We start from the raw sequence: 56,724 nt of genomic DNA on the forward strand, positions 1-56,724 counted from the left end.
GGATATAGGAGAAGGGGAGATGTTTCGTCTTGGGGGTTTTGTTCTGAGAGTGGGGTGGGGATGATAAGCTTTCTCTTGTCTTGGGGGTTTTCATAGCTTGAGATAGGGTGGATGATCTGTGACTCATTTAGAAGGTAAGGCAATCTAAAGAAGTTTCCTAGATAGGTAGGTCGATATACTCGGGAACGTATCAGGTTTTAGCACTTCACATATCAGAAAGCTTGTTATGGTTCTTTACGTTCATTCATTCAGATTCTCCATGATTACTTGAACTATACACAGTACTCACTCGAACCCATCTCCTTCACCTACTTAACCGAACAGCACATCACCAAGACGAATGGAAACAGTCTTAGTCTGAATGTAGTTGTCCAGCGCCGCCTCACCCAACTCACGGCCAATACCAGACTCCTTGTAACCACCTGCAGAGAAGTCAGTATATGTCTTACATGCATTTCGTACAGCCAGAACTTACCGAATGGCAACTGCCAGTGAAGAGTGTTGTAAGAGTTGACCCAGACAGTTCCGGCACGGAGCGCGTTGGCAACCTCGATGGCAGTGGTGAGGTTGGAAGTGTGGACCGCGGCGGCAAGACCGTAGGTGGTGTTGTTGCCGATCTTGATGACGTCGGCCTTTGTCTTGAACTTGGAGATTGTGCAGACGGGGCCGAAGATTTCTTCTTGTTGGATCTTCATGTCCTCGGTCACGTTGGAGAAAATGGTGGGCTCGATGAAGTAGCCCTTGTCGCCGTGGCGGTTGCCGCCGGTCTCGACGGTTGCGCCGGACTTCTTGCCCTCCTCGATGTAGCTGGAATTTATGTTAGCGCTGGTATCAATTTTGAAAAAATATAACCTTGCTTACCCCATGATACGATCAAACTGAAGCTTCGAGACCTGAGGTCCCTGGAAGGTGTCCTTGGCGAATGGGTCACCGACAGCGTTCTGGGCGGCCCTCTCCTTGAAGCGGGCAATGAACTTGTCGTAGATCTCTTCTTGGACGTAAATACGCGATCCAGCGCAGCAAGCCTGTCCGTGGTTGAAGTAGATACCGAAGTTGACCCAGTGGATGGCCTCGTCGAGATCGGCATCGGCGAAAACGATGTTGGGGCTCTTGCCTCCAAGCTCAAGAGTGACCTTCTTCAAGTTGGAGCCAGCAGCGGCCTTCATGATTTGGCGACCGACGACGGTTGAACCAGTGAAGGCAACCTTGTCGACATCCATGTGGGCGGAGATGGCGGCACCAGCGACCTTTCCGAAACCAGTGATGACGTTGATGACACCTGGTGGGAAACCGGCCTCTTGGATGAGCTTGCAAGCTACGTACGCGGAGAGAGGAGTCTGCTCAGCTGTCTTGATGACAACGGTGTTACCAGTGGCGATGGCGGGACCAATCTTCCATGACCACATGAGAATGGGGAAGTTCCATGGGATAATTTGTCCGCAAACACCAATCTGGAGTTGTTAGTCACGGGACTTGAACATAGAAAGGTGTAGAACTTACGGGCTCCTTGCGGATGTAGTTGAAGCTGTCGGGTGCTGTGTCGACGACCTTGCCCTCAATCTTGTCGGCCCATCCTCCGTAGTACCTCAAGCAACCAGCGGCGGCAGGGATATCGACGTTCCTGGCCATGCTGAAAGCCTTACCGTTGTCGAGAGCCTCGACTGAGGCGAGAAGATCGGCATTCTTCTCAAAGAGGTCGGCGAGCTTGACAAGCAGCTTTCCTCGGTTCTCTGGTGTCTCCTTCCGCCATGGGCCGTTGAAGGCCTTGCGTGCGGCAGCGACAGCAATGTCAACATCCTTCTCGGTGGCCTCGGCAACATTGCAGATGACCTCCTCGGTAGATGGGTTGATGACCTCAAAGGTCTTGCCGTCAACGGCCTTTACGAACTCATTGTTGATGAAGCTGGTTGATGTCAGTATTGACGATGCCGAAGCATTACGAAGTCTCCGAAGAACTTCGGAGACTGGATATCTGACTTACAGTCCGGTGGGCTGCTCGTACTCGCCCGTTTGGGGGGTTGTTAGCTTTACGGATGTCATTGCGAAAGCGAATTGGGGTATATGGACAAAACAAAGCTGTGAAGTGAAGGAGGGGTAGAGGCACAGGCAAATCTTAAGTACTTTCAGGAGCTCCGCATGACGACACTAGAGGTTATCTCCACTCGAGACAGGACAACAGCACGATCGCCCAGACAGCCTCGGCCATCAGGAGCCAGTCTCAGGAAAGCGCTGCAGCCTATTGCGTGTCTCGACGATGCATGGCCGGGTGGCGCTTGATGCAACGGCGGAAGCTCTTGCCCCGCTTTCGTAGCCAGTGGTAAGCTACCCCTCCCCCGCAGTTCTGCTCTGGAAGTCGTCGAAGCCGCAGCTAACCCTGCTACACGCGGTACTGGAGTCTCTAATTTGGAATAGACACCTATTGGCAACTGATGCGCATCCGCAAAAGGCATTTCTCCACTTGCGGCGCGTGGTCATCTCGATACAGCATCTTTCTATAACGCATACCGCAGGACTAAGCTCGGAGCTCTAGACACGTATCCAAGCAAAACATACCCACCATCGGAGCCACTACGCTAAAGCCGAAGGGGCAGCCCTATGGACCATATCGTCGTACCCCCAGCTAGCTCGGCCCTTTTTCGAGCGAGCACCGGTATGGCGAGGATAACACTGATCCACAACCCCGAGCTAGAGTAATCGCTGTATGCACGTGGGCGACCTGGATTGCAAACATTGAGAGAGAGCGCAAGATACTCAGCTCATCCGGTCCGTCAGCTGCGTCGGATGAACGCTCCTTTCACCCAGCCAAATCCTAGTCAGGAGCTAGAGTCCTGGTAGCCGCGGGCCTCCACACCACCTAGTAAATCGCGGGGAAGGTGCGACAAAATTTGAACTAATGACGTTGGCGTGAGAACTTCGCACGAAGGGGTACTGCGGCGCGAATAGGAGCATGCAAGGACCGAATAGCTGTCAACCGGAGAGCGCTACACATGAGCAGATAGTGGTGTGATCCGGGCCGCTGGGAAGCGCCAACCCGGTCAGCACGAGTAGAGTTCACATTTTGTTGTTGCGGAGTCCTCCGGGGAGAAAAGTACGGAGCGATTCCGCTGTACCGAGTCGTACTGTCTAGCAAGCTTTCTAAGCCTCGCTGATCTTCTATATGATCGTCTCTCTGCAGCATGTCATTGCCGTCTTGGGTTCGACCAAGCCTCAGTATTGCCATATTGCCACGCTCTAGGGATGTGGCAGCTCTTCATTTCGGTGTATTTCAGCCAACACGCTGGCCGGGTTCCGTCCACAATATCAAGAGATCCGGGAGGTCGGTGTATGTGAACATTCGATCAAGGGTACTTCACAATGGATGAGCCCACGAGATAAGTTTTCATGATCATGTTTCCGATTCATAGCCATTCTGATTGAAGCTACCAAATACCCGGCGTGCAATTTAGGAGCCGTGAATAAACGTCCATGAATAGTGTACAAGAGCCGAATTGTGTCTGATGCTGACGTTCCGTTGGCAGCAGTAGACGTTCGTGATAACGCAGTTTCCGAAAAGATGACGCCTCCAAGAAAAGAAAGATTGAAGCAGACCGACTAGCAAAGGGTCGAACCGATTCCGATGGATGTTGGATTAAACCGTGACAAGTGAAGTGAGTGGAAAGCGTCTCAAAGCGAAAGAAGCTCAGAGCATCTCGTCGTCCATAGCAGTGTCACCGCCGGCGGTGATTTGTGCAACCTCAGCGCCACCGGCAGCAGCATTGGTTTCGCCACCAGGGAAGTAGTCGGCCATTTCGGCATCGAGCTCCTCGACGGTCTTCTTCTTGGGGCGGGCCTCGCGACCACCACGGCCCTTTCCTTTGCCGCGGGTCTGACCACGTCCACGAGCGGCACCGGGAGCAGCCTTCTCAGCGGTGGCCGGCTTCGGCTTGTCCTTCTTCGGCTGACTAAAAACTTGTTAGTTGCTGGTTACACTGCGAGCAAGCTTTGATACGTACGTTACACGATCGGCAAGCGAAGATGGGCGAGTGGCGGCGGGAAGGGCGGCGGCGCTGACGAGCATCTCGACGCGAACAGGGCGGCCGTCAATCTTGACGCCATTGAGGTGGGAGGTGGCCTTGGCAGCTTGGTCATGCTTGGTGAAGATGACGGTAGCGCTGCCAACGCTGCGGCCCTGGGCATCGTACTGGAGAAGAACCTTCTTCGGGCGACCTACACCAACAGCATTCACAAAGTAGTCCTATGAGGCGTATTAGTCGTCGTACCAGGGTAGTTTTCACGCGCGTAAAGCAAGATCGACAATGAGGTTCCGGCGTCGGCGGTGGGTCGTCGTCGATTCCATATACTCGGTCAGAAGGTACCGCTCAGAAAGTGGGTGTCCTGGTCAGATTTCAATGACCGTAAGTTCTGAGACGAAGCAAACTCAGCGCGAGAGCAGTTGTTGCGAGTAACGTATTGAAACACTGCGAACCAATCTTTTAGTGTCTGCCCACACCCATCTGTAAGCCAAAAGGCTATCCGAACGGATTGGTTTCGCATCTCGCTGCTCTGTATCGGGCTAGAGTTGCTGCAAGGCTACCGGGAATATCACCGGTGCGCTGCCGTCTGTGCTGACACAGTGAAGTGGAGCATGTTGACTTGGATCACCCACTTTCGTCGCGGCGGTACCTCGGAATGTTCGCATGCTGCTAGTCTTCTTCCTGTCTTGTGTGCCCAACACAGATCTTGGAGTGACTTTGGGCAAGCTATGGCTCAACATCCATACCGGTGCGGAGGAGGAAGTCTCGGTTCGTCGGATCGAGTTCGTTCATGCTTGCAAAAGCGAAGCTGCAGTAGGCTCAAAGACCTGCATCGGTCTTACATACCTGGAGTTGGGAGTTGTCAATGTCCCGTGGCTGCAACATGTTAGTGATGGTTTGGGCGTGGTTGCGAGACTGAACATACCAAGTTGGATACCATGATCTTGGTCTCGCCGCCGCCGAAAGAAGCGGCGGGAGCAGTGGGCGCAGGCTTCGATTGCTTGTTGCCTTGCTTGGTCGACTTGGCGACGCCGCCTACGGGGGCGGCAGCAGCGGCCGGTCGTCCAGCGCCAGAGCGGCGCGCGCCACGGCCACGGCGGGAGGTCTTGGAAGCCTTGAGGATGTCGTCGAGGCTTTGCTCCATCTTGTTGGAAGACATGATGAGTGGTTGAGGGATGGTAATACTTGGATAAGCGGGCGTTGATGGAAAGGCGCGCTCGTGTCGAGTGGGCGACGTAGATGCAAATAAGTAGCGAAGGCTGAAAGTCTCTTTAATGGGCGCGACTGAACCGGTGAGGTCTTGAGGACAAAGGGGCGCGCTGTTCGATGACAGGGCGCGTCGCAGGAAGTGAGACTCGTGAAAGGAGAGTCAAAGTGGGCTTGCGCGAATGTAGAGTGAGTTGCGCGGGTGGTGGGAGCTGCTGTTGATGAAGAGCAGATGGGTGTGGGAGTATTATGTGGGAGGAGTGTGAGAGTGAGATGAAGAAAAGGGAGAGCGCGAGGCAGCAGTCAAGAACAGAGGGACGCGCCAAGCCCCGACACTGCCACGCACTGCTGCCTGGTGATTGGCGGACCGCGCACGGACGCACTTGCCCGCAGCTTCCATGGGAGTCCCGAATGACGATAGCTCCTGCCATTCAGGCAGTAGGCGATGACAATGGAGCAATAGCAGTATGGCAGTCACTCCGGTGCGTATTGGCTCACCCACATTCCGCTTCACAAAATGTCCCGGCTAATGCGTGAACAGTGGCAGTTCAAGTTCTTCGACGTCTCGCAAGTCAAGCTCCCCGACGACGAGAGCTCCTTCCTGTCCGAGGTATGACGATACCTCCTCCGCGCGTGCAAAGTCTCATGAATGCCATTAGATCGGGAACATCACGTGCATAGTATCCGGTTCAGAGAGCATATTCCTAGGTAGCGAAGATGGCATCGTCCGCATCGTGTCGCAGGCCTTCAAGGTCGTGCGCGCATTCAAGGCCCATGATGCAGGCGCAATTACCCACATGAAGCAGGTCGAAGGCACCTCGCTTCTCGTCACCATTGCTGAAGACCTTTCTGGGGAGCCAGTACTGAAAGTGTGGGCTTTGGATAAGCTGGAAAAGAAGACGGGCATTCCGCGATGTCAGAGCACCCTCACCGTCCACAACGGGCGCAAGCAGTTCCCCATATCCGCTTTCGCAGCGCTCGACGACCTATCGCAACTCGCAGTTGGTTTCGCCAACGGTGCCGTCACTGTCGTTCGAGGTGACCTCATACACGACCGCGGCGCGCGACAGCGGACGGTATTCGAGTCAGAAGAGCCCATCACAGGCATCGAGTTCAGAGAAGGGAGCATCACGACCTTGTATATCGCAACGACCGGACGTATAATGACACTTGTAATATCTGGAAGGGGGCAAGGACAGCCGGCCAAGTCGCTTGACGAGTATGGCTGCGGTGTGGGTTGCATGGCGGTGGATAAGGCGTCGCGGGACGTTGTCGTCGCACGAAACGATGCCATATACTACTACGGTCAGCACGGCCGTGGACCACCGTACACATATGAGGGTGAGAAGAAAATGATCTCCGTATTCAAGGACTATGTCGCGATAGTCGCACCCCCCAAATCAAATGCGATGCCTCGGTCGAACCCTCTCCGTGCTTTCGGCGTCGGTGCCGCCGACGACGTCTTCAACACTTCGAGCTTCACCCTGCTCAACACAGAGCTGAGGTTTGTCGCACATCAGGAACAGTTGACTTCGCAAGTGAAGGCCGTCATTTCCGAATGGGGCGACCTATTCGTCTTCACGATCGACGGCAAGATCTTCAGATATCATGAGAAGCCATTTGCTCAAAAGCTCGACATATTGTACCAGCGCAACCTATATGTCTTGGCCATCAATTTGGCCCAGAAGGCCGGATTAGACTCGTCGCAACAGAACATCATCCTCCGGAAGTTTGGTGACTACTTGTATGCGAAGCAAGACTATGATACAGCTATGCAGCAGTATCTGAAGGCTATCGATAACACGGAACCATCTCAGGTCATCCGAAAGGTATGTAATGATGCCATCGCGATACGATCAATGCTAACATCATGCAGTTCCTTGATACACAACGGATACATAACTTGATTGAGTACCTCGAGGAGCTCCACGACCACCACAAAGCTACATCAGATCATACAACGCTCCTGTTAAACTGCTATGCCAAGTTGAAGGATGTGGAGAAGCTTGAAGAGTTTATCAAGTCACCGGACGATCTGAAGTTCGACCTCGATACAGCCATCCTGATGTGTCGACAGGGGGGTTACTATGACCAAGCGGCCTTCCTTGCTCGGAAACACGGCGAGCACGAGTTGGTCGTCGATGTCCTGATCGAAGATTCGAAACGATACGCTGAAGCTCTGGCCTACATATGGCGATTGGAGCCCGAGGTGGCCTATTACAACCTCATGAAGTACGCCACAGTACTGCTGCAGCATCTCCCCAAGGATACGACGCAGTTATTCATCGACTATTACACTGGAACATTCCGACCCAAGCAGGATGCTATAGTCATACCCAATACGCCTGCAACAGGAGGAGGCGGTGGTATGAGTATGGGTCTCGGAGTAGCTTCTAGCGCTGTCCAGAACCTTGCTGCACTACTTCCGCTGCCATACATGAACACCAACGCGTTGGCATCGCCTCCCAGTGGAGAACAGAAGAGCACTATGAGCCAAGCCCAGATCGTCGAGACGACCTCAGATGAGCCTGCTCCAGAGTACAAAGTACCAAAACCGCGAACTGCGTTCTCCGCATTCGTTGACCACCCTCAAGAGCTCATAGTCTTCCTCGAGGCCTGCATCGCATCCGATGATCTACGTGAAGATGACAAGGTTGATCTTTACACCACCCTGTTCGAGATGTACCTACACACTGCATCGTCGAAGAAGGATGGCGAGCGACAAGAGTGGGAGAACAAAGCTAAGAAGCTTGTCGAAGGCAAAGACATACCCATAGACACATCTAACGTACTGCTGCTCTCCCACCTGTCCAACTTCCGCGACGGCGCGATCCTTGTACGCGAACAGCAAGGCCTTCACTTCGACATCTTCCGCTCCTACACGGCAGCCAACGATACGCAAGGCGCCATCCGCGCACTTCGAAAGTACGGTCCCCTGGAACCAGCGCTTTACCCTGCGGCGCTTGCCTACTTCACCTCCACGCCCTCCATCCTTGCCGAAGCCGGCGATGAGCTCGATTCCGTCTTGAAGAAGATCGACGAAGACGGCCTCATGGCGCCCCTCCAAGTAATCCAAACTCTCTCCACCAACGGTGTAGCAACGATGGGCATGATAAAAGCCTACCTCAGCACCACCATCGAGCGCGAGCGCGCCGAAATCGCCTCCAACCGCCGCAACATCGAGACCTTCCGCGCCGACACTTCAACCAAGAAGACCGAGCTGGAAAACCTAAACACCAAGCCCGCGGTATTCCAAAACTCACGCTGCCAAGTTTGCATGAAGAGTCTCGAGTTGCCTGTTGTGCACTTCTTGTGCAAGCACAGTTACCACCAGAGCTGTTTGAGTACGGATGAGGATGTGCATGATGCGGAGGTGGAGTGTCCGATTTGTAGTTCGAGTAATGCGACGGTCAAGGCGATTCGGAGGGCGCAGGTGGAGAGCGCGGAGAGGCATGATCTTTTCCAGGATGCGCTGAAGAGAGGAAGGGATGGGTTTGCGGTTATTAGTGAGTGGTTTGGGAGGGGCGTTATGGGGGTTGGTGGTGCGGACTAGGGGCTTGGGTATGTACAGAATTAGTCTCAACGCGGGACAGACGGAGAAATTATTTGATGTTTGGGATTTGGTATACATGTGAGCTAGGCTCTGTTGACTCTGCAACCGATTTAACGTAAATATCAAACGCCTTTCGCGGATGCGGCTCGATGCCTGTGCCACATTGGCGACCGGCCCGCGCCCATGTCCGCGGATCCACTACTAGGCATCCTGTAGGCATCCCACCATCTCACCATACGCTCTCGATCGCCTTTCAACACCGTTTGGCGACAACAAATGGAAGTCACACACAAGTTGCCTTCATGCCTGAACAGATCGATTTCTTGCAGCATCAAACCCAAGGCAAATCAAGCACCGTGCCGTCGGCAATGCCAACCATGAACCCGGCAGATTGGCTAAATACCCGCCAGGATCCTTCGGCATCCACCTGCAAAAGAGTATTGTTGAGCGAGCAAGGGAAGTGATCTCCCATCTCCTCTCGTCCAAACTCCCGAAGCTGCGTCCATTCATATTTGAGCAGCAGTGTTATGGCCCCTACGCGACTCCACTCTCGAATCTACATTGCGGCACAGCTGCATTTGACAGAGTTCCATGCAGAAGGATGCAGAAAAATGGGTCGGCGCGAAGATGAAGATATTATAAGCGAAGGGGATATATAAGGTAGGGTTCGTGTGATGTTGTCTCTTCAGGACTGAAGTCTCACGTTCGTTGTTCAGTCACCGCTTTCTTTCATACCTCGCGTTCAGATATCTGCAACCGCAAACGTCTTCATCACTTCGAGATGAGATTGTTCGGTATATCAGCACTGGCGCTTGCCAGCAGCGTCACCGCCGTCAAAGTCACCGAACACGACAAGCTCGCGGAACTCGGACTGGAAAACCTTCAACGTTATGTAGCGGAGAACGGCTCTCCCGGCCCAGGTACATGTACTCCAGAGACAGCATCAGTACGAAAAGAGTGGTGAGTGGCTAGCATCTGGAAATCGTCTTTGCAAATTTAACACCATTCAAGGTCAACGCTCACGAAGCCGGAGAGGAGGAACTATATTGAAGCTATCAAGTGTCTGCACTCTAAGCCTGGTCTTACACCAGCTTCCGTTGCGCCCGGAGCGCGGAGCCGTTTCGACGACTTTGTCGTGACACACGTTAAGCAGACATACTCTATCCACGCAACCGTACGTCTGAAACCAGCCATATTTCGTCACATCGAACGACTGTTTGAATAGCAAAAGACTACGACAGCCTCCCAGGCGACACGACAAGCTAACTTCTCCAGGCCAACTTCCTATCCTGGCACCGCTACTACATCTGGGCCTACGAGCAACTACTCCGCAACGAATGCGGCTACAAAGGCTACCTCCCCTACTACAACTGGGCATGGTGGTACGAAGACCCCGCCTCATCCCCCCTCTTCGACGGCAGCGACACCAGCATATCCAACGGTGGAGACTACGTCCCCGGCCGAAACTACACCTGCGTCGGCGTCCCAACCGGCTCACCAGACTGTCCCATCAAGCTCGACCCCGGAAACGGCGGAGGCTGCGTTTCCGGACCCTTGGCGAACTGGACTGTGACTCTCGGACCCATCGCCACGAAAGTAACGGGTATCAAAGCGAATCCGCAGGCGGATGGGTTGGGATATAACCCCAGATGCATAAACAGAGATGTTAACAAGAACTCTGCGTATTTGTCGAGGGATGAGGTCATCACTGAGCTCCTTGAGAACAGCGATGATATTCTTACCTTCCAGAACCGCATGCAGGGCGATTTCCCCAATGGATACCTTGGCGTTCACAGCGCTGGTCATTACACTGTTGGAGGAGATGCTGGTTCTGACTTCTTCAACTCGCCGGCTGACCCTGTAAGTCTTCCCCTTACATTGCCGATTTGTTCGGGATATTCGCTGACTCCGTTGTTAGGCCTTCTACTTCCACCACGCACAGATCGATCGCACGTGGTGGATCTGGCAGAACCAAGATCTCGAAAACAGGAGAAATGCGGTTGATGGTACTATCACGTTCAACAATGACCCGCCGAGCCGGAAGGGTACACTGAATGATACGTTGACGCTGGGTCCCATGCTTCAGGATGCGTTTGGGAATATCACGATTAAGGATGCGATGAGTACGCTCGGTGGACCGTTCTGCTATATCTATGTGTAGATAGATGCAGCGAGGATGTATCGAGATTAATGAACGTAATGTAATGCTCTACCACGAACCTTTGTGATGTAATAGTCTGGAGTTGCCATCCTGAGTGCCAGTGTAGGAGCGGGTGACTTCAGGATACAGACCGTCTCAAATATCCAAAAGCCTGACATGCTTAACATCATTCCGCTCAACACACTCCCCCGTATACGCAGAAGCCTCCCTCTCCTTCCCTTTCCCAAACAGTTCATATTCCGCAACAGTCCTCCAAGCAAAAAGCGTCACGAACACATCATCCTCTCCCTCCTTCTTCCCAACACACCACCCACCTCCAATCCCGCCTTCCCCACTAAAATAGGTCCTATCCAACTTCTCCTTCATCTCCCTGATCTGAACTTCGAAAGCTTCTCTTTTCCCAGCCTTGATAGTGTAATGAGTGATACTCCACACCTGCTCCCCCCTCCTCGCACTCTCCAATTCCTCCTCGCTCCTCGGCAACGGCAGCTCCGCATTCGGCACATCGAGATGTTCAAGGTTGGAATCCACAGTGATGTAGTCCTTCAAGCTTTCCAACAGTGCTTGGTTATCTGCGCTGGGAATGAAGTCGTTCAAGTGCTGGTCTAGCGAGTCCCATTCTCCCACTACGTAGATGCAGCTCGGATCGGAGATTTGCTGCAGGTAGTAGAAAGTGCGGTTTGTGTAGTTCTGTAGGACGGTTTTCGCGTGGGAGAGGTTGGCGCGGAGGGTGATTGATTCGAGCGTGGTGCCGGGGGTGAGGTGGAGGAGGGCGAGTTCGGTGATGGGCATTTTGGGGGTGGTGGATGGGATCGTTGGAACTGTTACTGTGGTGAGTGGGTTAATGCGGTGTTAGCAGATGATCAAAGCGAGATCGCGCGTCTTTATAGCATTGGCGAAATGCGTGCCGCGAGTGTAAGGCAGACATGGCTGCGTAATCGCGTCCAGGCAGAAAGATGGTTACGTGGAATTGGAGGAGTCGCGTAGGATCGTGTTGGATGACGCAACGGCAGGATGCCTGAGATGGCTTAGTCAGCTACCAACGCGACTTTGGCGTCCTCGACTCGCGTCATTGACTACCACGACACACACGCGTATGAAGCAGCTCACTTCTCATGAGTGATACTACAAATGGTACCTTAAGGTACACTGTCTACTTGCTCTATTTGAGTTGGCATTTACAGCGTACCCCCTGTACACCGTCTTAGTCAGAGGTGTCAGTCAGCGTCTCCTAGGTTTGCATCTATCTTTCAGCTTTATCCGGCAAGTGTACGCGAAAGAGATATTGAGCTCATGATGGCTTCTTCTGCATTGGCTAAGAGGCGATTTCGGCGCGTCGCGCGGTCTCCAATGAACTCAAAGGTGGGAGTTGTACTGATAAGCAGCCCGTTATCTTCGGAACGGTTCCGAATGCACCCCTCGCGATCATGCATGAAAGCATTGGATGCCGGTAGTGCCCTCGCACACTTGGACGATGGCATCTATAAGTAATCGTGTTGTTGCTTTGCTAACAATTTCTTCCCTTGCCGTTGATTCCAAGGATTTGTGGAACCAACTTCTGATATGGAGCATCTGCCGGATATCGTACCCCATGCAAGGTATATGCCTTCTGGTCATATAGTAGTGGTTTCAATTGTTGCAGCTATTGTGTTTGTAACGTACAAGGTATTTATGTCGACTGAACCCAGCTATGATCAGCGATGTTGACAACTACTTAGATACTGACTCGCACTGACATCCCCTACATCCGCGGCATACCAGAAATACCAGGTGCTCTTCCAGTTACAGGCCACCTCACCCAGCTCGGCGACGACCATGCTACAGTATGCGAGAAGTGGTGGCGGCAGTATGGCAACTCGGTCTTCCAGATTCGACTTGGCAACACGCGCGCTTTAATCGTCAACTCCTTTGAAGACTGCAAGAAAATCCTGGTCTCGAACTCGCAAGGCCTGATTGATCGACCGAAACTGTATACCTTCCATGGCTTGATTTCATCGACACAAGGTTTCACTATCGGAAGCTCGCCATGGGACGAGAGCTGTCGGAACAAACGCAAGGCTGCATCGACGACCTTGAGTAAAGGCATGATGAAGAATTACTATGACATGTTCGACTTGGAATCCTACTGTATAGCTCGAGATCTCTGCCGCGACAGCAAGAGTGGGGAGGTCGAAGTCAGCTTCCGACCGTACATCCAGCGCTATGCCCTTAACACAACCCTCACATTATGCTACGGTATCCGCATGGACGCAGTCTACGATGATCTTCTTCGCGAGATTCTCGAAGTCGGCTCAGCCATCTCGCTCCTTCGCTCTGCTTCAGAGAACTACCAAGATTACGTCCCTATCCTGCGATACCTCCCCAACAACGAAAAAAATCGGCGCTCGAAAGAACTACGCGAGCGACGAGACAAGTATCTCAACGAGCTTCTAGACAAGGTCCGCGAGATGATCAAGAACGGCACTGAGAAGCCGTGCATCAGCGCCGCCATCCTCAAAGACGAAGAAACCCGCCTCACAGGTGTCGAAGTGAGCTCCATCTGTCTATCTCTGGTATCTGGAGGCTTTGAAACAATACCAGGCACGCTAGTATCCTGCATCGGTTCTCTGTCTACACCCGAAGGCCAGATCTACCAAGAGCGCGCGTATGCCGAGATACGCAAGATGTACCCGGACGATGCGGCGTTGAAACAAGCGTGGGCAACAGACTTTGAGAAGGAAACTGTGCCCTATCTGAACGCGATTGTGAAAGAGGCGGGAAGGTACTATACAGTCAGTAACATGAGTCTACCGCGCAAGACAATGAACGAGGTAAGGTGGGGAGACGCTGTCATACCGAAAGGGACGATGGTGTTGATCAACGCTCAAGCTGGAAATCACGGTAGGCCTCTCTTCCACTGCACTAAACCCATGATCCTTTCACAGAAGACTGACAGCTCGCAGACACCGACTACTTCGGTCCCACCGCCGCAACCTTCAACCCCGAACGCTGGCTCACACCCCCCACCTCCCCATCTTCCCTCCACACACCGACTTCCCACGTCAACCCCCCTCACCTCTCCTTCGGCGCTGGCTCCCGATCCTGTCCTGGTGCTTTGATAGCAAGCAAGCTCATCTACGCTGCGCTGTTTCGTTTGCTCAGCCTGTACAAGATCGAGGCTAGTGTGACGAATCCGCCGAATACTGATTACGTGGATTACAATGCTATCAAGAGTGCGCTGGTGGCTATACCGAGAGACTTTGGCGTCAGGCTTGTTCCGAGGGATGGGGAGATGGTGGAGGCGGTTTTGGAGGAGGGGAGGGTGAGGACGGCGGAGTTGTATAAGGAGTGAAGCATAGCGTGGCGACGACATCGACTTCGTGGGTGTAGTTCCGGAGGATTTTGTTGTGATGTAGGCGTCCTAGAGCATTGATCTGGGGATTAGATCATGTCTCGTCGGAGCATGGGTTCGCGCGCGCTAGCAATACTGTCTGTTCTCTCGCCTGCCTGTGATTCACTCACTTCACCGCTGGGTGCGGTTAGCGTATACGGGGCGACAAACGCTCTTTCCTTGTCTATCTCGCACCACCGGTACTCGGCAACGTCACACAACCCACCTCAAAACTTTCAGTTATGAGGCTTCGAATCACTCCAGGCGTCACTATCGCCCTCGTCGCCTTGGTTATCGGTAGACATATCGACAGTCCCGTGACTACCAGAACTTTCGGTATCGACTCCTCGGACGCTCCTCCCCAGTTCAGCACTCCAGAGTTCAGCCCTCCAGAGTTCAATGCTCCGGAATTCGCTCCTCCTGCTCTCGCTCCCCGTACCGATGGCGGCGACTTCAATCCAGGCAACTGGGCCGATGACGCTAAATGGCAAAAGTACCTGGACAAGGGACATCACTTGACGTGTCTCATGGACGCCACCGACAGAGGCGCCGGGTGGCTCTCGAAAGATACAAGACAACCGCCTTCCGCAGCGAGCAAATGGACCGGCGAGCTCAGAGCTGAGATTCCATTATGGGGTTGGCACGAAGCAGACATTGACAAGGGTTGGGACGCCGATTTCACAGCTATGGGGCTCAGAACGGCGTTTGAAGGCCACGGTCTCGACTCGCAACCAAAGTTTGACGACGAAGGCGACCGTCTGCACGGGAGCAACGAATGCTTCAAGATTACACACTATGACGAAACTTTGAGATTATACCCGAATAACCCAAATAACTATGAAATGGTATATGCCAAAGATCAGAAGTATTGGGTTGGGGGCAAGGAGTACTCGGTATGTCACACTCGATCTAACTGCACCTGTATTTGTCAAAGGCTACGATGGAATAGGCATTTGTTTCGTTTTGAAAGTACGCAGCTGACACAGAACAGGGAACGGCTGCTTTTTACGAGTTCACTGTCAACATCGGCGCAAACGGCGGAGGCCTCATGGCCCAGAACATCGAGAGTCCAAGCCATGCTGTTCGTGGTATGATGGGATGGGGTCGGCCAGCAAACCCCGGAGAGCTGCCCGAACTTGGTATCGCGTCCGACATCTTCTGGGGCTTTTGGGCTCGCGATAACCCCAATATCAAGAACTTCCGCATGTACGCCGCTCAACATATCATCAATCCCGATACCTGTCTTCTAGTCGCTCGGGCGATGAAGAACAAAGGCGTTAAAAAGTTATCGCCTTGGCCAGGTACTGCTTTTCCAATTGGGACTGAGGAATACACTGCACTCATCGGTAAATAACCTCACTTTCATATACCCCTTTGCAGCATACATTGTCTCCTGGTAAACGTATCTAATGCCCTGGAGATCCTTGAGGACCTCCCGGCCTAATATTCAGCTCGCCGCTGTTACCCAAAACTATACTGACTACCTCCAGCCTCACCCATCGGCGCGACAGCAGCATACTTTTTGGCGACCCACAAAGCCGATCTCGGCATCAAACGCATCTCTAAGGTGACGGTCGTGACCAATGTGAAGTCTCCTAGCAGTAACCGTAGGCTCGATTACAATATGCACCTCTTCTTCGCCATTGAAGATGTACCACAGGATGCGATAACGGAGCCGAGTGAAGAAGGGGCCGTTGCCAAGAGGGAGACTGGTCGGATCGACTCCAAGCTCATCAGCGTCAGGAACAACGGGACAAATTTGGTTCGCATGCATAGCATGATGGCCTAGAGCTGGGTGCGGCGTGTGGAAGGATGGGCGTGGCTGGAGGGAGACGGAGGGCTTTGTGTGAGTAGACATGTGCGTAGGACATAGTGCGGATACCCCCAGAAACCAATGACACTTGCTTCGATCTCTTGCCGTATGACACTAGCATCCTAGGAAGGCTCAAATTCGTGTCGTATTCTGCAAAATTATTGTTGAGCCAGGAGGATACATCATCTTTGGAAGCATACACTTCTCAACATTTAGTGACGTGTCTTCCGCAACACAAATCCCGCCACTAGGCAGCTCCCTCGAGTCCACGTACCCTCGCTAGTATATCCTCCTTCCATCTTATATAATCTTCTTGCTGGCGCTCCCCCAAATAATCGGTAGCGTCCTGCATCATCGTCCCTAGACCAATATAATCACTTCCCCCGGATCTCAGTCCCATGCCCTCCGCCTTACCCGCCGCCGCACTATCGCCCATCTCCACACCTTCCATCTCCTCTCCATCACCCTGCGGCTTCACGCTATCGAACCACTGCATCTGCAGCCAACCCTCTTCCTTCGCCATCTTCATCGTCTCTTCGATCTTGGCTTGTATCTCGCCATCCTCTACATCCTTTGTAGCAGGGAGGACCAGAACAGCCTTCACTGCTTTGGCTAGCCATTCGTTGTATTGTTGTATGGAAACGTCGATATCCTTCATGCGCGAGTATACGAGAAGAAACACCACGACGATGAGGCTGAGTACGCGCGTGTCACTGACTTCTCCCAATGACGAATTGGCGGTTGTAGTTCGTTTCAGTCGCTTGCTGGGTGTTTCGGCGACGGCGGCGGACATGCGGGATAGCAGAGGGTAGATGGATTCTACGCCTGTGTATACGTGCGGTATCAGGCTGGTGTATTCGAAGGTTCTAGCCAGGGAGCGTATCGTAGGCATCACCCATTCTGGTGCTTCGCCATTGTTGTCATCGAGCCTCCTTGCAGTCCTCGGTGTTTTCCTCGCGCTCAACGGCGTTTTTGGTGTGTTGCGTGCTGATGCGGGGGCTAAGGCTTTTGGTTTGCTCGGTGTTGTTGGTTCGCGAGGGGTTGTACTGTCGGGGAGTGCGCTGCTGAGGTAGTTGTATAGTTTCTTGTATATCCGTGGGGGACAGGGCGGTCGTGATGCGATGGTAGGGAGGTTGAGACGCTTCTTTAGCCTTTAAGGGTCAGTATCAGATACGTATGCGTAGTCCGGATTCCCTACCTTTCGCATGCTAATTGCGCACATGCGTATGGTCGTGCGATCTCTTCATCTGGCTTCATAGATGTCGCAACGCTTCGCGAACGCGTGAGGAGAGAAAGCGCCAATTCTATCAGCTCGGGTGGCAGTGGGCCGCTCAATGTGGGTATCAAGCCCGTAAGAGCTTGTTCTATGCTTGCGCGGCTCATTTTGGAAGGTTGTCAAAATTGGAGTCGGATGTGCTTTCGGGATCTTGGTCCATTGTCGACATGTTCAAAGTTGGCGCGTCGTCGAGATCGCGCGCTATCACGTGGACGCTAAGGCCGCCCCTCCTTATCGTCTTCCAACATTGATGCGTCTTCCTTCCACGTCTCCTGACCACCTCCACTATGCCGTCAAATCCGCGCGTCACGTCACATCGATCTCCTCGGCATGAAGTTTTCGTCCGAAGCCTGACACAAACAAGCTCGCCATTCTTGGCCTGTACCGCCGTACAGGTATGCACTATCTTGCATTCTTGATATCGATCGGCGTGAGTTACCACAAATATGTTAAAATACAGGACTATCTCGGGATGTTACCTGCTGGCTACGAGCTCATGGTTCATGTGCGATGGCACATGCCCATTCTTCTCAACGCCATATCCTGGATATTTAGAACACGGCATACACTGTAACATACCGCTTTTCGTTTCCAGCTGCATCCGTACTGATGCTGCTAAACTTGTTCGTAATACATCCGTATAGAGGATTGGTACGACTGCATCAAGCGCTACTTCTCGTCGTTTTCTTTCGTCATACCGTTGCAGTAACACCTCTAGCTATACTCACCGCTGCCGACGGCCAATCGGTGATCGCGATCCTGCAAAGAAGAAGTAGCAAACCGCGCCAAGCACACCAAAGCTATGTTATCGACACAGATATTGCGCCATACTACTGCTACTACTGTCTCGAATACATTCCAGCGTCGCACCGTAGAGGCGCGGTTCGGCGGTCAGGCTGCTCCTACTTCCGAACACGTCAACTCGGCTTGACCGACATATTGCGCATATGGCTCCTGATCGCGTTGACCGTGCTTGATAGGGCACCGTCGTGGGCGCATTCGTCAAGAAGGCGAAGGTGACATAAGATCGGTATATGTGTGCAACGCTCAACGTCCGTAATAGGCAGAGAAGGGGGTACAAAAGCCATGCTGACGACGGGATCTTGCATTTTGACAGCTCGGTTACCACTGGCGAAGATGGTGAGATGAGCTCATCGCGATTCACATGTGGTATTTAGGCCTGCTTTACATCCTCTCTGCTAAGGCACAGAGCAAGCAAGCTCATCTAACCTATTCAACGAAGAGATCTCGAAGCCGCTCAAATAACTTGTTCAGAACTCTTTCACTCTACACACCAAACCGCCTCCAGGACAACAAGAATTCTATATACTGTCTTCATCGAAGCGCAACTCACCAAAATTCAAGATGTATCTAGCTACCGTCCTCACAAGCTTGCTTTCCAGCTTGCCCATCGCACTCTCAGCTCCTTTGACAACTACTTCAGAACTCTACGGCGAGCCATACAACTGCGGTTACGTTCTCACCGTTCGAAACAGCAGCGCTTATGCCGGTATTTCCGCATATCCCCCGGCTGTAGCCGAGTGTACAGCGATCTACTACAACGAGACTATCCCGGGATTTCAAGATGCGTACGCCTATAGCTTGTTTGGGGGCTGTGAATGTTCATTCCACCTGTAAGTACAATACACTTTGAGAGATACACATCGGCCGATGCTGTGTCAAAGTGGGACCACAACCATGGTTAAAGACTACGTACCCATCGGTACCCTACCTGCATGAGACGATTGTTACGCCTGGCGACTACTTGATCTTTGGAGATCGTGCTCGGGTGAGACCAAAGCAGTGACTGACAACTACCAGGAGCGAGGAAGACTGCAAAGGAGCGACCAATTCCCCTATGTATGAAGGACCCACCGGGGAACCCGGCGAAGAACCCTGCTTCGAGAATCCCAATCCCAAGTGGTACAAGTGTGCAACCTTGGGTTAATAGCATCATGGCGGACTTGGATGCGGCCGGAATCATTGGCGGTTGTCACATCTTTGGGTGTCGTATCAGCATGGCAGTGCTGATATTGGTGGTGGCTTCTTAGCGATAATGTATGTTAACGGCGTTGGTAGGCCAAACCATGTTTCACTCAGCAAAGTAAAACATCTCTTTCGTCATATTGTCTGGCTACACGTATGTGCGTGACTGATACATTAGCCTGGATCGCTTACAATCGACTCGTAATGCAACAGCCTGGCACCTTCATCGTGTTGCCATCCGCACGCGTATCGAGAGGACAGACTGCGAACCCATTCACGCTCCACTCAGGCGCCGGCGAACATCCATCGTTGCGGCACGGATTTCTCAAAGACCCCGATACGAGTGGGGTCTGAAGTGGTTGGAGCTGACGTTCGAGGAGGAGCGTCGGCCCCCAGATACGCCACACAGGTGCGTCGATTGATGAGCTGGCAATATACACGTACATACGCGAGCGTTGATCAGTTCTTTCGCAAGAGCGAATTTGTAGCTCCCCGCACGTTTTGGACCCACGGCGTGGAAGGCGCGGCCCGGGCCTTCACCGGGTACGTTCGCGCATTCCTCAAGTGATTCACGCACCGGCTTGGCGCATTCCCGGACGTTGATATAAGGAGTCGCGGATTGCTCCCGCTCCTCTCCCGCTCCTCCCAACAGACCAGACCGTCCCCTCTTTTCCGACAGCTCACTCCTGACCACCCCGACAACATGTATCACTTCTACTCCTTCCTCAGTCTATTCGGCTTCCTCTCACTCACTCTTGCCGCCCCTCCATCCTCCCGCCTGAGCCCTAGCGTCTTCGCCGCACGTGACGAATGTCACACACAAGGAGATATCTGCGCCGAGACCTGGATCGGAGATAAAGTACACCAGCGTCTTGAATGGGGTGGCTGTATTCCCGTCAAAGACCACAAGGAGATTACCGGATTCAAGGCGTTCAACTGCGATTGTTACTTGTACTAGTAGGTGGAGCGAAATCAAAACAACATACGCGTGTATACTAATCCATCTCAGCGCCGTCGACTCGGGCACATGCAACAACGGCGGCGACGAACACATCGACCAGTTCTCGCGCTGCAGCGGGCTTCTAAGCAAGGAAGAGCGACGTTGGAAGAAAGCGCCCAACTACTACAGCTGCTCGCCTGGACCCCTCACTCAAGGCTGAAAGGCTGAATGCTAGCGTGCGCATGCTATATATGTTGGGGTATGTAGCGTCAGAAACCTTTCCAGTTTGCCGAATACATACAGTCCATGCAGCGAACTAGCTACTTGGAGGCCGCGTTGTAGCTTCCAGAGCGCGCTAAGACATGTTCTTTGTTTTTTTGCTGTTTGCTTTATCTCGCGTTCCACGGTAACGGGCTCGTGTTGGGAAGGCGCTATCACGGTCGAGAACTTTGTGCAACGCTGGAGTAGTAGTACAACGGCAATCGTCTTCCTGACCCATTGGGTTATAAACCTCTTTGCAGTCACAGTCCTTCTCCTGCAGTGAAGACCCAAGAATCGCTCGTCTACCATGCAGTTCCCCACGATGTTGTCCACTCTTTTCATCTTCGCTTCCGTGCTCACCTCTTCCATCGCTATCGCTGCTGAAGCCCTTGCGTAAGTACTAAACCTCGCTCAGCCTCAACCTCACTCACTAACATCACCCTCAGCCCCGTCGCCCACGTTACCGACTGCAACGGCAAAACCTACATGCTCGACACCACCGGCCAAAACAACATCCGCGTCATCACTCAGGACAGAGCAGATGGCTACTACATCCAGCCTGTTAGCTACCACGTAGACTCAGGTACCACGTGCAATTTCTACAGCGAATCCACTCGCGGAGTTGGGTATCCCATCGGCAAATACTATGGCCCCGTAGACGGAGACTTTGTGGGTGACTGGGCTGCGTTTTACGAGTGCTGGGATGTGGAGTCGGAGATTGAGTCTCTGACTAGGCGGAGAGGGCAGAGCTTCAGAGCTTAAGTGAGCGAAAAGCGATGAATAGTAGCATGTGGATGTTCTGATGGTACGTGTGGTCCAGGAACGGACTTGATGTCGCAGCTTGCTGACCACACCTGCAGTAGTGAATGAGGGTTCAGCGAACCATCCCCGGACATTGTAGTGTATAATTGCGTAAGATCTGAATTGGATGTTTGTTTTCGAGCTTGGGTCTATGAGTATTCCTTTGGCCAGAATATGTCTAGTACTGCATGAGGTTTATGAAGAAGGAGAGCGGGATTACCGGGAGAAGGCGGGCATGAAAGTTGACATTCTTGTACATAATTGAGCCATGTCTTGGAGGTAACCGCTGTATGTTACGACAGAGGGGCTTACGAACTGATGATATTGTATATTTTGATGATGTCTGCTCAGTGAAATCGGGAGTCTGAGGTATTCGCATTGGGGTGGTCTTATCGATAAGCATCGCGACCCACTTTTCTTTTCGTCGCTCGGTCGCGAACTTTCCAACTTCCCACATGCGCCCCAGATAATCCACTCACTACACACCACATACCGCCAACATGATCCGCAAACAAGCCCGAGAACGTCGCGACTACCTCTACCGCCGCGCGCTTACCCTCCGCGACGCCGAACTCGCTTCGAAAAGAGCAGCGCTAAAAGCTTCGCTCGCCAGCGGCAAGCCACTCTCCAAAGATGTGGCCAACGACCAGAACCTACGACAGGATTTCAAGTACGATGAGAGCAGAGCGGATAGAACGACAGAAGAAGAGCTTGGGCTAGACGACGAGTATGCGCAGTTGTCGGGCGTGGTGGATCCCAGGATATTGGTCACAACTTCGAGAGGTACAAGAGCCTGGAAAAGCTAGGAAGGCAGAACAACACTAACGCTGAAATAGATCCATCGAGTAGACTGGGGACTTTCGCCAAGGAAATCAGATTACTGCTACCTACGTCGATACGATTGAACCGCGGAAACATGGTCCTACCAAACCTCGTCGAAAGCGCTAAATCAGGTGGACTGAGCGACATCGTCCTTCTCCACGAACACAGAGGAACACCCACTGCCTTGACAGTATCGCATTTTCCCCATGGTCCAACCGCCAGCTTCTCATTACAGTAAGATAACTCGGCGCAATTCCACGTCTATCTACTGACACAACCCTAGTAACGTCGTCCTCCGCGCTGACATCCCCAACGCCTCTCGTGGCACAGTCTCCGAATCCTACCCGCACCTAATTTTCGAAGGCTTCAGCACCAAACTAGGAGAACGCTGCGTCCAGATCCTAAAACACCTATTCCCGCCCCGCGAAGCCACCGCCAAAGTAGGAAACCGCGTCGTCACGTTCAAGAACATCGAGGATACGATTGAGGTCCGGCACCATGTTTTTGTCAAAACGGGGTACCAGTCTGTGGAGCTGGCGGAGGTGGGGCCCAGGATGAGCATGAGGTTGTTTGAGATTAGGGCGGGTACGCTGGATAATAAGGAGGGGGATGTTGAGTGGCATCTCAACCAGTACACGAGGACGGGAAGGAAGAAGGAGTATTTGTAGCGGGCATCGGAGAGAGCCAGAGCGCGTGTTTCGTGTGGAGAAAAGAAGAGGAGAACGCATATATGGCGCAAGGGATTATTTTCAGTATGAGATACCACATATCAAAAGCGATATCCGGAATCTGTTAATGAACGAGAACAGGAAACTTTTGCCTTATGCGTCGACCGTTTTAACACATTTCAGTTACGGAGTGATTCTCTATTACACTACTCGATTGTAACCCTTACACCTTTATGATCCTTCGTCATCGGCACAAACATATCATGATCATACGCCACATCCTCTTCCGTCGTATCGAACAATCGCATCTTCGGTATCACACGCAGCACCGTAGCAGCGAGACACAGATTGAGCTCACACAAAGCCAGACTACAAGATCAACGTTAGTAATCCATCTCCAACTCAGGATAATCACAATCCACTTACTTCTTCCCCAAACAAGAGCGACTCCCCTTCGACCAAGAAAGTATACTCCGCTCCGGCTCCTTCCTCCTCTGATTATTCTCATCCAACCACCGCTCAGGCGCAAAAGCATAAGAGTCAGGAAAAGCGCGTTCATCGTGATGTGTAACGTACGACGACATGCCGATTGCATAGCCTTTGGGAAGAACGTATTCAACAGGCTTCTTATTCCATTCGCCACGGTACAGCAGCGTCTCCTCCGTTGGAATCCTCGCAGTACGGCTAGACACGCCGTAGGATAGTCTCAGTCCTTCTTGAATGACAGCGCCGAGATAGGGTAGTGTTTCCAGGACAGTCCATCCGGGGAGGTTTTGGGGGTCTTTGACAACGGTTTGCAGTTCTTGGGTGAGTTTAGCGAGGATTTGGGGGTTGGTTAGGAGATGGTATGTCATCACGGCCAGAGCCCAACTCGTGGTCTCTGTGCCGGCACCCAGTACAGCCTGTGCCTCGTGGACTAGGCGCACCACGCCCTTATCCCCGGCACCAAGATCGGACTGCAAAAGTGAAGCAAAGATCGTTGGTCGATCGTACGTGATTCCCGCGTCAAGATCCGCCTTCGCTTTGAGCACTCTATTAGGCAAATCAACCTGCAAAGTCTTAACCATCAACGCAATATCCTTGGGCAAATACTCAATAAAAGTCGTCGCGAGCGCCGCACTCTTACTCGTCCACGGAAAAAACCGGAACACAAAAACGGGTCTAAGCACTGCGGCTGTTGGCTCTCGGAAATTCGGATACCACCCTTCCTGGTCGAGGAATCCAAAGCTTTCGCCGAAACTGTAGCTGGAGATGGCGTCGGAAGTAAAGCAGCTGTATGCCATGGCGATGTCGAAGGGTTCGTTGTCGCCGGATTGCCGCAGTAGTTTGTCGCAGAGTTGTTGGACTAGGCTGTGGATTTCGGGTTCGAGCCGTGTTATCATGGCTCTGGAGAAGAATTTCGCTAGGGGCACGCGCCGGAGTCGGTGGAGGTCGTGGTCGATGGTGCCGAAGCCGGATAATGAGATACTGGGTAGGTTAGGGGAGCTATATGGTTGGCATGTATGTGTGCAATTAGTGGCTTACGAAGATCCATTGACTTGATGCTTTGGCTTGTCGCGTTTTCGGCTACCAGTTGCATATATCTCGTCTGCGAAGCGGATGTCGTCGCAGTGGACTTCGTTGGGATTGATTCGCACGATGGGGCCTGATAGTGATGTCGTTGATTAGCTCGCGAGTTGGTCTGAGATAGCTAGTGATGAGCTCACCATAAACCCTATGCATTTTACTGATTTCCTTCGTGTAACAGCCAAACTTGACAACATCGTGGTAGAACTCGGGCAGGTATGTCGCTGCTGCTAATTTTGGTCCAGGGATTGAACTCAGCGGGTGGAGCGGCGAGATGTTGTAGATGGCTTCTAGCACCTGGAACACCAGCCAAAGGCCTGCGAGACCCAAGATATGGCGCGCTGATGGCAGCCATGTTGTTGACGATGTCTCAATGCTCGTTGCTTCCATGGTGTACGGCAATGTGAGCAAAGGAACGATACTGGCGCATGGAAAGACATTGCTTTTACCCTAGTTCCCGAGCAGTCTTCTCTTACAAGGCAGAAAGCCGCTATGCCATGCAGCCGCTTCCTGCGGCACGACATGCATGTCTAAGTGGGGGGCAAGTCCCGGAGCGTGTCATAACAGGAACTGTTTGGGGGCCATAACGGTCATTTCGACCCAAACCAGCGTTTTGGATATGCGACACGTGAAAGAATGTGTTTGAGCGGGACGCCAGCACATAGCTGGTTGGGGTGGACGTTGAAGATGATGTTCTAGGCTTGTAAATGTGGGGTGCGGCTCGTCTCGAGTCATGGGGGCTAAAGATCTTGATCGGAAACTAGTCATCCGCGAGTGGTGGGCGCGGTGGCGCGTAAGGACCGGTGTAGCTATTTTCATCTCACGATGTGTTTGTGAAGGAATGCTGCACGGTGAAGGATTTGACTCGTTGTAGAATTTGCCAGAAGCGATGTATTGTCGTTCATCATGCTCGTAAACAAGTATCTCATGCATCTCGTAATATGCCAGACCTACAGGCTTTGTTCGACTGTATGTACAACTGTCCATTTCGCGGTCCATCAATCCTTTGTCTTCATCCATCACGCGCTCCTAGGTAGCCTGACCATCTTTCCCCTTGCGGCCAGCGCCAGCCAGCCAGCGATAAGGCAAGCGCCGCCAATTGGCGTGACAGGCCCCAGTTGCTTGTACTTCTTCGCATCTAGCACAAGCAGGTATATGCTTCCAGAGAACATGGTCATGCCGGCGGTGAAGAGGGCCATGGCGATTTTGTTTTGCGGCGCGACAACGGATGTCATGGTTAGGACGACGGAGTGGACGAGCTGTTGAGTTTGTTGTTAGCATGTATCCATATTCCACAGTGATAGAATGAGACGCGGTGTCCCATGCGAAGAATCTTGCGCCTGGATGCATCTCCATCCACTGGGACTGCGGTGACACAGAGCGACGAGCTACTCGCAATTTCTAAGGTACCCTCTCGTTCAAAAACCCACAATCATCAGAGTCTCCCACCCAAACGCCCACAAGACAAGAACAATTCACATACCTGATACTGAGCCGCAGTCCCCCAATTCGCCAACGCACCCGGATCCCTAATCCGACTCTTCAACCCATGCGCCCCAAACGCACCCAGCGCCACACTGCTCGCCCCCAGCAGCGTGCCAATCGTCCAGAAAGGCGACATGCTGCTATACGTCGTGCCGTAGGATCTGCTGCTGCTGCTGCTATATCCAGATTCGTAGATGGGGTCGTGGGAGCGTGATTTGCGCGAGGATGAGGAGGAGGATTTCTTGGATGAAGACATAATACGGTGGTACGGTGGGTGGGGTGAAAGAGTGTGGGTGGGTGGTTGGGGAAGGGGAGGGGGAAGGTTGGAAGGTGGTGGGATGGGTTTGATGGGGGATGCTTGCCGCGGTTTGCTGCGGCGGGAGACGGAGGTGTGCGTTGTCTGATTGGTCTGTGCTCACGAGGGACGGGAAGTGGAGCGTTTGATGAAGGTTGTTATATTTGTATGTGGTATCGTAGATGCTGGAGTTTGCACCTTTCGTAGTTTTTAAACGCCATAACGCCGTTTTGATGCGAATGGTATGCTGCGCATCTCGCATAGTTTGCGACCAAATAGACCAGTGTTGTGCCCTTCACCCACGACCTAGTCCGAATCGATCTCCATGACTTCTCCCTCCGCCTGCTTTTGTGGTTGTGCCTTCATCGCGCTCGTGGTAGCTTTCCTCTTCCCCTTGCCAGCCTTCTGTTGTGCCGCCTTGATCTCCTCCTCCGAGACCAGCGCTCCGTCAATGCGCAAGAAACCCTTGCCCTTTCCTTTTCCATCCATTCTGCCCTCAACGTCTCGTATCCTCACTCGCAGCTCTCCCTCCACCTTTTCACCGTCGCCGTTCACCCACCAACCCCCCTCGTCCGACAATTTGCCATCGTATCCCTGCTTCGTCTGACCGGATTCTTCTGAATGCCACGACCAGTCTGAGGGCAGACATTCCTTGAGTATGCTGACAGGGAAGGTGTTGAGGTGTGCGAGTGTGAGATGCGTCTTCGCTTGGTCGGTGATGTGCGCGGTGAGGTATGCATTTCGGGTTGGCCGCCACACGATGAAAGAGGCTGTGACCCAAAGGAACGGCGCTGCGTATTCATCGACATGCCTGAGTAGCAACGGCTCAGCAGGCGCATTGTCGCTGGAATTGGATTCGCTTCGTTGTTGTGACTGTGATTTGTTCTTGGATTTCGGATCCGATACGGCGGGTGGTGTACTTTGCAGCTCTACATTTTCGTATGCGAGTACTACGCCCTTCGCAGGTGGGAAGTACGTGAGGAGTAGTGGTGATAGTACTGTTGCGCATACTGCTGAGAAGGGATCCGCGAGACATGAGGGTGGGATGCAGACGTATTGCGATATGCGCTCGATGTGGAACAAAGACGCGTCTTCACTCTGTACTGGGGCCATTTTCAAGAGAGACCAAGCCTGTTCCGTCGCGTAATGTGGTTTGCGATCGCGTTGTCGCGGAAATGCTGAGCTGAGAAAAGTTGGAGATGTCGGCACGCGCAGATACCGACATGTGGGGGTCAACGCTAGCGTGTATGCGGTTAGTCGATACCGCAAATAAGCTGGAGAGTGAGAGATGAAGATGCATAAGGATTCAATTAGAATAACGCTCATGGCGGCGTCCTTATCTTTAATCATGTCATCCAATGCACAAGTATACCTAACGCCAAGCGACATAACACCAGATACGAGCGCCGTCTATACGACGCTCATGATGCTACCAATGTTCAGCTCGCCCTCGAATTCTGTTTTACATTCGCTTTCGGAATCAATCATCTCCGCCCGCCCTTCTCTACCTCCTTCCGCTGGAGCTTGGTAACCACTCGCTGCAGAGCCGTCTTGATTTCACCCTTCTTAAACTGTGATAAGTCGTAGTAGTTTGGTGAGATATCCTGGCAAAGGTCAGTAATACGTTCATTAGAGCAGTGAAGGATGCACTCACCATAAGCCACTCTGGCTTGACGGAGGTCACTGTTCGGATGTAGTTCTTGGTTGTCAAGACGAACTCGTTGTAGATGACCCATTCACTGTCCTCTGCCAGAACAGTGCTGGGGTGCAACAGAACGTTCTGCTCGTCCTTGACGGTGATGTAGCTCTTGCCGTTACCATCGCGCTTGGCAACTTGCATGAAGAAACCGGCAACAAGTGCACGCTGAATGTTCTCGTAGTACTTCTTGTTCTCGAACGGTGTCGACATCAACTCAAGTTCCTCGCGCTCCATTATGCGCTTCAGTTGCAGACGGACGTTGTCAGCTTGTTGTAGCGCTCTGTAAGAGAGGAAATGGTCGTGGCACCACTGCTTTGGGTTCGCTTGCGCCTCCTCGCTCTTGAACGCATGGTAGACGTTGAGCATGGTAAGCTGGTCGCCCTTGGGGTGTGCGAATAGCTCCTTCATCTCGTCTGCGCGCTTTCGGTTGTTGGCTGGACGGACGAAGATTTGGGGTACAGAGAGGAGCGCAGTAAGCGATAGGATCTCGTTTGAGCAGTAGAACTCGGGCGATGTGATGAGCATGACTGCCAATGCGGGGTCCAGAGGAAATTGCGAGGCGAGTCCTCCGAGTGTGGTCAGCTCACCCTCGTCATCAAGACATGCCAGGTAGTTTAGCTCCTCCAACGCACGCATCAGGGTCTCAGGCGCGGGCGGGTCCATCAGATCGAAATGTACCAGATCGTCGACTCCAAGCTTCTTCAACTCGAGAACGGTACTAGCCAGATTTGACCTGAGAATCTCGGGGTAGGTCTGCTCAATGAGCTCCTTCTTAAAGGCTTGCTCGGTGTACAGGCGGAAGCATTTACCGGGACGCGTACGTCCGGCACGACCAGCTCGCTGTTGTGCTGAGGCCTTGGAGATGGGCGAAACGAGGAGGGATTCGACACGGATACGGGGGTTGTAGACTTTTTGCTTGCTGAAGCCGGGGTCCACGACGTAGACGATACCGTCAATGGTGAGAGATGTCTCAGCAATGTTGGTAGAAACGATGCACTTGCGTCCGGGGCGGCCACCGTGTGTTGCGGGCGGAGGCGCAGGGTTGAAGATCTTCTGCTGCTGTGCGGGCGGTAGGGTTCCGTACAGCGGGTATACGACCAATGGTCCAGCACCACCTTCACGAGAAAGGTCCTGGGCCTCGAGGTTTATCTTCCTGCACGCATCCTCAATCTCCTCCTCACCAGTCAAGAATAGCAGAATATCGCCTTCGGGCTCGGTGGCGTGGATCTGGAGGACGGTGCGCAGGGCGGCTTCGACGTAGTCTCGCTCGGGCGCGGGTGTGTAGAAGACCTCGACGGGGTGGGTTCGTCCAGGTACGGCGAGCAGGGGCGCGTTGTGGAAGTACTTCTGGAACTTGGTAGCGTCGAGCGTAGCACTCATGATGATGAGCTTGAGGTCCGGCCGCCTCAGGACAACCTCCTTCAGCAGACCCATGAGGATATCGGTAGCTAGGGTTCTCTCGTGAGCCTCGTCGAGGATGATGGTGCTGTAGCGCGTGAGGTTGTGGTCGTTCATGGCCTCGCGCAGCAACATTCCGTCGGTCATGTACTTGAGGATGGTGTTGGGCCCCGTCTTGTCCTCGAAACGGATACTGTATCCGACCTCCTCGCCCAGCTCGACGTCCATCTCCTCGGCGACACGCTGGGCGACGGACATGGCAGCGACACGGCGCGGCTGGGTACAGGCGACCATCTTGGCATTCTGCTGGGGCAGGTCGTCAAAAAGGACGAACTGCGGGATCTGCGTCGTCTTTCCGGAACCCGTCTCACCGACGAAGACGAGGATCTGCGACTCCTGGTACAGCTTGAGGAACTCGTCGCGCTGCTGGTGGACGGGCAGGTCTCGCCTCTTCTTGAGGATGCTCATGTACTTGCTCGAGAGCGGGCGGCCAGTGAAGGCGTTGTTGGGGCCGTCTTCGGCGGCATTGGCCTGCGCAGTCGTCGTCGCATGCTTCTTGAAGCCCTGGAGGCCGGTGCCGCTGCCGCTGTACTCGCTCTTGACGGGCTTGTCGTCGTTCCAGTGCGCCAGGTACGGATTCGCCGCCGCGTCCATCTTGCCCTCGCCGTTGGATTCCGTCTTGACGCGCTTGACGCGGGCACTGTCGTCGTCGCCGTATTCGCGCTTCGTCATGGCTGTCATTGTGGTGCTGGCGGTGTTTGCGCGTGTCGGTGTCGCCTGCACTCGCCGTCCCAGAAAAAGTTATGCGACGGACCCTTAGCTCCACTTACCGCGACTGCTCGCGCTTGGCGCAATCGACGACAGGCTGCAAGGCACCACAGCAATATCCACACGCCGCCATGTAGTAAATATACCTTCTCCACCCCTGGTGGCCCCTTCCCTCTACTCCACGTTCCTGTCGCTGTGATCACGCTCCGCATCCCTGGTCGCGCGCCGCAGCATTGCATCCGCGACTTTGCTGACCCCGCGGTAGTCCGCAACAATCACCAACTTTTCTTCCACTAACACTTTTTCTCATCTTGGCCTGACTAACCCCGATACTGTTATGGACTACTCGGAAGGCATGGGCGAACATGCGCCCGTATTCTATATTGGCCAACATGAGTCGAAGCGTACCCTGGACGTCTCGCCCGAGTTGGTGCAGCATGCACAAGATCTCGGAGTAAGTGCCTCCAAGACTAGCAAGAACCCTACTGACAACCTCCAGTATGATATGCTCACTAGCACCATCACCAACGACCACTTCCAGAACCGCGTCTTGAGTCTGCTCAACTCCTACACCCAAGCCCTCGCTGAGTCGCAATCCCAACCGCTGCCCTTGATACCTGCTTTGGACAACTTCGATACACCGCTTAGCCCGAATGAGATTATCAGTCAATTGGTAGCATTCACGAGCTCGTGGATTGATTTGTCTTCGCCAGACCCGATCATCTCGCATTTGTCGCGCCAAGTCTTCCACCTCGAGGTTGCCTATGCAGCTTTCTGCGGTGTTACCAATCTGGTCATCCCTGGACCAAGACTCGCTCACGGCCAGACCGGCGTATCCCAGTATGCTCGTTCTATCAAGGAGGCGCTTGTCACTGGATCTTACATCCAGCTGCACATCCAACTACCCATGGATGGAACGCAGTCAGATTCCAGCAAGGACGACATGGGAGACCTAGCGCGATTCGCAAGACCTGAGTTCGAGGCCGGCAGTGAGTCGAAGAACGTCGATTCTTGGAGCTCATGGGATGCGTGGAACACCATTCGATCGATTTGCAAGTACCATAATAGGTTAGCAGTCATGCTCGATATGCCGCGTCGCCTGCCATCCTTGGCTGTCCAGTCACGATGGTTCTCTGAGCCTGTACGACTTCTCAACTTGCACGCTTCCTCCTTCCTAGTCAACGCTCGTCAATCTTACGTCCTGTCCAAAGCACACCAGGTTTTCATCTTCCGTTGCATGCGCCTGCAGCGCGGGCCTTGGCTACTCATCTCGGATGTTGGCCAACTACCAGGTATTGATGACCCGGATATGATAATGTCATACTCCACGGGCCATCTTTCTCCTCGAACAGTAGAGGATGCGCCGAGCCCCGGATCCTCAGGAACAGTCGCACCAACGCCAGCCGAAGCAGCTGAGATCGCAAAGAAACTCCCCAAGAAGAGCAGTAGCAACAACGACCCAACACCTCACTTGAGCTACATGCGATACTTGCAGCGTAACCAGCCTCCCAAGAGCCAGATTGAACGGTTCGGTGGTGGATTCCAGGACTATCTCCAGAGCCCACTGCAACCCCTGACGGACAACCTCGAATCTATTACATACGAGGTGTTCGAAAAGGATCCGATCAAGTACGCGTGGTACGAGCGCGCCATTGCTCAGGCGCTGAAAGACTGGCATGCCGAGAGCAAATCAACCAGTTCTAGTAACGGTGCCGTCGTTATCGCAGTCGTAGGATCCGGTCGAGGTCCCCTTGTGACGCGCGCGCTGAATGCCAGCGCTAGCTCCGGTGTACCCGTGCAAGTCTACGCCATCGAGAAGAACCCTAACGCATACGTACTGCTTCAACGACACAACATCGAAACCTGGGGCGGACGTGTCACAGTCGTTAAGACCGACATGCGCGCCTGGAAAGGCCCAACCCTCGCCGACGGCACATTCGGCAAAGTCGACATACTCGTCAGCGAGCTTCTTGGTTCCTTCGCCGACAATGAGCTATCGCCCGAATGTCTCGATGGTGTGCAACACGTCCTAAACCCCACTCACGGCATCTCAATACCCTCCAGCTACACCGCGCACTTCACCCCCATCTCCACGCCAAAGCTCTGGTCCGACCTGTATACTAGAAGTACCAGCGTCGATCCCAACGCTTTCGATATCCCGTGGGTCGTCATGCTAACGCAATTCGACTACCTCTCCACCTCATCCGAAGAAACCGTCGCGTCCAAGCAACTCAGCAACGGCACAAGGATGCAGCATTTCAACCTCGAGGCCCCCCTTACACCCAAGGTTGAAACAGCCTGGGATTTCACACACCCTCTTCCACCCGCCGTTCTAGCACAATCTTCGCTGAGGAAAGGTGGATCGGCGATAGGTGGCGGTGGTGGCTTCAGTGGCGGTGACGGCGCAAATGAACATAACCTGCGCTACTGCCGCATCGCCTTCCCTATCCAGGAACCCGGTGTATGCCACGGTCTCGGTGCATACTTTGAAACCGTACTATACAGCGGATCGGAAGGACCGGTAGAGTTGAGCACAAACCCCGTTACTATGGAGGCGAAGAGCAAGGATATGATTTCTTGGTTCCCCATCTTGTTCCCACTCAAGGTATGTTATTTACTGATTTTAGGAAATAAAGGATGGTGGCTAATTTTATATGCAGACTCCTATGCAACTCCCCGCCAACTCAGAGGTCGAAGTCAGTTTCTGGAGGCAGACGGATGACCGCAAGGTGTGGTATGAGTGGCTTGTTGAGAGCTACCTGCTGGTTGAGGGAAGAAGGATACGCTTGGATGTTTCGGATTTGCATTCTAGCAAGTCGAATGGGTGTATGATGTAGTCTGGTCTTGTGCGTGGCTGTGTAGTTGGGATGAGAAGATGAGGGTACTGGTTTTAGTATCCGCTATACACCGCCTCTACTGCGAGACAAAAGTTGGCGCTTCTCTTTCCAAGAATTGGAATTTGATGTATGTGGAAGCGTGCCGCATAGTGTTCATTGGCAATGAAAGCATTCATACTATTCTTGAAGGCGCTTGCCGCATCCTGCGATGACGAACCACTTATACATGATAAGTCTCCACCTTCCCAACACGACTCAGTTCAAACCAAGTGTCCGAGCTCATCCTCTCTGGAACGCGCACTTCCCAGTCCCCTACGAAGGCGGCGCATCAGTATTCTGAGTCTTCTCCTTCCTCTGCACCCATCCGAATCGTGGTGATCCGTTGTTCATGTCGAAGATCTAAAACGCCTCATTAGCACGATACCCCAACCAAAGTTCATATAGACGAACAACCTACCGCGTACATAGCCTTCAACACAGCATCACCGTAGATGTCCATATCCATGGATCCCCTACTCTGAATACTTCCGTACACCATCCCATTTCCAGCATCAGCGAAGCCCAAGTCCTCTTTCTGGAACGTCACCATGGCGTCTCCGATGGCGAGCTTGATATCGGGCAAGTCGTCTGCAGAGGTGGAGGTAGGGAAGACGTAGCCTTGGTTGCTCTGGTCGTACTTGGCGCCGGGAATGGCTTTGTAGACGGCGTCGACGAGGTCGTCGGAGACGAGGCAGAGGGTGGTGCCGGTGTCCATGATGGAGGTGTTGCCAGATCGGTCGACAGTCTGGCCGTTGATGGTGGCGGATGTGGATGCGATTTGCCAGAAGCCTTGGCTGGAGTCCACGGGGGCGTAGTTTGGGGAGGAGGCGCCTGAGACGGTTAGGACGGCTTGGTCGATGAAGCCGAAGGTGTAGAAACTCTAGGGTTATGTTAGAATTGAGTAAGAGCATAGGGCACGAGACACTTACTTCTCCCTTGTCAGCCTCGTTCGTGTCGCGCCAGCTACCAAGGTACGCGGTGAAAAGCTGCTCCTTAGCGCTCTTCTGTGCGATGATGTTGTCGACTGGCGTCTTCTGCGGGGTTGGAGAAACAGTGTTGATGGAGCTGAAGGCCAGACCAAGCAGTCCGCTGCCATTGCCCTCGGCAAATTGCTGCGAAAGCTCTTTTGCAAGCTCCACAGCTTGGTTCTCGACTTTGAGACCACCCAGGTTTACGACATCGGTGCCTACGTCGCCGCTCGCAGACGAGGAGTCACCGTACGAGATCTTCCATGTCTCGCCGTCGAGTTTCTTGAATGTGCTTGACTTTGAGGGGTCGAAAGCGACCTGCTGCTTCGACGCATCTGCTGAACTGAGGATGTTCTTGGGAAGTTCGGTGGACCAGACCTGTATTTCTTAGTAGTGTGATCAAATCGTCAAAGAACACAACATACCCAAAGATCCGAAGATCCAGTATCGAAATCCAAGTAGATCTTCTGCTCGGGCGTTCCAACGCCGACTTCGCAGAGATACAAGGAGTCGTTTTGTATGTCTTCGGCTGGCACTTCACCTTCAGTCGGAGTGCCTTCGCTTGAGGCTGTGGCTTTGCTTTGCGCACCGCCTGGTGCCGATGCTTCGTTACGCTTCTTGAGAACGTAGCGTGATCGCATGCGGCCGCCGATTCTGCCGAACTTGCCTTGCTGTGACATGACCTTGGCTTGGAAGTACGGGCCAGGTTTTGTAGGGTGGAAGCCATCTGTGCATGTTAGTTTGAGACTAGACGGGGGTAAAGATGGAGGGAACAGGTGACGGACACTTTGTCATGGCATAGACGTAGCTTCTCACTCCAGCGGGCTTGTAGGCTGGGCTACGGTGGACCGCAAGGCGTTGTAGAGATGCCATGGTGATATCGGGTTGATGGATTTGATGGACTTGTGGATGTTGATGACGAGAGTTTTGTTACAACACTGATGCAACAAGACAAAGTTGAGAAAGAATTACTTCACTCGAAGCAACGACGACGAGGCGGCATAAGTACCTTCGTGCCTTCCAACCAACGCATGCATCACGCCCACCTTGAAAGAAGCAAACCTACCTGCCCAACTGCAAACGCTCCAATCACAAGCGCTCGACCAGGAACAGGCGGTCACACCGGCCGGATTGTCGCAGCCGCGATCATGGGCCTACAAGCATGCGACCAAGCTTTCCAAGCTTTTATCAAGCTTTCGTTAAGCTCCGCGTACCGCATATGGTGCGTCTGAAACAACGCATACGCAGATCACACGCACGATGATGCGCGATGGGAGTACGGCTGTGGCGTTTGCGCTGATAAGGACCCGGATGGCATGACAGGTACAAAGGCAGCTGCGGCTGCGGCCGAGGTGTCGACGTAGTCGTCCATGCGAATGACATTGGATGAGTGATCTGTGAGTTTGTAAAGTGATCTGATTGCTCCGAGAGTAATGGGAAGCCTGCTTCAAGATGCGAGTCGAGGCCCTATCGGAAGCCCCGCAACATACAGCTCTTTGTCCCCGCGTTGTGGATCGCCCGCGATGCTGGAATGTGACCACGTACTCCTACATGCGCCGTGTGCGCTTTGTTACAGCGTAGGACAAGAGAGAGGTTCCTGGTTTGTGACATGTCTTGACTTTGGCTGGTCATCGTGAAGCTTTGTGCGTACCTTGGCGTGGTGGTGTTTCGGGAGACACGTAATGACGTCATTGGATACGCGTCATCGCTCGCACCTACCTGTTCCGGTGTTAGCAGGCATCTTCTTGTCGCCAGCCACCACGGCAATGCTCCTCCTCGCTGGGGGCTGGTATCTCTTCGATCATATACCTGATGCACGCATTGTTTGTACGGATCGGATCGCGAATCTGGTCATGCCATAATGTGAGTAACGCGACGCTTGATTTTGACGTTATTCTACAAACTTCCTGTGCTTGCAGAAGCACTACTTGGGTATATCCTGTAGCAATTTGAATGAGAGACGAACATCCTGCTCATTGGAGATGATGAGATATGTTCCAATTCATCAAAGTCATCCATACACTCGGCACGCTTTGCCCAAGGGAGTGACATAAGTACTAGAGGAGACAAGAGAAAAGAAAATAGAGTATTGAAAGCCTCAACACCTAACATCACGCGGTCCTGGGCTTGAAGATCAGGTCACATCGATCGTGCCTGCTCCTGTATCCATTCGCCTCAAAAGGCGCCATCGCCTCTGGCGTTGTCTCCGGCGCAAGTTCAACCTTGAACGCCCTGAATGTAGCCGCCAAGATGACTCGCATCTGGTACGTCGCCATGTTGCCTCCTGGACAGCGTCTCGCTCCTACACCAAAAGGAACAAGATGCTTCTTTCGCTCAGCACTGTATTCATCCTCGACGAGCCAGCGTCGCGGGTTGTAGGTATCGAAGTCGGGGAAGAGGTCGGGACGCTGGCGAGACATGCTGAGGGACTGTGTGGTGACGACCGTGCCGGCGGGGAGGTGGTAGCCGAGGACATTGATGCCACCCTCTGGTACGAGGCGGGAACCTGTTAGAGCGACTGGTGGGCGGAAACGCAGACCTTCGTTAACGCATGCACAAAGGAGCTTCAACGAGTCAAGCTCTTCGTAACCCTCGTGGGCGGCAACCTCCTCGTACAGTTCTTCTTGAAGACTTGGGTTCTTTGCTAGCTCGTAGTAGATGAATGCGAGGGCTGATGAGGTCGTCTCAGTAGCAGCGAGTACCTGGCCTGCCATTTCCGCGCCGATTTCCGGGTCCGTCCATGAATCTTCGAGGGGGTACTTTGCGTCTGGGTCAGTGAAGAGCTTGAAGACGTTGGCGGTTGAGTCCTCGGCCATTTCCTTGGCCTGCTTGCACAGCGCTGCGCCTAGGTCAAAGAGCTTGTCACTGGATCGTACGCGGAAGCGCGCATGGGCGAACGGGCTGTACTGGAGCCATGCGAATAGCCATTCTGGGAGACACAGACGCCAAACGACGAGAAAGTTGTACTCGCCGACAACGTGTGGGAATTCGCTGGACTCGAGGTCGACACCTGTACCGCCCATAACGACTTGCGAGTTCTTGAGGGTGCAGATGCGGAGGTGGTAGACAATGTCTTCCGACTTTTGACCCTCTGTCTTTCCGAGATCACGGACCATGGCTTCGATGTTGGTCACGAAGGTATCGTGCCAGAACTTCATGTTCTTTGTCGTAGTAGCAATCATGACGGGGTGACGTCTTTGCCGCGCGATGGGATGTTGAGGGTACGTGACAGTCCAGTCATGGCCGCCGACACGAAGGGCTCGAATAGATTTTGGCGAAGTGTCGAGATCTTTCCTGACGAAGATCTTCTCCACTGACTCGGAGTCGTTGAGAATGACGAGATTCGGTGCGATCCTGACGATGGGTCCGTACTTTGTCATGAGCTTGTCTGCCTCAAAGGACAGTCTGCCATGCCAACGTTGCCAGCGGATCCAGGCTGATGTTGCTGAACTGATCCAAGGTCCGGGTATGGCCCGCAGAGGGTCGATGTGGGCCCGGTAGATCATTTTGGTGATCTGGGTAACAGCCATGAGGACCACAATGGCCCCGACGAGCTTCCAGCGAAGCACGTAGGCATTTGACATTGCGCCTTGAACAAGGCTGGGCTTGTCAGTGACCAGCAGGTCGTGAATAGTTTCGTTCAACATGATGAAGAAGGCAAAGAATGGTCTTCAGACAATGAAGTACAGATGGATAAGCACGGGACGGCATTATATACTTTTCTCTGAGAATCGAACCTGTATCGCCGTTACTCACATTACCTTTTGCCTCGACTGGGAGCCATGTGCGATCGAAGTCAATCCTACCAGCCCGGTACCCGAAGGACCCTGATCCCCGCAGACCCTGGAGCCTCAAGGTTCGGACCTATCTCAAACCTTATACAAAAAAGGGTTTCGGTAGTTGATGTCACAAAGACGCGGAGAGTAACTGTGCACTAGAAGTCTACTGGCTGATGGAAGTATACTACCAGGTGACCGAAATCTTGAGGCAGCCCTGGTAACTTCTGCGTTTTGCGAACTGCGTACGATGACCTGATGGTTCCTCCGCAGCTCGCACAGCCCTATGGTGATGGACAGCAGTTGAGAAAAAGGAATGTTCGCAGCCGAGGCAAGTGGCAATGTCAATCATGTGGAGAGCACACAGAAGGCCCGACGTGTCGCGATGAAGTACCGAAGCACTGTTGTATGTTCGCCTTGGGTACCTAGTTAGGTGTTGATCGATCTCCCAAAGGCTTTTGCTATTGAACAAGCGCCCGTGTTCTGAAGCGTAGCCAACAACGTGAGAGTTAAAGCACCAATAAGGCTACTGGAAAGCTGGGCAGCAGAGCGCCGTTATACCCCAAGAGCGTAGGGTATGCCGTTGATGACCTCAGGTTGATTAATGCCCGATAACGCGGTGGAGAACGAGTTGCGAAGTCAGCGTAGTTAGAATTACTCATGTTCGCAAAGGGCGCATGTCGTGGTGATCGCTGACTCCGACGCGTAGACATCGTACTGACCTCGCCGAACCTCGAGGGTGTGTAGGACCTGGCGAAGTTGGAGGCGCCCATCCACGAGCACTCATTTCACATGAAAGATAGCATTTGTGCCCAATGTGGGCCCATAATTATTCGACCGAAGTGGCGCACAATACGAAGCTCATGCTGCTGCTTCAAGAAGCGAGTGCTTCAGCGTTGACGGTATCGAAGGGCGTCGTTAATGACATCGTGGGGTTATTAAAGTTGTGGTCATGTAAACTATACGGTGCAGGGTTGGTCAATTTCCCAAGAGAGTTCTATTTCTGTTAGAGAAGTCTAAAATTGTGCACATGGGGACTGTTGGTGAAAGCCAATATTGAAGCGACGAACGCACAATCAGGTTTGTTTGCCTTGGGCAACAATTTTGCGTTGCGCTACCACATGACGTCTAGGAGCAAATAGGGACGTTGGAGTAAGACGGTTTCATCAGTACTGTTGTACGTCGTGCAGGCGAACGTTCTGTGCTGTAGGGATCACGCTGCCCGTTCGGCGCGTCCACGGGCGCTTACCAGGGCGTATATCCGCGATGCGCATGAACAGGAGATCGGCAGGAGGCTTCGATGAATTGGAGACAACTGTGTGTGGAATCTGGTGATGAGCTTTGACATGGCGCTCACGGTCGTTGTTGAGCTGACTAGGAAGGTCGGAAGGCTGGGCACGCGTGCGAGAGCGAGAGAACAGGGCACGCTTTACCGTTTCGGGCGTTCCGACACGCGTTCCGCAAGCCTATGTTAAGCATAGACCATTTGACGTCACTGACCCCGGTCCTCGAATCTCTCCTTCCCATCTTCGCTACCAGACCTCGCTTCATTTTCCCATCGAACGCATCTTCCCGTCTGCCTTTCGGTCCGTCCCAGATTATTCATCCCGTTTCTTGAGTTGGTCCGAGTCGTTGTCAGCAAGGTGGACCTCATGTCCGCGCAACACCCCATCAGATCGCGGCTTCGGCAAATAGTTCGCAACCACTGGCATCAATGCAGCGATCAACACGCCAAGCCATAGAACGGCAGTCGATACGGCAAATCCCTTCAGGTTGCGTGGTCCCTCAGCGCTGGGCCATAAAAAGCTTCCATATATGAAACTCGTGTGACCAAAAGAGTTGACCAGCGCAATGGCTATCGATCGCTTGCGTGCTGGTTGGGACATGACTTCGCTTGTCCAGTTGAGGATCAGAGGTACCGTTGTATACATCGCACCAGTCTGCAGGCATAGCATGGCATACTTGACTGCGCTATTGCTGACAAGAAGAGCTACTAAAGTAGCAACTCCGGCGAAAGCGAGAAGACCAGCGTTGTGCCATCTTCGGTCTTCGGTCTTGTCAGAAGTCCAGGACCTAACAATCGGTGTACGATTAGTGGATGTCTCTTGCCGTGCCTTTACAAGGGTTTACTTACCAGAACAGCTGAAACACGGCACCACAACTCCAGATGGGTACCGTCATCCATTGGGCACTGGTGCTCGTATATCCCATTCCTCGAAGCATGGTCGGAATGAAATATGAAACGGTCAAGGCCAGGCAGTTCGAGGTGTAGATGACCATAAAGAGATATGTCCGTCCATCTCTGATCACTGCAAGGAATGCTTGGAATGGGGTGAGAGCTGCCTCATCGATGTGCCAGGACTGATCTCGATCGCGAAGGATACGGACGTGAGCAAGAAGGCGTTGCTCCGGAGAAAGCATCTTGGATTCAATTGGCCAATTGGGAAGGATGAAATACACTGGCAAGTGGGACGGGACATATTAGCAGTGTTCGCACCTTCGGCATATGTAGATTACTTACGCCCAAAGCCACAAGCAATGGTAATGATGCTCTCGATTATGAGCAGCCATCGCCAGCCCGGAATACCACGAGCACCGTCCAGGCTGGAAATTATGGCACCTGCCATGATACCACCCAGCGCTGGAGATACGCAGCCGGAGGTGTAGAAGATGCAAAAGCGCTTGCCTGGAGGATTACGTTAGCCACATGTCAGATTCCGAAGAGGCTGGCTAGGTACTCACCAACTTCTTTCTTCGTGTACCAGCAGGTCAGGATGAATAACGCGCCTGGATACAGTCCGGCCTCGATTGCGCCCAGAAAGAAACGTCCAATGAGGAGTCCTGTTGCGCTCTTTGTCTGCGACATTCCGAGAACTACACATCCCCAGACCCACACAATCGTGGCTGAACCAACATTTATCAGTATTGACTCAGCATCGCTTGGATGATTGGGTACGCTTACACAAATAGATCGACGGTTTCACCTTCATGAGGATCATGTTCGAAGGAACCTCAAAGATGACGTAGGCCACAAAGAAGAGCGATACTAGCATTGCGTACTCTACACACCGTCAGCTTCTTCACCTCCTACACTGTTGTGTGGTCTGTATTGGCAAACGTACGATTATCCGACAGGCCAAGTTCGTCACTCATGCCCGCCGCGTTGGCGTTGGCAATGTTGCTCCTGTCGAGATGGGCAAGTATGTACATCCACCAAAGGATCGGTAGCAAGATGAAGTCAATCTTTCGGACCAAGCGTTTTTCTTCCGCAGTATTTGGCACATGGCCTTGCAGTGCTGCTATAATTGCCGCATCTTCGGCCTCTCCATACTGTATTTTCGGGGATTTCTCATCGCTGGGATTAGAGGCAATTTGTTGTGCCAAATCCAGTCCTTCGCCATCTTTGGAAGTCATGGTCTTTGATTGTATAGGCTCGCACGGGATGGCAGGGTGCTCGAGGAACAACACAAGAATAGTGAAGCCAGGCAACTGACAGAGACAGCAGATTCACAGCATATACGTTCGGTCCATTTCGAACGGCTGCAGCCTTCCCGCGATCTATCCGTACGGCACCTGTTAACTGCTCGATGTTATCGCAAGCCTACTCGCGACCTAAGAGACCGCCACTGTTGCGAAACCACGACCCCGCTTCCTATCTATCTCTATCAGCTTAGTAAACCCCAACAGGATAGTGAGCGGGCGTATCCCGAAGCAATGCTGGCATCATGCGGAGTTCGCCAAGACAAACCCCTACCTGGCCAAGATGCGAGTGGAGCAGCGCTTATCATACCCGACAATTCGCTCGACTCTGTCCCCGAAATTACCATGACATACTGTACTTCTTCATAGCCATCCGAAGAATGCGAACTTGACCAACAAGCACGGTCTGCTGTCACCCTCTACCACCACCTACTCCAAGGCCTCATAAACCGCGACGGAAAGCCGATTCCTCGAGACACAATACTTCCGTCATGTCTAAATCCAGCAAACATGTAGTGTTCGATATTGTCGGCACCTGCGTCTCCTATGATGCCATATTCGATGCTCTGGAGCACTGCTTAGGCGACAAGATGCGTGCTGAAGGCATCAAGCCACGACTATTTGGCTACCTCTGGATTGAAGTCACCGAAAGAGAGTACACTTATCTCAGCATGAATGGTCGCTACATGGCTTTCCGCGACGTCTTCAGCAGCCTCTTTTACCGAATGCTATACATGTCCGGCATCGAGGAACCCCAAACTTTCGCTAGCGACAAGGATTTGCAATACATCCTAGAGCAGTACAAGAAGCTTGAAGCGCGGCCTGGTGTCGCGGAGTGTTTCCAATTGCTCCGGGATGCTGGCTTCACGGTGTGGGCGTTGACGGCTGGGGACGTTGAGCGTGTTGGAGGCTACTTCACGCACAATGGTATCCATATGCCCAAGGAGAACTTCATCTCATGCGACACGGCCAAGATTTGTAAACCGGATCCAAAAGTGTACCAAATGATGATGGAGAAGCTGGGCAGTGATGAGAAATGGTTTGCAGCTGCGCATAACTGGGATGTTGCGGCTGCTAAGATTCACGGGTGAGTTGGCACTACCCGTCTACCTGCGCAGCTCCATTAACCATTCAACAGATTCAAGGCTGCGTATTGCACGATATGGGAGAAGATTCGTTGCGACAATCTCTTCGGCGAAATGAATGTGACCGCGGATTCCTTTCCAGAGATGGCTCGTGGCATCATAGCTGCATCCGATGCCAACTCAAATTAAGCCGTTTGTATTCCGAAACATAGCGATTTCAAGACATCTCACGCGGTCTCGTCAGCTGCAGAAACTCAGAGTGTCGAACAGTCATGCCAAGTCAACGTCGTGTAGAAGGATTGCCCAGAACGCCGCTAAACATCTTCGTATACCTTATGGGATGATATGTGCATGACCTCCTCAGCGAAGCGAGTAATCACCCTTGCTGATCTACGTTTCGGCAAATGTTCTCCGTCGCCGTTATCGAGCACATCCCCCACTCTATCGTCGATAAGAATGAATCATGGAGTACAAATCGCTAAACACACTGGAGAACTCCAGCCGTTGAGACGTTCAGGAAGTGGGGAAATCACCAGCGCGCTTTGCGACGCGCCCATCTACATGCCTCATCATGTGCATACCCATGTACCGTTGTCGAAAACGCTCTGTAATCTTGTTGTAGCCATATCAGACCGTCGTTTGGGCAAAATATTTGTGGCCTTGGTTTTGATAGGCAGTCTTCTGCGATCCGGTACAAGTACGTTTATGCAGCACACATCGATATCGCAACATGAAGAGCGACCGCACACCGGTAGCAGATCCCGTACACTCATTCTGGACTTCTGTATCCAATCCTCTTGATGACCTACTGAGTACGGATGACCTTTCCACTGAGGCAGACATTGTAATCATCGGTGCGGGATTTGCCGGGGTTGTACGTCTACATCACGAGTTGATTTCCGAACGCATATGTGCTGATTGCAATTTACTAGGCGACAGCTTATAATATTCTCACATCATCCTCGTCGTCCCCGAAGCAATCTGTCCTCATTCTAGATGCTCGCAAGATTTGTTTTGGTGCCACTGGTCGCAATGGCGGGCACGTAAAGCCAGACCTTTACTTCAACGTCTCGAAATATGTATCCATGGATGGTGCGAGCGCTGCAGCGGAAGTTACAAATTTTGAAGCGGCGAATGTGTACGCAGTCAAAGAGCTTGTTGAGGCTGAGAAGTTGGACTGTGACTTACATCTTACGAGAGCGATCGATGTGTATCTGGATGCCGATCATGCCAGGCAGACGGAGGCGGCGTGGGAGATGCTAAGGAGGGATAATATTGTCGAACTAAGAGACGTAGCTTGTGTCTCTAAAGAAGATGCAGAGAGGGTGAGCACGCTTGTCTTTCATAAAGACGTATGAATCGTAAGGCTAATTGTTCTTCCGAAGGTATCGGGAGTCAAGGGCGCTCAGCTGGCTGTCAGCTTTACTGCAGCGCACTTGTGGCCACGAAAGATGGTGCATCAATTGCTAGCGAAGCTACTCGAGCAAGACCATAAGCTCAATGTTCAAGCAAATACACCAGTGACGTCTGTATCCGACACGACGGACGAGGCAGGAAGATGGATAATAGAAACATCGCGCGGCACTATCAAAGCCACAAAGGTCATCCACGCCACCAACGGCTACGCGAGCCAAGTTCTGCCCGAATACACGCGAAGCATAACTCCGATCCGCGGCGTCTGCAGCCATATCGACAGCGCATTGAAGCAACACGCACCACATCTCAACAACACTTACGCCCTTCGTTTCGACGGCCGAAATTACGACTATCTCATTCCCCGAGCAGACGGAAGCATCATCGTTGGAGGCGCAAGGCAGCGGTTCTGGCACAAGCCTGAGCGCTGGTTCGACACCGTGCGCGATGACGAGCTTGTTGATGAAGCAACGACCTACTTCGACGGGTACATGCAGCGCCACTTCCGCGGATGGGAGGATACGCAAGCGCAGACAAAGAAGGTGTGGACTGGAAGCAAGTATCGTAGTCTCCTGCCCATGCGCAACTAACGCATTGAACAGTCATGGGCTATAGTGCAGACTTCATGCCGCACATTAGTCCAGTTCCAAATAAGCCAGGACAATTCATCATCGCGGGGTTCAATGGTCACGGAATGCCGCAGATACTGTTGTCGAGTAAGGGTCTGGCTGCTATGGTGCGAGATGGAGTACCTTTCGAGAAGACCGGGCTACCGCGGTTATTCAAGACGGCAAAAGGAAGGGTTGAGATGCGCGATAGCCCACTCGAAGATTCGTTCCGTCCGCTGTGGGAAGAGCATGCCAGGTCGAAGCTATGACGATTGCGTCTCCATGATCGAGACAGTCAACCCAACTTGGCTCAGGGTCTTGCGGCATCTTCTTGTGAGGAATATTAAGTCAGACTCGGAACGATTAAAGTCGAGATGCGTTGTTGCTACGTACGTTTATGGTACGGTGGTGAGCGATGACACTTGGGGATCGGGGCCAGGGCGACAAAGGGGATGACAACAGACGCTAACCCGATTGGGATACCTCGGCATTAGCCACTGCAGAGTGGGGTCGTGCTCAACAGCCACAACTCCTCATCCCCTTTTCCCTCCTAGACGCCTTTAATGATCTCTCTTATCAACATACACGCCGACTGGGTGATGACCTCGCTAATGATGAAGATGCCAACACATCCCTGCCAACATCTGGACCCGAGGGATGCAACGCCCATGTGCCTACTGGACAGCGCTGATTCGCATGGTACAACATGCTGCAGTCAGCATTCACTGTTGCATGTTGCAGACAGCCATGGTCGATAGCGTAATAGCGCGCTATGCTCGTTCTGAACAAACGTTTTGAGTATACAAATACGCGTAGGTCGCCGGCTCATTGTACATAATTGAGTGCGCAACCCTCGCTTTTAGCCTTCCATCCATCCTGTCTTCGGTATCTGCAACATGGCTTCCTTCGAACCGGAGTTTGATCAAGCCTACAATGGTGCGTACTGAACCTTCATATCCATCGTCGATGTGCGTAACTTGCTAACGCGCATCTCAGACCTTGCGTCATCGCTCGATGGCTCCACGGTGCTTAAACAGCATCCAGAGTACAGAGATGCTCTTAAAGTCTTTGCTGTTCCCGAACGCGTCATTCAATTTCGTGTGATCTGGGAGGATGACAGGAACTGCGTGCAAGTCAACCGCGGCTATCGTGTACAATTCAACTCAGCACTGGGGCCGTACAAAGGCGGACTGAGGTTTCATCCGTCCGTCAACCTCTCGGTGCTGAAGTTTCTCTCGCTCGAGCAAACCCTAAAAAATGCTTTGACAGGCTGTAAGTCTTACATCTCCAGTCAGTCAATGTCCAGATCTTTCTGACCATCGCAATAGTGAATCTTGGTGGTGCAAAGGGAGGGTCAGACTTTGACCCCAAAGGCAAATCTGATCACGAGATTCGTCGCTTTTGCGTGTCTTTCATGCGCGAACTGAGCAAGTACATTGGAGCTGATACGGACGTGCCTGCTGGTGATGTTGGCTGTACACGGCGCGAAGTGGGATGGATGTTTGGCGCATTCAAGGCGGCGACTACGAGGTGGGAAGGTTGCATCACAAACAAAGGAGATGCGTTTGGTGGAAGTCTGATGAAGCTTGAGGCAACTGGCTTTGGGCTGGTTCATGTACGTCAAGCACCGAAAAGGCCTGATTTACTCGCTAACAGTACAATCACAGTACGTCTCTTTGATGATCGAATACGCTTCCGATGGCGCTGAGTCTACGCGTGGCAAGAAGGTCGCGATTTCAGGCTCTGGAAATGTCGCACAGTATGCCGCTATCAAAGCCATTGATGCGGGTGCTGTCGTCCTTACTCTGTCCGACAGTAAGGGGACGCTCAAAGCTATCTCTGTGGAAGGCTTCACAAAAGACGACATCGCCCTCATCGCCTCTATCAAGAAGAAACGCCTTCCACTTTCCGACATCATGGCAATGGAGCAGGGTCAAAGGTTCGAGCATCTCGAAGGCGAAAGACCCTGGAAGCATGTGAAGGAAGTCGATATTGCGTTACCCTCCGCCACGCAGAACGAAATGTCCAAAGACGAAGCAGAAGCACTGATATCTGCTGGCTGTCGCTTCATCGCCGAAGGCAGCAACATGGGCTGCGCACAAGACGCTATCCAACTCTTCGAATCGCGCAGGGCAGATAATCCGAACGGACGTGTGTGGTTTGCTCCAGGTACTTTGGCAACACCACTCTAAGTCTCATCAACTCGCTGATCCAATCCATAGGTAAGGGTGCCAACATTGGCGGCTCGGCAGTGTCAGGGCTCGAAATGGTGCAAAACAGCCAGCGCATCGCTTGGCCGGCCGCACAGGTCGAGGCTGAACTGTATCGCATTGTCGAATCATGCTTTCACAGCGGTATTGAAGCCGCCAAAAACTACACGGATATGCGCGCGGAAGACTTACCCAGCCTTTTTGTGGGAAGCAATATTGCCGGGTTTGTCAAGCTGGCGGATGCGATGCATGCCCAAGGAGATTGGTGGTGAGTCAAAGTACAAGGCATTCAAACATGGGTGACTACAACAGTATTACGATATCATATCATTCATTACTAGAACTATGGGCGAAAGGCGCTTGCAATGATTGACAAATCGCGATACTAAGAAACCCAAATCATCACCAGCTCGTAACGCAACGCTCCCTGTCGAACCCACCACGCAACTGCCGATCAGGCTTGACAACTTTTCCTTGCAGAATGGTGTACCGAACGATGTTCTCGCAATCTTCAGGCCGAACTCTCGCCAACCATATACACTGCTTTGCTTCTCTCAGTGGAAGTGATGCAGCGCCATCCGTACTCTCCTTTGCTCCATGAAATGGCAACGGTGTCCGACGATACACAATGACATTTGCGGCAAACTTGTGCCCACCAAAATGACTGACGAAGTGAACACCCACACCCCCGGGTCTCTCGTCAAGCGAGTCGCGATACAAATCTCGTTGCCGGAGATGGCGTTCGAATTCTTTCTTCAGGAGTGGTGCAGATTGACCGCACCGGGCATCGCGGGTCCGGTGACTGCACAGTAAGATGAGGTAGTCGTGTGGGCATGAGCGTATCTTCAGTCCGGATTCTGGCGGCACGCTAAGCGAGTTGAGCGGAAGCAATGACGAGGTATTGCATGGGCTGCGGTTGACGAGGTGTGATATGAGATCTGGTGTCCGGGATGGTGTGACGCAATCAACGATGACGAAAGCTGGGAGAAGGAGGACAGAAGAGATTGGTTCGTCGTCGGGATTCTTGTTGACGCTGTAGTCCGGTACGGGGATGTTGGATGCGGAAAGCATGAACTTCTAGAGGCTCTTGTTAGGCATCATCGCTTTTGATGTGGAGGGGTTTATTTTACCTTCTCGACCATATGTCCATGTGTCTTGGCTATGGCTTCTCCGATGCTGCCTTCCTCACTCATGAAATTGCTGATCCAATTGGCTTTGCCAGTCGCAACGAGGAGATGTCTCTCCCAAGGCATGACAGTACCGTACAAATTCTCGGTCTCATTGATCTTGAACTTCTCCGGGTATGTGATGTCACATGATGAACAGTCCTGAATGCACTCCGGCCCGTCTTTTGCCGGGGTGGTCGGCTCGAACAGTGGTGGTGGGCCACTGGCCACTTTCGGCAAAAGACTTGTCAAAAGACTCTCAATCGGTGCGACCTTTTGCGTGACTGGGGTGATGAGGAGGGGAAGTAAAGACGGCATCGTGGATGATACTTAAGACTCTTTGAAGATACTCAAGCCGTAGGAAGAGATTGATAAGATGCTGTTTCGCTTTCTTATACGTCGTCCAGGAGTGTCATTGAGGGTGACAATCTCATAGCACGGATGCTCTGGTCAATGACATCATAAAAATGCTATTGAGTGAACATTGGCACACACATTAGCATGCAAAGTTCGTTCATCAAGATCGCCGTTACGAAAACCTCGATCCTACTGAAGATGAGCGATGTCCAGGATGTTGCACGTCAAGAATCCCCTCGACGTGACATCATACCAACTACTCAGCGCACTGATATGATGCTTTACCTTCACGGAGATCGCAGGCATCGGCTGCGATCGATGCTAGAGCTGACACTACAAGCTGTGGTGATACGAACCTCCATGCCGCGGTGTACGCATACAAATGCACAAGACCAATAACGGACCGCCTAAACGCACGCTCGGCTGACGGAATTGCAGCCGAAACCGTCGAAGTCTCCATTACGAGATACTCGGCCGTTCATGATGAGCCAAGCTATGCAGGTCGTGATACATGGGTACGTGTAGGGGTCACACCAAGCGATCAGCATGGGTCTGATACATTGAGTGAAAGTTGGAAGCTTACATGTCCTGCAGTCGATCGAACCAGAATCCTCGATGAGCTGCAGGCTAATTGCGAAGTTCGTCATGCGGGGAAACAGATTGTCTTACAGATAGGCGTCAGGGGCGTCAAAAAGACATGGCAGGACATACAGGTTTAGCATGCAATCACCGGTTTCTGTCCGTACCCGGGCGTTCATCCCCACATTCTTCGACCCAAGTTTGAGGCCAGTAGCGTCATAAACTAAAAGTGGTTCTCGTTTTGGAGTATACACAATGGAAACAGTCGGGGTTTACTCGCTGCCCAAGCTGATGTAGCTTTCAAGGTCCAATTTCACCCCACAACTAGTTCTAGATGTATCCCGACATACGTGTTTATTGATGATACGGATTTAATGGCAGAGGGCTTGATAGTGCATGATGTGGTGTGATAAGACAACTTCTTTGACGTAAACACATGTTTATTGGTATGCTACCTTTGCCGTCTACATGCAAAGAAAAGCCAAGGAAAACATGACTTCCTGGTGGGCCGAAGCAATCTTAGCGAGTGAGAGTAAACAAAGAAAGACAAGGAAACGACCCGCTCAGCCACTGAACACTTCTCCGCCTAATGCGCCTTATGATCCGTTGGAATGACACCCGCTCTTGCGTACACTTCATCGTACTTACCCCTGACGAAGTCCTCAATCCTGATGGGCCCAAATTCTGGACCTACGGCGGGGTCGTAGCACGACTTCTTAGCCTCAATCATGTAGTCAGGGTTGCCCTACGAATCGTTAGCGGCTGCCTCACTTCCTGAATCTTGGTAGTTGAACTTACGTGGTACAAGTGCGCAATAGAGTGGCGGTCAGTACCAGAGAAGTTGAGTACCCGATGTACGTTCGAAAGGTACTTGCGGTTGGTCCAGCGTTCGAGCAGATTGCCAAGGTTGACAACAAAGGCGCCTTCCGTAGGCGGCACGTCGATCCAGGACTCAGACGGCGCGTCCCAGACTTCGAGACCGGGGTTGCCGTCTTGCAGGAGGAGAGTGACAAAGCCGAAGTCTTTGTGCTCGCCGTGGCCCTTCTGGCCGATGTCGTCCATCCGGGGTGGCTTCGGGTAATGGTTCATCTTGAAGTAGGTGATGGGCCCTTCAGTGAAGTGCTTGATGAACTCATTGGTCTCTTCGACATTGCCGTCTACCGACATGGAGACAGCTCGCAGCACTTCAACACTGAGGAAGTTGAGTTGCTCAAGGTAGTCCATGCAGACATCCTGGAAACCTTGTCCCAGGCTTTCGGGCCAGTAGTTCGGCCCGTGGGCGAACTTCCCAGCCACAACTTGCGGGTGGTCCCAAGATAGCTCAGGACCAACGTAGTAGCCCTCCTTGAGATCTGGCGCCGTATCTTCTTCCTTGTACTTTTGCGAAAGAAGAGTCTGGTAGCCCCGGTTGTGATCGTTCTGGCGCTGATCTAGCTTTGCCTATCAAGCTGTTAGCACGAATAATAAGATGTCTTAGAACTGCGTTAGCAAAGCATAGCAAGAAGGCTACATACTAGTAATAAGTTAGCAAGATATCTTAAGAGCTACTTGTGGCGGCTACTTTACCCTTCTCCTCTCGTGGAAGTGCGAAGAAGTCGGCAGAAGCCTTCAAAATGGCCTTCTGAGTCTCGAGAGATACCGGGTGGTTGATGATCTGGAAGAACCCATGCTCAACACAGGCCTCATGAAGCTCGCTGAGGCAGAACTTCACACGCTTCTCGTCTCCCGACAAGAAGTCACTGAAGTCGATGGTCTTGATGAGGCCAGGATCAGGCTTGTTTGCCCATGTTTTGATGACGCCCTGAGCTGTTGGCTCAGCCGATGAGGTCAGAACTTGAGTGTTGGCCATGTTGATTGGAGATGTGAATGGAGTGTAGAAGTGGAGATTGAATGAAGTACGTCAAAGCTTGTTTCTGATACACAGATACACCTTATGTTTTCCTATGGATCATTCATGTTATATGAAAGCTCAGACATGACGGTGACGTCAATAGTAAGTCAATACCAGTACAATCTGCGCCAGCGTATTCCAAACCGGATCGTTGCAAGCCGTATGAAGCTCATGTGTCTCACTTCCACGTCATTCTGCACCAGTGAAGCAGTCTCGACGTATGCTAGAGCTAGGCAGTGCGAATTCGGCATGCATGTGTTACCGAAATAAAGGGTGGAAGCGCCTCAATCTCATGCTTCCAATAGCATGTAGGCATGATGAGGCAGTTTGGGTGATGATTGCGCGAGACGCTGATGATGCATGGTATCGACGATCCACAGTATCACCCGGTGCCATGTCAAACCAAAGGAGATGCATACGCGTCGAGTGCTGATGAGGAGTCGATAATCGTGTAACCGATCTGCTCATCATGCTCGATGCCACCGAAAGGCGCTACGTACCTTCTCCCAACCGACGTCCCCATGGGGAACGAATCCATGGATGTACGAAAGATGCATGCGGCAGCCGCACGCTAGATTACTGCGGATACGCCCGACCATGGTTCATCTTCCTGTATGCGAGATCAATTAATTTATGCTAATCCTGGCAAGCACGCCAGCATCACGAGGTGCACGTTGGCCACTGTTTGGTTGACTCGGCGGTTACACCAGATTCTACGGGGCGGCCGAGTCGCTCATGCAGCAGCTATAGTCCTTTGAGATATTTGGTGCAATGCAAGCCAGCCGTAATGCTGACATGCAAGGCCCGGATTCAAGTGCTTATGGCGGTACTAGGTCGACATTTTGGCGTTCCGTCTTCCAAGGTTTCACCACAACCGGTGGGTTCACGTTACACAAGCGTCTCTGGCGTCAAACCTCACGACAAGTGCGGAGAATCTCACCTGCATCGCTATCATCGCTAGATTAGGCCACTACTTTCAATCAGTGGGGAGGTTGATCAGTGATTCCATACTGCGCCATTGAACTCATTTAAACAGGAGTCCATCAGATGTGCTTCTCCATCCATGATCAAGAAGCTTCACCGACTTCAGTCTTCAATCATAACATAATTTTGATCTAACCATCACCCATCATTCACTTCCTCCAACCATGGGTTCAATCGACACATTGGAGTCCTCTGTCACGAGGGCCACCATGTGTAAGAAATGCACCAATGGCAACAAAGTCACTATCGACTTTCCAGATGGGAGCTTCACCTTCCACTCTCAGTGGCTCCGTGATGCTCGTTTCGACAACGGTGCAGCCCGGAATGCCGAGACAGCAATGTGCCAGCAGCCGCTCCAACTCGCCCAAGTCGAGAAGGTTCGCACTTCAAGCTATGGTCTCAAGGAAACGCTTGACATCAGCTGGAAGGATGGAGTCAATACTCAGATCCCGCTTCCTTGGCTTCGTGTCATGGCGCCTCTGGTAGCTGCTCCAGCCGACGACCTTACCGCTTCGCCAGCCCAAGCCGAAGTCAAAGGTTGGACAGTTGACAGTCTGCATATCCCAGAGGTATCCTACTCGAAACTGTTCGCTGGAGAGCTCGAGCCCAAGGATCTTGAGGAAACCATTCTTTCCATCATCGACCGAATTCTGGGCTCCTCCGCGCCCGGTATTGTGAAGATCGTGGATCTTCCCGCTCCGAACATGGAAGAAGAGCACAGCCACAAGAAAAACATCAACACCCAAGTCCTCAAACGTCTTTTTGGTGCTGTCTTCGTCCACCCAATTCGCGGTGCCGATCAGACTTTCAACGTATCGAGCCACTCCGGCGATGCCAATCGCAAGATTGGACTACCCAATTACGACACCACCCAAATTCTTCTGCCGCACACTGACCATGCCTTCTACGACAACCCCATCCAAGTCCAGGGATTCTACGGCCTCGAAGGTACCAGTGAGAACACGTGGATCTCGTCCCTTCAAGCGCTCGAGACGCTGCGCAGCGAGGACCCAGAGTCTTATCGCCACCTATGCAACGCTCCCGTAGCGTTCGGGCGTGTGTCCAAATTCTACGGCGAGCCGCTGTATCAAGCCACCACTGACACGGCTGTCACCATGCACCCAGGCTATCCAGATCGCGTGAAGCGCGTGCGCTGGCATCCGAACTTGACTGGCTACCTGTGCAGCCCGTATGCCGACTACAAAGCCCATCGGCTCGCGCATCAGAAGTTTGAGGAGATCATGAGGCGTCCAAGCCACCAACTCAAGATTGTGTTGAAGCCGGGAGACCTGTACGTCTGGGACAACTTCCGGCTCATGCATGGCCGAGAAAAGGTTCTGACCACGCCGCGTACGGGTGTTGGCCAGACGGTGCCTGAGAATGTCGTTCATGACCGATACCGGGCGTTGTGCGTCAATATGCTCAAGGGGCATATTGATGGTGATTGGCTGTGCCATATGCCCATGCAGCAGCTGCGTGAGCTCGTCAAGCTTTTCCAGGGTGGCCAGGAAGACATCGGGAATTGAGAGTGCGCATTGAAGCTCGTAGAAAGATCGCTGAGGTATGCCTCTTCGGTCTAGATTGTGGAGATGAATCAAGCCCGGGCATGCAGTTACCCTGGTTCTTTTGAATTTAGTAGACTGACCTATACATTCTTTCACTACCACAATGCAAACGGTCCTCATTTGCTCGTGATCCATGGTGGTAGTGACGCGTCTTGGTTGACTCTGATCATTATCCGTTCTGAGCGATGGCTCCATAGCTGCCGCATGGAATACCTTGGTACTCAAGAGTACTGTCTTGTTGTTAGCATTATGCGAGATGAAATGACTGCTACCTTAGCTTTAGGCGTCCCATGCGGAAGGTTTTGCACAAAGACCACCCGCTGGTCTAGCCTAAATGTTTCTCGGGTCCAATCTAGGAGCGACCTCCGTGAGGTGGTCATGCTGTAAATCGAATTAGGCCATGCATATGCTGAAGCGTCAACCCGCCATGAGATATGCAGGTGCGGCCTAAAGCGCGAACCGAGGCTTCGATGAATGCCATTTAGAGGCTTCCAAGGCAAGCGTAAACGACGATGAATGATCCGAGGTTTCCCATATCAGACTGACTTTGAGCGCTTGACTCAATGTAAGCTTCTGGAGTTCTGTCGTAACTCTGAACGATGGAGATGTGCGCTTCTCGCGAAATATCGATCAGGCTCAACAATGGGGCTCTGACAAGCGTTGGTGGACGTACGCGTACGCGAAAGCAGACTGTTGATAGTGGTGGCTGAGACATCGCGTTGTACTACATGCGTTGTCGTAGTACCTGCTCATGCAATGGAGGTTCGGACCGGAGCTTCGTCCCAGATGACTGGTCTGATTGCTGCAACCTAGCCTGGCGCGCAGACAGTCGACGATACCCCATCTGGTACCAATGTAGTTGCATATGGCGAGAAGGGAAGTAAGACAAGGACGCGACGCTAGTGGTGGGCCTTACTGTGTTACATGAGCTTCTGGCCACGAGTCTAGAGTTCCTTTGTGTCGGTCGCGTAATCCTTGGAAAGTTCTGACATGCAGCATGCGGGGCGAAGTTAGAAACAGCAACGAGCAAGCTGGCTTGGCCAGCCATTTCGCGACCATTCTTCTTCTGGTCAAATACTAGCTTGATCAGGGCAAAGGCATGCGAAACACAAACTGCTTAGCTTGCTTGACGTGCTTGCGACATCTCTGCACGGCTTCCGCTGACCCCGGGCCGCACCGCATGAAGCTTGCACAGACGCCATAGCTTGGCTTTCAGGAAGATGCGTTTCGAGAGCAATGTGCATGTTACCAATGATCACGCTTCTCCTAGCCACATGCAAGTACGATCACCGTCGCACAACTACTTTCGACCGTGAACCGCAGTCTCACCGGGATGGTTAGTTCCGAGCTGTCAGATCGCTTGACAGTGAAGCGTAGCGTACGTTCAACTGATTGAACGCCATCTTTGCATAGGCGAGGAGTATCATCAGCACCTACCGCATTGTGCTGACGATCATGTCCGTTCTATGCATCGAGAGGAGCTTCATAGTAGCCGGGGAATGTTTTCGAAAAGACTTAAAAGGGAGGTCTCTTCAACCTTCGGCGACTCAAAAGCTCGACACAGCAATACTTCATCATGAGTCCTGCCATTACCCACGTCACCGACCCTACCGCAGATGCCCATATTTTGACCTCGCGTTCTGAAGAGGTCGAGAAGGTTAGGATGCCGATCTGCACCTGTGTAGGGGAGATTTCACTGACATTTGTAGTTGCTGGGCCAAGTCCAAGATCTGATCATCCCTTTCATCCACTCAGCAGACAACCACAAGTCTCCCAATGACCTTCCGAATGGTCACTCCAACGGAGTGAACAAGAAGGGGTTGCGCAAGGCATTGGTCGAGCAGCATGACCCGAGGGAGCTGCAAAGGCTTATGGCATTGAGCTTTCCCACTGCTGGGCTTCTTGAGGAGGGCTTCTTGGAGGAAGTCGAGAAAGTCCTTCGCTACTCTGTGAACACCTGGGATGCAGGTTTCATGAGCAAGCTCTACGGCTCCACCGACGCACCAGGTCTAGCAGCTGAACTAGTGTTGGCCTCTCTCAACACCCAGGTCCACACCTTTCAGGTGTCGCCTGCACTAGCCGTCATTGAGAAGTTCACCGCACGCGCTCTCGCGAACCTGTTCGGACTGAATGGGGCTTTCGCAGGCGGCGTAACCACCTCAGGAGGATCAGGCTCCAATGCAACTGCTATGCTAGTAGCACGTCATACTCTGTTCCCCGAGACGAAGCAGCTGGGCAACAGTGCTGGTGGGCTTCGACTGGCCGCTTTCACTTCAGCCAATGGTCATTACAGCATCGAAAAGGCTGGGTTGATGCTTGGTCTCGGCATGTCGTCGGTGTTTGCGGTCCCTGCCGATCCAACGACTCGTAGCATGGATCCGGCGGCGCTTCGGTCCTGTATTGAGAATGCCATCTCTGAAGGATTCACACCCTTCTTCTTGAACGCCACTGCCGGAACAACCGTTTTCGGCGCTTACGACAATCTTCGCCCACTCCATGCTATCTGCAAGGACTTCGGCATGTGGCTCCATGTTGATGCCTCTCTGGGTGGGCCCGCTGTTTTCAGTGCAAAGCACAAGTACAAACTTGACGGAAGTCATCTGGCCAACTCCATCACCATCAATCCACACAAGATGATGGGCGTACCCGCAACTTGTTCCTTCGTGCTCAGCGCGGATATACGTCAATTCCACACCAGCAACACATTACCCGCGAGCTATCTTTTCCACAGTGCTGATAGCTCGGAGGAAGTGTTTGACTTGGCTGATCTCACCATGCAGTGCGGACGTCGTGGCGATGCATTGAAGATGTACCTGAGTTGGATGTATCATGGCTACGAGGGCTATGCCAAGCAGGTTGACGCAGTCTTCAGTACCGCTGCATATCTTGCAAGGCTCGTGGAAGATCATCCAAATCTCGTTTTGATTAGCCCAAACCCGCCACCTTGCTGCCAAGTGTGCTTCTACTATGCAGAAGGAGGACGGCTGAGCGAGGATGCTGGTCGCAATGAGGAAGTTACGAAGCAAATAGCGGCGCAGCTCGTGCATCGGGGGTTCATGGTGGATTACGCTGGCGGAGATACCCGTGGCGCGTTCTTGCGACCAGTTGTCAGCAGGGGAACTGGCATCCAGAAGGTGGAAGAGCTGATCGAGGTCGTGGAGCAGATCGGATCCACTGTCTGGGAGAGCAATGTGGAGACCTTCATGGAGGACTCAACGGGTTCAGACGTTTCGCCCTAGCGTGGTAGTACTATTACCACTATTTCGCTTCAGTTTTCGGATTGATGATAGCGCACAATATCATTCGTTTGCCACATGCATCATCTGCAGTCCAATGTCAGCCGAGTTCCCGATCATCAAGGCGTGTATCAGCCAGTGATTTGACACAGCCCGACATGAAAGTACAGGTACTCTAAAGAGCATACATGGCTCATACCCACATACAGCATGCCGCCGTGAAGGAACCATTCGGCTGCAGGCCAATGTGGAAAATGATAACAGCCTGTAGTAGTCCAGAGCCCAGGGTGTTCTTGTCATGGTGCCAAAGATGTGACGGGCGTGTAACAAGTGCTTACCCCCGGTAGTGTGGCCTCAACGCCGGGCATCGTGTGGGTGTAGGAAAGGGGCTTGACCCATGGCGATGCCACCGAACTCGGGGCACGCGTGGCAGAAGCTGCATATGGGCA

General features: G+C 52.7%; 26 protein-coding genes across 26 annotated transcripts; 13 read left to right on the forward strand and 13 right to left on the reverse strand.

Annotated features, from left to right (window-relative positions):
* Window positions 1-312: 312 nt before the first annotated feature.
* On the reverse strand, window positions 313-2,040 carry ALTA10 (Aldehyde dehydrogenase; the record flags this gene model as incomplete). Its single annotated transcript, XM_049348196.1, has 5 exons — window positions 313-422; window positions 476-807; window positions 862-1,451; window positions 1,501-1,903; window positions 1,982-2,040. 5 exons carry the CDS (start codon window positions 2,038-2,040, stop codon window positions 313-315), a joined length of 1,494 nt encoding a protein of 497 aa, XP_049194575.1.
* A 1,639-nt stretch (window positions 2,041-3,679) lies between these two features.
* J4E93_010314 (uncharacterized protein) lies at window positions 3,680-5,172 on the reverse strand (the record flags this gene model as incomplete). Its single annotated transcript, XM_049348197.1, has 4 exons — window positions 3,680-3,941; window positions 3,993-4,234; window positions 4,860-4,889; window positions 4,939-5,172. 4 exons carry the CDS (start codon window positions 5,170-5,172, stop codon window positions 3,680-3,682), a joined length of 768 nt encoding a protein of 255 aa, XP_049194576.1.
* A 564-nt stretch (window positions 5,173-5,736) lies between these two features.
* Window positions 5,737-8,772, forward strand: J4E93_010315 (uncharacterized protein; the record flags this gene model as incomplete). Its single annotated transcript, XM_049348198.1, has 3 exons — window positions 5,737-5,829; window positions 5,879-7,048; window positions 7,096-8,772. 3 exons carry the CDS (start codon window positions 5,737-5,739, stop codon window positions 8,770-8,772), a joined length of 2,940 nt encoding a protein of 979 aa, XP_049194577.1.
* Window positions 8,773-9,553: 781 nt separating this feature from the next.
* On the forward strand, window positions 9,554-10,933 carry J4E93_010316 (uncharacterized protein; the record flags this gene model as incomplete). Its single annotated transcript, XM_049348199.1, has 4 exons — window positions 9,554-9,732; window positions 9,784-9,946; window positions 10,048-10,632; window positions 10,691-10,933. 4 exons carry the CDS (start codon window positions 9,554-9,556, stop codon window positions 10,931-10,933), a joined length of 1,170 nt encoding a protein of 389 aa, XP_049194578.1.
* Window positions 10,934-11,068: 135 nt separating this feature from the next.
* Window positions 11,069-11,725, reverse strand: J4E93_010317 (uncharacterized protein; the record flags this gene model as incomplete). Its single annotated transcript, XM_049348200.1, has 1 exon — window positions 11,069-11,725. One exon carries the CDS (start codon window positions 11,723-11,725, stop codon window positions 11,069-11,071), a length of 657 nt encoding a protein of 218 aa, XP_049194579.1.
* A 799-nt stretch (window positions 11,726-12,524) lies between these two features.
* J4E93_010318 (uncharacterized protein) lies at window positions 12,525-14,264 on the forward strand (the record flags this gene model as incomplete). The annotated part of the gene is made up of 4 exons (XM_049348201.1): window positions 12,525-12,531; window positions 12,576-12,598; window positions 12,652-13,813; window positions 13,876-14,264. 4 exons carry the CDS (start codon window positions 12,525-12,527, stop codon window positions 14,262-14,264), a joined length of 1,581 nt encoding a protein of 526 aa, XP_049194580.1.
* Window positions 14,265-14,545: 281 nt separating this feature from the next.
* Window positions 14,546-16,092, forward strand: J4E93_010319 (uncharacterized protein; the record flags this gene model as incomplete). The annotated part of the gene is made up of 3 exons (XM_049348202.1): window positions 14,546-15,196; window positions 15,295-15,604; window positions 15,794-16,092. 3 exons carry the CDS (start codon window positions 14,546-14,548, stop codon window positions 16,090-16,092), a joined length of 1,260 nt encoding a protein of 419 aa, XP_049194581.1.
* A 271-nt stretch (window positions 16,093-16,363) lies between these two features.
* J4E93_010320 (uncharacterized protein) lies at window positions 16,364-17,499 on the reverse strand (the record flags this gene model as incomplete). The annotated part of the gene is made up of 2 exons (XM_049348203.1): window positions 16,364-17,267; window positions 17,315-17,499. The coding sequence occupies 2 exons, from the start codon at window positions 17,497-17,499 to the stop codon at window positions 16,364-16,366; spliced, it is 1,089 nt and encodes a 362-aa protein (XP_049194582.1).
* A 2,582-nt stretch (window positions 17,500-20,081) lies between these two features.
* Window positions 20,082-20,538, forward strand: J4E93_010321 (uncharacterized protein; the record flags this gene model as incomplete). Its single annotated transcript, XM_049348204.1, has 2 exons — window positions 20,082-20,335; window positions 20,388-20,538. 2 exons carry the CDS (start codon window positions 20,082-20,084, stop codon window positions 20,536-20,538), a joined length of 405 nt encoding a protein of 134 aa, XP_049194583.1.
* A 363-nt stretch (window positions 20,539-20,901) lies between these two features.
* Window positions 20,902-21,341, forward strand: J4E93_010322 (uncharacterized protein; the record flags this gene model as incomplete). The annotated part of the gene is made up of 2 exons (XM_049348205.1): window positions 20,902-20,972; window positions 21,026-21,341. 2 exons carry the CDS (start codon window positions 20,902-20,904, stop codon window positions 21,339-21,341), a joined length of 387 nt encoding a protein of 128 aa, XP_049194584.1.
* Window positions 21,342-21,880: 539 nt separating this feature from the next.
* Window positions 21,881-22,870, forward strand: J4E93_010323 (uncharacterized protein; the record flags this gene model as incomplete). The annotated part of the gene is made up of 3 exons (XM_049348206.1): window positions 21,881-22,163; window positions 22,217-22,436; window positions 22,486-22,870. The coding sequence occupies 3 exons, from the start codon at window positions 21,881-21,883 to the stop codon at window positions 22,868-22,870; spliced, it is 888 nt and encodes a 295-aa protein (XP_049194585.1).
* Window positions 22,871-23,292: 422 nt separating this feature from the next.
* On the reverse strand, window positions 23,293-24,826 carry J4E93_010324 (uncharacterized protein; the record flags this gene model as incomplete). The annotated part of the gene is made up of 3 exons (XM_049348207.1): window positions 23,293-24,337; window positions 24,395-24,515; window positions 24,577-24,826. The coding sequence occupies 3 exons, from the start codon at window positions 24,824-24,826 to the stop codon at window positions 23,293-23,295; spliced, it is 1,416 nt and encodes a 471-aa protein (XP_049194586.1).
* Window positions 24,827-25,455: 629 nt separating this feature from the next.
* Window positions 25,456-26,177, reverse strand: J4E93_010325 (uncharacterized protein; the record flags this gene model as incomplete). The annotated part of the gene is made up of 2 exons (XM_049348208.1): window positions 25,456-25,695; window positions 25,920-26,177. The coding sequence occupies 2 exons, from the start codon at window positions 26,175-26,177 to the stop codon at window positions 25,456-25,458; spliced, it is 498 nt and encodes a 165-aa protein (XP_049194587.1).
* A 345-nt stretch (window positions 26,178-26,522) lies between these two features.
* On the reverse strand, window positions 26,523-27,329 carry J4E93_010326 (uncharacterized protein; the record flags this gene model as incomplete). The annotated part of the gene is made up of 1 exon (XM_049348209.1): window positions 26,523-27,329. One exon carries the CDS (start codon window positions 27,327-27,329, stop codon window positions 26,523-26,525), a length of 807 nt encoding a protein of 268 aa, XP_049194588.1.
* Window positions 27,330-27,700: 371 nt separating this feature from the next.
* Window positions 27,701-30,054, reverse strand: PRP43 (DEAH-box ATP-dependent RNA helicase prp43; the record flags this gene model as incomplete). Its single annotated transcript, XM_049348210.1, has 2 exons — window positions 27,701-27,820; window positions 27,871-30,054. 2 exons carry the CDS (start codon window positions 30,052-30,054, stop codon window positions 27,701-27,703), a joined length of 2,304 nt encoding a protein of 767 aa, XP_049194589.1.
* Window positions 30,055-30,418: 364 nt separating this feature from the next.
* On the forward strand, window positions 30,419-32,918 carry J4E93_010328 (uncharacterized protein; the record flags this gene model as incomplete). Its single annotated transcript, XM_049348211.1, has 3 exons — window positions 30,419-30,535; window positions 30,581-32,686; window positions 32,742-32,918. The coding sequence occupies 3 exons, from the start codon at window positions 30,419-30,421 to the stop codon at window positions 32,916-32,918; spliced, it is 2,400 nt and encodes a 799-aa protein (XP_049194590.1).
* Window positions 32,919-33,230: 312 nt separating this feature from the next.
* Window positions 33,231-34,798, reverse strand: J4E93_010329 (uncharacterized protein; the record flags this gene model as incomplete). The annotated part of the gene is made up of 5 exons (XM_049348212.1): window positions 33,231-33,317; window positions 33,376-33,837; window positions 33,887-34,303; window positions 34,351-34,652; window positions 34,711-34,798. 5 exons carry the CDS (start codon window positions 34,796-34,798, stop codon window positions 33,231-33,233), a joined length of 1,356 nt encoding a protein of 451 aa, XP_049194591.1.
* A 1,238-nt stretch (window positions 34,799-36,036) lies between these two features.
* On the reverse strand, window positions 36,037-37,572 carry J4E93_010330 (uncharacterized protein; the record flags this gene model as incomplete). Its single annotated transcript, XM_049348213.1, has 1 exon — window positions 36,037-37,572. One exon carries the CDS (start codon window positions 37,570-37,572, stop codon window positions 36,037-36,039), a length of 1,536 nt encoding a protein of 511 aa, XP_049194592.1.
* A 1,727-nt stretch (window positions 37,573-39,299) lies between these two features.
* Window positions 39,300-41,115, reverse strand: J4E93_010331 (uncharacterized protein; the record flags this gene model as incomplete). Its single annotated transcript, XM_049348214.1, has 6 exons — window positions 39,300-39,774; window positions 39,836-40,160; window positions 40,223-40,387; window positions 40,444-40,605; window positions 40,664-40,762; window positions 40,824-41,115. The coding sequence occupies 6 exons, from the start codon at window positions 41,113-41,115 to the stop codon at window positions 39,300-39,302; spliced, it is 1,518 nt and encodes a 505-aa protein (XP_049194593.1).
* Window positions 41,116-41,672: 557 nt separating this feature from the next.
* On the forward strand, window positions 41,673-42,455 carry J4E93_010332 (uncharacterized protein; the record flags this gene model as incomplete). Its single annotated transcript, XM_049348215.1, has 2 exons — window positions 41,673-42,268; window positions 42,320-42,455. The coding sequence occupies 2 exons, from the start codon at window positions 41,673-41,675 to the stop codon at window positions 42,453-42,455; spliced, it is 732 nt and encodes a 243-aa protein (XP_049194594.1).
* A 541-nt stretch (window positions 42,456-42,996) lies between these two features.
* On the forward strand, window positions 42,997-44,269 carry J4E93_010333 (uncharacterized protein; the record flags this gene model as incomplete). Its single annotated transcript, XM_049348216.1, has 3 exons — window positions 42,997-43,120; window positions 43,263-43,591; window positions 43,652-44,269. 3 exons carry the CDS (start codon window positions 42,997-42,999, stop codon window positions 44,267-44,269), a joined length of 1,071 nt encoding a protein of 356 aa, XP_049194595.1.
* Window positions 44,270-45,966: 1,697 nt separating this feature from the next.
* On the forward strand, window positions 45,967-46,769 carry J4E93_010334 (uncharacterized protein; the record flags this gene model as incomplete). Its single annotated transcript, XM_049348217.1, has 2 exons — window positions 45,967-46,438; window positions 46,510-46,769. 2 exons carry the CDS (start codon window positions 45,967-45,969, stop codon window positions 46,767-46,769), a joined length of 732 nt encoding a protein of 243 aa, XP_049194596.1.
* Window positions 46,770-47,365: 596 nt separating this feature from the next.
* J4E93_010335 (uncharacterized protein) lies at window positions 47,366-47,981 on the reverse strand (the record flags this gene model as incomplete). Its single annotated transcript, XM_049348218.1, has 3 exons — window positions 47,366-47,407; window positions 47,458-47,574; window positions 47,628-47,981. 3 exons carry the CDS (start codon window positions 47,979-47,981, stop codon window positions 47,366-47,368), a joined length of 513 nt encoding a protein of 170 aa, XP_049194597.1.
* Window positions 47,982-49,185: 1,204 nt separating this feature from the next.
* J4E93_010336 (uncharacterized protein) lies at window positions 49,186-50,448 on the reverse strand (the record flags this gene model as incomplete). Its single annotated transcript, XM_049348219.1, has 3 exons — window positions 49,186-49,344; window positions 49,398-50,039; window positions 50,161-50,448. 3 exons carry the CDS (start codon window positions 50,446-50,448, stop codon window positions 49,186-49,188), a joined length of 1,089 nt encoding a protein of 362 aa, XP_049194598.1.
* A 1,190-nt stretch (window positions 50,449-51,638) lies between these two features.
* Window positions 51,639-53,000, forward strand: J4E93_010337 (uncharacterized protein; the record flags this gene model as incomplete). Its single annotated transcript, XM_049348220.1, has 1 exon — window positions 51,639-53,000. The coding sequence occupies one exon, from the start codon at window positions 51,639-51,641 to the stop codon at window positions 52,998-53,000; it is 1,362 nt and encodes a 453-aa protein (XP_049194599.1).
* Window positions 53,001-54,313: 1,313 nt separating this feature from the next.
* Window positions 54,314-56,278, forward strand: J4E93_010338 (uncharacterized protein; the record flags this gene model as incomplete). Its single annotated transcript, XM_049348221.1, has 4 exons — window positions 54,314-54,330; window positions 54,381-54,417; window positions 54,604-54,696; window positions 54,749-56,278. The coding sequence occupies 4 exons, from the start codon at window positions 54,314-54,316 to the stop codon at window positions 56,276-56,278; spliced, it is 1,677 nt and encodes a 558-aa protein (XP_049194600.1).
* Between the last annotated feature and the right edge of the window lie 446 nt (window positions 56,279-56,724).

This window comes from Alternaria ventricosa, assembly GCF_023758065.1.
Source record: "Alternaria ventricosa strain BMP 2768 chromosome Unknown scaffold_29, whole genome shotgun sequence".
NCBI classification, from domain to species: Eukaryota; Fungi; Ascomycota; class Dothideomycetes; order Pleosporales; family Pleosporaceae; genus Alternaria; species Alternaria ventricosa.